At 36.7% G+C, this 64,872-nt stretch overlaps 3 protein-coding genes across 4 annotated transcripts; 1 reads left to right on the top strand and 2 right to left on the bottom strand.

The window, feature by feature from the left end:
- Positions 1-5,486: 5,486 nt before the first annotated feature.
- On the top strand, positions 5,487-21,411 carry LOC139133733 (15-hydroxyprostaglandin dehydrogenase [NAD(+)]-like). Its single transcript, XM_070700499.1, has 5 exons — positions 5,487-5,565; positions 17,716-17,812; positions 18,150-18,232; positions 19,510-19,661; positions 20,810-21,411. Exons 2-5 carry the CDS (start codon positions 17,755-17,757, stop codon positions 20,925-20,927), a joined length of 411 nt encoding a protein of 136 aa, XP_070556600.1. The 5' UTR covers positions 5,487-5,565; positions 17,716-17,754; the 3' UTR covers positions 20,928-21,411.
- Positions 21,412-23,920: 2,509 nt separating this feature from the next.
- Positions 23,921-36,918, bottom strand: LOC139133723 (tyrosine kinase receptor Cad96Ca-like). Of its 2 annotated transcripts, XM_070700487.1 has the most exons (19): positions 36,801-36,918; positions 36,297-36,389; positions 34,610-34,759; positions 34,174-34,349; positions 32,400-32,725; positions 31,708-31,841; positions 31,162-31,321; positions 30,779-30,835; positions 30,290-30,355; positions 29,368-29,445; positions 28,931-29,103; positions 28,204-28,489; positions 27,868-27,981; positions 27,478-27,659; positions 26,878-27,000; positions 26,588-26,699; positions 26,280-26,376; positions 26,030-26,132; positions 23,921-25,371 (listed from the first exon to the last, which is right to left on the bottom strand). In XM_070700487.1, exons 5-19 carry the CDS (start codon positions 32,422-32,424, stop codon positions 25,291-25,293), a joined length of 1,791 nt encoding a protein of 596 aa, XP_070556588.1. In that variant the 5' UTR covers positions 32,425-32,725; positions 34,174-34,349; positions 34,610-34,759; positions 36,297-36,389; positions 36,801-36,918; the 3' UTR covers positions 23,921-25,290. The 2 variants fall into 2 exon arrangements, with proteins under 2 accessions (XP_070556588.1, XP_070556590.1); XM_070700489.1 differs by lacking the exons at positions 31,162-31,321; positions 31,708-31,841 and having other exon boundaries at positions 36,801-36,895.
- An 11,402-nt stretch (positions 36,919-48,320) lies between these two features.
- Positions 48,321-52,908, bottom strand: LOC139133732 (uncharacterized). The gene is made up of 8 exons (XM_070700498.1): positions 52,739-52,908; positions 52,259-52,399; positions 51,855-52,055; positions 50,953-51,285; positions 50,719-50,846; positions 50,153-50,303; positions 49,573-49,712; positions 48,321-49,264 (listed from the first exon to the last, which is right to left on the bottom strand). The coding sequence occupies exons 1-8, from the start codon at positions 52,821-52,823 to the stop codon at positions 49,190-49,192; spliced, it is 1,254 nt and encodes a 417-aa protein (XP_070556599.1). The 5' UTR covers positions 52,824-52,908; the 3' UTR covers positions 48,321-49,189.
- Between the last annotated feature and the right edge of the window lie 11,964 nt (positions 52,909-64,872).

The raw sequence follows: 64,872 nt of genomic DNA, 5'->3' as shown, positions 1-64,872 counted from the left end.
TTGAGACAAAGTCACGGAATATATATCGTCAAGGCTACGTAGGCTAGGCTTCCGAATCTGTCGTTAGTAATGAATGTGAACTATAACTTTAATGTCTTGGATCAGTCTACGGGTACGAGACGATTGACCCAGTATGCAAAGTCATAGTTTACACTCATTACCTATGAAAATCACTTCTACATAAGCTTAAGTTTGAAAATGTCTCAAAACATAATAATAACATGATATATCACTTTCTCCAGAGATGAATTGCTCTCTCCGTGTCGATCCATCTTGCTTTGAGACTTGTGAGTTGGATTTTCCCCAGACTGTGTAGGGGCGGCCGGAAGAGAGCCCCGCAAAGCAGTCTGGTTAACCAAGGCTACTGTCATAGTTGCCATCAAACGGAGTTTGCTCCTGTCATTTTAATATCTGCTGGTGTAGAATTTTATCTGATATCTTCTCTAGATTTTTATTAATACGAATGTCAGGCAATCAATTTTCTGTTTGACGTTGTCCTTTGACATCTTACTCGTGTGTTTTGCTTATTTTATTTTCCTGTTTAATGTATGGTAAGACAGTTATCGAGGTGTTCGACTTCTGTTTGTCCTTACCATTCACTGGCTGCTTTTATTGATTTATTCAATTCAATTCAATAGTGCATTTGTTGTACTAAGAGTTTTATATTGGCAGTCACATAGTTGATTTTTTTAACTTTTGTCTCTTTTCCCTCTTCCATGTGAATTACTTGTATGCCAGTGAGGATATAAATAAATAAATGAGTAAATGGTAGCCTTGTCATGTTGTCTTTTTACGGAGCCCTGGGGTCAGCCTTTGTTGTATATAGTCCAAATGAAACGTTTTTCTTCACATCTGCAAATATGATCTGTACATGATCAATGATTTTCCGTGCACTGCAGAACGGAAAGGAATCTTAAGCCTGATTGGTGTTTTTTAAGCATAACAAACAAGAAATTGCCTGGTCCCCTGCTCCATTTCTACCGCAGGCTGCACTAAATAGGGTCCCTATGAGTAGCGCAGCCAGCGGTAGAGATGGGACATGGGATTAACCTAAACAAGAATAAAAGCTTATCATTCATCAATGCCAAGCTATGTTAACCTATGTATGACCCATTGTGGCGGACTGCAGTCTGCAGTGATAAACATGGGCGATATTGCATTTGTGAAAGTTTTGAGAAAAAAGATAAATTGTGAAATGGACCAAATATTGGATGGTAAGGTCCGTTTAACATATTTTTTCTCTGGCCTAACCTCGGTTGAGGTCGATTGCAGTACGCCTGTTCAATGATAAGAATAAAAAAAGTATGGTTCAGGGCAGTCCTGGGGTGAAGGTCAATGAGTATTCATAGCAAAGCTGACAGCGATCATGGAAATCTCTGGTAAAGCGGCACTCGTTACAGGCGGCGCCGATGGAATTGGCGAAGCTATCGTGAAAATGTTGTTGCAGAAGAACGCAAGGGTTAGTTTATCGTTACAGGAATCTCTATATCGTTTTCTCCGAATAATAATTAATACAAGGCATTTGTTGAATTGTCAGTGTCTGCATGCCTGTGAACGTAGTGGTGATCTCACGTAACCTTTAAGCATGATTCGCAAAGTCTCTCGATAGGTTGGGGAGGCTGTGTCGGGGGGGGAGGTTGGCACAAGCTATTGATTTGGTACGCTCAGAGTGCAAACTACAAAGTACAAACCCAAGTTTCAAAATATCCTACAAAAATATCCTACCAAAAATTCTACAAAATATTGGTAATGGAAAAGGTTTACGTCGAATAAATTGAGATTGTGCGGTGAAAGATTGCTACAGAAGGAAAGCCTAAATTTTACCAAAAGTTCATCGGTCAAAAAACTAATGAGATAAAAAATGCTGATAGAAGCGCACTCGGTTCCCGTAAGCTGCGTTACCCAGGGAATAGGCAAACCTGCAGGCGGAGCCATGTCGTCCAGCTAGCTGTACACACCAATTACGGCCCGGTTTGAACGTATATGGCGGCGGCTTTTCTTAGGGTCACAAACTGTGGCTGATGTGACCCTATGATGACCTTATTGCAAACTCTAGACAAGCATCCTCATCACCGTCTCGCTGCATATGCTGCGTTGCATTCACAAACGCCTATTGAGGGATAGGGTAAGGGAGCCTTCAGTAAATACAGGGGGTGGGCCGGGGAATTCAGCGCACACCTGTACCATGCACCGTAAAATGTGACCCTACCCTATCCTCCTGTCTAAAATGTGACCCTCCCCAACCACTGCAGTATTCTCCCCAGGAATAACTGAAACAGTATCAGTTAATTTACATAACAATTGGTTCAATTGTTATGCTTGTAAGTGCCCGTAACAACGTGTGTGTATGTGTGTGCTTGTGAGTGTGTGTATATATAATATTGTCTACAATTATTTAAGTGCCCATAACAATGTATGTATATATATATATATATATATATATATATATATATATATATATATATATATATTATATATATATATATATATATATATATATATATATATATATATACTCAGTCGTGCAGTGTACGTGCCACATGGTCTGTCAGAACTAAAAGAACAAGCAAGTTTAATTGCAGGGCAAAGAAGGGATAATAATTCAGCAATGTCAGGCCCTCATCAACATTAGCCAAAATTTCACCCCCTCCCCGTTTGTAGGAAAAATTCGAACTTCCCTCCCCTACAATAGCAACAAAATAACAAATAGTAGATCAAATGTGCAACTCTTCCCATACTATCTTTACCTGCTTGTATGGTGGTATGTATCTGTTTATCTAAGGGTTCGTCAGTCAATTTATCTGTGTCTATCTACAGATTATATGTATGATATATATAGGCATAGATAGATAGATAGATAGATAGATAGATAGATAGATAGATAGATAGATAGATAGATAGATAGATAGATAGATAGATAGATAGATAGATAGATAGATAGATAGATTTACCACACACATAGACACAAAGTGAGAGCTAATAAATTTCACCCAAATATAATTCACCAGAGTATGGTGATTAAAGGGGCATTTGTGTAAATTTGATTTCAGACTTTCAGCCGAAAGTGTCATTTCACTATATACGGTTTTCTAAGCCATATATGGAGCAAACTGTGAACAATTTTCCCCCATAGCTTTATCTGTGTTTTTATATTTGACAAGTAATCTGAATGTTCTAAAAAGAATAAAGAGATTAGAAGTGCATTGTCTACAAAACACTTGATTTTGAAATTTCACCAGAAAGTGTCATTTCACTATACATGGTTGTCTATGGAGCAAACAATGTATATTTTCCCTATACAAAACTAGCCGTTTCTGTACATGTTTTTATGTTTGACAATTGTGTGAACGTACTTCTTAGTCAACCGTTGCTGCGATGTCTCATGCCAACGCTTGGCCAGTCAGCATCATAGTGCTTACAAAATTACTAAGTATTTATGATATTATTAGTAAGCTCTTTCATTGAATAACCTAAGAAAATTGTTTAACAAAACAATTGTTTCCTGCTTCATTTAGAGTGATTTATATAGGTATGATCTGCATGGACTAAAATTTGGAGGCCACCTTACGGTATTCTGACATTTTCAAAACCCCTTTGAACACTTGCTTTTTTCGTGCCAATCCGCCAGGTTCTGTTCCCGTCTCCCTGTATTGCCGCTAATTGTGCAGTCGTTGCCTAACAGCTTCCAATACATTTGGCAACTTAACATGTAAAAGTGTGGTTTCATGGCTCAGGTTGAGAATATTATCATGTGAAAACTGTTAGCATTAATGTCACAGTACCGGATCAAAAAGCATTGTAATCCATACAGCTTCATTTGTACAATTCTTAAACAAGCAATATTTCTCTTGACACACACGACAAAGTAACAGCAGCTGTTTCACGTTATTTGCTAACCTGTATTGGTGTGAGGAAGAATCTGTTCTCCAAAGTATGAATACAATAAAAACAACTGCGAGCGCGATTTTTTGCCAAACTCTATATTTGTGAAATTTGTAAACAGTATTAGTTTATTATATATTATTAATCAACAACATGATCATTTTGTCGAGCCCCTCACCGTCAGCCCCGCACCAATATAAAGTCTCCCCCCGATGTTGTACTCTTGGGTTTTTTTTCAAGCAACCCCTCAATTCATAGCCTAAATACGATCCTCGATGTGAAGTGAAAAATTGTCAATGTTCTCTCTTACACTTGTATACAAGTGTTATTACAAGTAGTAAACAAGCCATGGAAGTATCCTGGCAAAAGACAAAATGGGGTACGTGGTCATTGCCAATTTTCATATATTTGTATGTCGCAAGAGAGGTTTGTTAACCATGTTCAAAGCAGTATAGTTTGGCAACACACGATTTTCATGAAAACAACCATTGGATACCTGTAAAAACTGATGACCAAACTTTTTGAAAAAGATAAAGAGCAGATAATTGCTATCAAAGACAATGAGAGAGACCCGCAAATAGGGAGGGGACTTTGAAGTCCGCCGACTTCTGTATAAATCACAGACAAGTGATTGTCTGCGGTATTATGACGCTTAGTTTCGACCTCCGTTGAATTTACGTATAAAAGCAAAATTTGAACTTATTACGCTTAATCTTTTGACTAGGGGGTGTGTATTGTCGACGTCAACCAGAAAAGGGGACTGGAAATCAGAGATTCACTTCGAAAGACGTGGGGGAACGAGAAGGTGCTATTCGTCGAGTGTGACGTCACTTCCTAAAACGATTTACGTTGTAAGTAAAATGGAGTGTTGTTGAAACTTTCTATCTTCCTCTGTTATACTCCGCCCGGGTATTTCATCTTTGATGCGTATGGTCAATATTTAATACTAAACCTTGACCTTTATGCATCGTTCCTAATATCAGAATTTGCAAGCAGCCAATTTGGTCAACCAATCAATTAGCAGTGCCAGGTATATCGTCCAGTTTGCAAGGCTTGGCCACATCGGCAAAGTTTATTTTAATATGTTATGTCTGTATTAGTCCCCTAACCGACCAGTGCATAGACGTCGCTAAACTTAGTGGGCGGCATTTCATCACCAGCTTCAAATCGTTCTCATCAGTGACTTAACTAGCACTGTTAGGCTGATTTCATTCAACACTGATGTAAAAAGTTATAGCAGCAGGTCGCTTGTCAGGCCGGGCATTGTCATTTTGTATACTGAGAAGTACTGACAAGTTTCATGATTTAACTTATCAAGCCCAATCTCAATCGATGACAATGGATGTGATAGGCATGTAACGAATTCGTGATGGCGCTAATAAAATTGATAGAAGCGTTTTCGCGCTCTACAAAGGAGAGCTTCCTTTTTTGGGTTTGAATTAGCAATAGCAATATTGTTTGGGTAGCGAAGATGTGCCTGGTGACACTCTTCGGCAATATACAAAGAATACAACACGACAATTGATGAGTATTTTTTTAATAGTTTATTCAATGGCTTATGTTTGTATATTGACAGCCGCCTTTGCGACAACAAAGGGGTACTTTGGTCGTCTCGACATTGTTTGCAATAACGCGGGCATCTTGAACGAATTCAAATGTGAATATGTGATTGCTGTTAATTTGGTGAGTTTGTGACTTCATTTTATCATTATAATACTTGAACACACGATTATGAGTAAAAGTTTATGTAGCTGCTTATCATTTTCGGGGTCAATGACCTTTATGGACAGGCCAAAACAAGACTATTTCCATGCCCGTCACTTTCTTAAAAATAATCATGAACTAAAGGGTTTTCATTTTCGCTCATAAGAATAAAAGTTACAAAACTATCACAATGCATTCCTTTTACGTTTTTGTAATCAAAAGTCCACATGTCTTTTGGGGCATAATGCTCTCGTTCCCCGTCAAGTGATAGCGAGAAGGGCATAAAAACATAATCAAACCAAACGTCCTATAGACAGAATTAAGAGGAGAGGAGGGTTCATTCGATTCGAGAAAGGGTGTTTGGCGTTTCATTCATGACAGAACGAAAGACACAAGAACGATATTATTGTTTGCCTATCAATCTTTGTACACCTTGACTGTAGGCGATTTTATAAAATTCTTCGAAATCTGCAACGATGTCAATACGTCGTGAATGTTTTGCTGCTTTTTCTGTTTTGTTTGCCAGACAGCTGTAATTAAAGGTACGTATCTCGCCGTTGAGTTCATGGGAACAAAAAATGGTGGCAATGGCGGTGTCCTCATCAACACAGCTTCGTTTGGAGGTGAGAAATTATTATCCATTCGCGTGCTTGTTGCATCTCTATTTGTAGCAAATGAAAACGTATGTAAAAGTGAACATCATTTAAATAAAATTTGCAACCACTACAAATGAAATGATAAAATCGCCTGTTTATAAGAATATATCCCATGACTTGGATTTCAACATTTTATACCATTCTAGAATCCCCTCATTCTAAAGTTGCCCAAAATTTAAGTAATTATATTGCTCTAGACATTAAGTTTGAGGTTACATATATTAAAACATTTCAAAACTTTTGTGTTTAAAATTCTTTCTTCAGGCTTGGCAAGCTCAGCGTGCAATCATATTCCAATATATGGAGCCACAAAAAACGGAGTGGTAGGATTTACCAGAAGTGTTGCTGTACGTTAAGTATCCTACTTTGTATCACAATTTTTTCCATTTTGGCTTTTTTCTGTGCAGGCAATCGAGTTTTCAAATTAAGATTTTCTGTACTTAAATGTCTGCATCATGTCTCCCTAAACCTTTTTACATGACACTGTGGACTACTTAGACGTCATTTCATAACCATTAAAACGGCGAAAGAAATCTTCAACTTCAGTGCTTCATTGTTCCTTTATCTATATAACATAATAAAGCACACCCAGCGATGGTATACCACGAGATTTTGACCATGCAGTTCGCGACGTATATACACGAACGATAGCGAGTGCATATATGAATTGAACTGGTCAAAACCAAGTGGTGTTCCGTCTCCGGGTGTGATTTACAGCTATTATTTTATTACATTATATTGAAATTCTGACATGGAATGTCAAACGTCAAAATTAAATTTTTGCTGTTGCTGAGAGCTCTTGCATGTGCCAACCGTGCTATATCCCGAATATACCACGGTTCTTTTCAAGTCTCGCCCAATTAGATCACTGTATTTGCGCCATCAATATATGATATAATACATATGATATCATTGTGTAAAGTATGCCAATACTTCGTTCTGATCGGGCGAAATCTCACGCCGGGTGTGGTAAAGCAATGATATAAAAGTGCAGTATTAGGGCATTATACAATAGCAATAAATCAATCTACACGTGGGTGAACACTCAATTTGGATACAATTACCCTACATGGGAGTCACCTATAGAAGCTTGAGCCACATGTCTTGCTTTGTAAATGTAAATCAGCTTTTAAGGGAGCCTAAAGTAATTACAGGGAGGTGGGCTGGGGGAATTTGGGAGGGTCGCTTTTTAGAAAACTGTCCAAGGGGAGGTTAACTTTTTATAAACCTATCTTTGGGGGTCACTTTTAACAGAAGATGATTTTACAGCCAAACCTGTGAATGTCCATTGATATTTCTTGAGAGGAAATTGCCGACGAAATACATTGATTCTTTTAAATACAAACACATTATCGACAAGCTTCAAAATCAAAGAAGATGCAGTGGTATCCTACATGTAACACCTTGAACAGTTAAAACAAATGAAAGAAAAGAGATGAAAACATATGGGACAGATGGAAAAGTGTATCTCAATTACCAAATGTCTATAAATGCACAGATATTGTTAGTTTTATGTTTTATATCGGCAAAAAATTGATCATAGTTCTCTCATAAACCATAGACAGTCGAGAAACAGGATGGGAAGCGGTATTTCCTTTGAACGAACTATGCTGGAATAAATTACGTTGGATTTGCATACCCACTGATAAACAAATCCAATTACCATCCAACTGTCGTACAATCTCGCAAAACATGCTTGCAGGCCTTACATTCAGTGTGTCCTAAACACACCTTTTTCGTAGCAGAGAATAATCCCATTCAGAAGGAAAGCAATGTTTCTTTGTCGCATCTAGGAATAAATCAATCTTTAGGATAAGGGAATCCGACTTTAATCGGAAAGACAACTTTATGCTGAAAATAAGTTCAATGAAGTTTTTTCACTGCGAACTACCGGATGTCGAGCAGCGGCTATCGCCCAGCTGATAATTATGCAAAAATCGATTCACACGTTCTAATTATTCCAAAAGAGATCGCTCGTCGCTTCTTCACAGTTCTTTTGTTCTTTGACCCTTCAAAAATACTTGCGTGATGAATTGCAACCCTCCCTCCTAAAACGTCAGCCGTCGCCCCTGTAATTTCTGTCCGGACAAAAAGGGAGGGTCAAATTTTAGACACAAGGACAGGGGAGGGTCACATTTTACAGTGCAGGTGCGCACGGAATTCCACGACCAACCCCCCTGTAATTACTAAAGGCTCCCTAAATCTTGTGTATATCCACGAGTAGCTCGGCGGGGTTAATTCATATACAGTTAACACAATTTACTCTCACTCACTCTCAAACTTTAGTTCACCTTTGTTCAGCCATTTCTATTCCACAAGCCTTGGGTATAGTTCTCATAATAGTTATGTCCAAGTTCATTATTCATATTCAGTGATGTTAATATTATATTTGATAAATGCAAATTTATACCTTTTGATCTTTTAGTTGCATTTTGTGATTAATGCCACTGATATGTAAATTTTTGTCGTTACTGGCCACCAGAACAATCAATGGTTAAAGAAAATAACGTCCGAGTGTCCGCTGTGTGTCCTCCTATTGTGCTAACAAACATGGCAGCAATTTTCCCAAGCAAACTCGCTATGAAAAGGAAATTTTGGCGTGGCAGAATGAAGACTGGGTAAGAAAGCTAAGGTTTGTAAAGGGCTTGTCTTTTTACCCGCTTTTTCCATTAACATTTACAATAATGTAGCGAAAACCAAAAAGATATCATTACTTCATAAATACTCAGACAATCCTGGTTATTATCTTGCCAAGTTTACCCCTTTCTTCGAGACTTTCTCAATATCTTACGCAAAGGAGCTACTTCCTTTCGGGAATAAAGACTTTTGATTGTCTTCCACACGCCTCTACTCTGGTCCATCTCTGGTATCCTGGTCGTAAGACGAACATAGTATCCGTAGTAATAGAGCTAACAAAGTAGCGGTTTTTGACTCCATTTTGACGGGTCATCAATGCAACATTGGAAATCAGAACACCTTCCATCTTCATGAAAATGTGCAAAGGGTATAGACCGACGTCACTTATCATCATTGTAGCTTCTGTGTGATTTTCGTGAACAATCTTGTCAACATGTATCATTTGTATCCTTAATACCATGGCAGTCGTAAAAATGGTTACAACTCTTGGTAAGAAAAATACTGCTGTATTGCTGCAAATATAATTTTTTTCCTGGTCCGAGATTTTTTAGCCGAAGGTTCAGCTTCACAATGCATATCGCATTGTGAGCTTTATCAATCAGAAATATGACATTAAAGAAAATCATTATCAATGACACAAAAATGTGGAATTTTGAAAATCTAGATATAATGAATTCAGTATTTGTTTTCCTACATGCCACTAAAGATACAGTAATACAGGGAGTTATTAAGTACCAAAGAAAACACAAGAAGGCCGGCATTTTGCAGAAAGACTTTGATGCTCATCACTTTTCTTCGTTGGGTTTTAGTTGGTCCATCAACTTCTGTGAATAATAATTGTTGGGATGCGATAGTAAAGAAGTATGTTGAAAATGTTTCAGCTGAAAAAGGACTAGGAAGGCTGTTTTGACAAAGAATCGACGATTTGTAATGACAACTGGCTATCAGCGTTTCCTGCCATCAGACTACAAGAAATAGGAGTCTGGTCGAATACATGGATTCATTGTGCATGCAGATTTTGACACATGAACAGATTTGAAATAGATAATTCTCCTTTACGTAGACGGGAAAAGCTTTTGATTATAATAGGTTTTACAGTCAGGGAAAGCTTTATCTATAATCTGTCGTAATTAGTATATCTCTTTTCAAACATTGTACACTGCTTTGTCATTAATTCTACGTTCTTGACAATTTACTACATTTGCAGACCGATTGACGTAGCTAAAATAGTGATGGAATTAATAGAAGACGGACAATACAATGGTTGTGCGTGTATTATTAATAGGAAAATGGCACCAAAGGTTATCCCAGATGCGAAACTGTAATTATATTGATGTGTTTTTACGACAAACGTGGAGGAAAGAGAAGAAGAACACATGGCATGCGTTTCATGCAAGATGTGATTATTGAAGTACAACAGAGGAACGTGTGCGTAAATCGTTGAGCTTCCTTTGTCATATCACTAAACTCAGGAACATGAGAAATTACATGACGTTATTTGATAACATCCTTTGAACAATATTGTTCTAGGTTGTGCAGCAAGGTTGATCAATTTCATTGTTATTTCATTTTATTCTTGTCAACAGCGCCTAACTGGTGCCACTTGTCGACAAATCGATTAGCAAAACAAATTATACAATTATATACCCATAGTACGAATGACAGGAAAAAACAATGTTTACACGACACACCATGCAGAAAATGCATGAGAATCACATCGACAAAAACACAAGAAGCAACGTTGTAAAAAATTTGAAATATGTCTGTACTGCAATTTAAAATAAAAACACGATAACTCCATCCGTGAAAGTCCTTAGTGTATTTCTAATACGGTTGTATGGCACATGAATTCAATCTCTTTGCCTTGCACACAAACGAGGAATGTTTGGACTGAAAATTAAACAGTCTGTACAACCATAAATGATAAAAGATATTTTGGCATAAAAAGTTTAAAAGTTTCAACGTGATCAAGGGACTTTTTCGCCCTTTAATGCACTGAGAGGGGCATGATACACAATCGGACGCCGCTCTCATTTCAACTCTATATATATCAGTTGTCTGTATGCCATGACTGTTTAACGATAGCATATGTATGTTTCTAACTTCTGTATCTTCCAGTGTTCCGAGAAGCTCCATGTTGGCCTCCCCTTATCTTTCCATTGTTACGTTATTATCCTTGTTATCAATCTCTCCCCTCTGCCAGGAATTTAGGAAAGGAATTTTGATCGAAAGATCGATTTATACATTCACTACTTCTTTTAAGCTGGATTGTACAGATATCCGGCCTGGTCACTGTAGAGTTTCATCAAAGTCATAATTTAAGTTGTGCCTGAACACACTGAGATGAGTATCAGATATCCCCATATATATTCTGGTAGTTAATTAATTAATGCAATTAGGTATAGCCTTTATGGATTCCAAATCATCTGTATGATAATTTCTTTCGGTTGCGTCATATGTCAGCATTATATGTTGGAACCTTACCCGTTTCAACAGCTTCTCAAGTTTTGCGATTTGTTGACTTTAAGAAACCGAACCTGGTAAACAAATGGGTGTCCTCATTATGAACTTTTTAAAAGCTTTTGACCGAGTTAGTCATAGCTTGCTGATACATAAGTTACACCATTACGGTATTACAAGCTACATGGCAATATACTTAAGCATAACCCATCAGAAAAATACCTGGGATGTATTTTGATATCTGAACTTGATTGGCACGATCAAATAAACTCCATTTGTAACAAAGTAATAACGGCAAAAGCCTACAAAGCTCTTGTTAGATCTACGTTGGAATACGCACCCACTATATGGGATCCGTACAGACAGATTGATGTCATTGATATTGAAAAAGTACAAAGAAGAGCAGCTCAATATGCCTTTAATAGGTACCGTACCCAATCCAGTGTTAACGACATGTTGAAAAATTATGATTTGAAAATGTTAGAACAACGTAGGAAAGAGGCAAGGCTAGCTATGTTTTATAAAATTAGTACAAGATTGGTAATACATGACACTGATCCATTTCTGAAATTAATTTCTGAAATAAATTTCTTAAATTGCTCCACTAGTACAATTTTCTTCTTTCTTCAAGTTACCCAAGATTCCCAACCTGAAAATAAACTGGCATAGACAAAATGCAAACATTTAATTGAAAGAAGTTCACATACTCAATGAACGTTGCCAAGTACTTTAGTGTCGTAGTAATGATAGAATTTAGCTCTCACCTTCGATAAACTGACCTGGTGCCTTTGGTTTAAACACCATCCTGGATATGTAAGTTTCATCTCTAAATGTTTGCTTTAAGTTTACGTATAGGTAAATGTGTAAATGTATTCCCCCATCGATTTCCTGAATTCGCGGGCGCCAATATTTCATTATGTTTTTACATGCACCAACTTGGCATGCCAAATTGACAAAAGAAACATTGTTTCAATTCCGACCAATTAGGTACATTTTTCTGCAATACTAGACAAAAAAAACTATAACAGGGTGTAATAAGTGTATATTTAATTTGTAAATTAACAAAAAAGCATAACTTTTAACGGACACAGGGGTCTCTCAAGGGTCACTCTGGTGGCATATCTTCTGAAAATTCATCGGACTCTGTCTCTGAAAAAAATTGAAATACAAATTCCTGCAATGCTTGACATAGATTAGATCCACAAAGTGTATTGAGTATAAATATATTGAAGTTTATCAAAATACAGCAATGGAATTAAGAAGGAGACAGGGGTATGGCATTGGTCACGCTGGTAGCATATTTTCTCAAAATCATCAGAATATGTCTCTGACAAAAAATTCAAGTTAAACGTCCAGCAATATTTGATATAGATTAGTTCCAGAAAGTCTAATCAGTATAAATATATTGAAGCTGATCATAAAACAGAATCAGAATTTGAAAGCAGACAGGGGTGTGGCACATTTTCTCAAAATCATCAGAATCTGTCTCTGAAAAAAATTATGTAAAAAGTCCTGCAATATTTTACATAGATTAGTTCCACAAAGTGTAATTAGTATAAATATATTGAAGTGTATCAAATAACAGTAAAAGAATTATGGGGGAGACAGGGGTATGGCGTTGGTCACTCTGGTGGCACATATTTCTGAAAATCATCAGAATATGTCTCTGAAAAAATTAAAGTAAACCTTCCCGTTATATTTAATTGTAGATTAGTTCCACAAAGTGTTATGAGTATAAATATATTTAAGTTGATCAAAAAACAAAATTAGACTTTGAAAAAAGACAGGGGTGTGGCGTTGTACACTCTGGTGGCACAATTTCTCAAAATCATCAAAATCTGTCTCTGATAATAATTTATATGAAAAGGTCCTGCAATATCTGTCTGAGATTAGTTCCACAAAGTGTAATAAGTAAAAATATATTGAAGTTGATCAAAAACAGGAATAGTATTTAAAAGGAGATAGGGATGTAGCGTTGTACACTCTGGTGGCACATTTTCTCAAAATCATCAGAATCTGTCTCTGATAACAATTAATGAGAAAAAGTCAAAATATTTGATATTAATTAGTTCCAGAAAGTCTGATTAGTATAAATTTATTAAAGTTGATCAAAAACAGAACAGCGTTCTGAAAATAGATCGAGTCCGACATTATAGCTTACATCACACTTGCGGTCCAATGATATAGATCATAAACAGTTTTTCGATTTCATGACCTACAGCTACTTGGGTAACATTTTGTATGATGAAAAATTGTAACATACAATGATTCGATGGGATTCCTGAGAATCAATCAACAGAGGGGAATGAGTCCGAAGGCAAGCATGTTGATAAATCTGCGCACGCGCTCTGCAACGCTCATGACAGCGTCGTTGTCAGCAACGCTCGTGGCCGGTCTCCTTGTCTCGCGAACTGCCTCTATCCTCTCCGGCCGCCCCGACACAGTCCGGGGAAATCCGAGGCAAAAATCTCAGAGCTAAGATAGCCGACCGTGGATAAGAGCGATGAATTATGGGAGCAACTGATCTATGATATGTAATTTATATTTTGAAAGAAAGTAATGGAATATATATCTTCAAGGTTATGTAGGCTCGGCTTCCGAAGTCCCTTGTTAGTAATGGATGTGAACGATAACTTTTATGTCTTGGATCAGTTTACGGACAAGTACGAGACGATTGACCCAACACAAAAAGGTCACAGTTCACACTTATTACTTATAAAAATCACTTCTAAGCTTGAACATGTTGAAGCTATATTTTCCGTAACTTTGTCTCAAAACATAATAATTGCATCATAGATCACTTGTTCCAGAGATAAATCGCCCTTGTCCGTGTCGATCAATCTTGCTCTGAAATTTTGGAATGGGATTTCTCCCAGACTGTGTAGGGGCGGCCGGAAGAGAGCCCCGCAGAGCAGTCCTGGTAACCGAGGCTACTGTCATAGTTGCCATCCAAGTGAGTTTGCTCCTGTCATTTTAGTATCTGCTGGTCTGGAATTTTAGCTGATATCTTCTCTGTTTTTCTATAATATGAATGTCAGACAAACAATATTCTGTTTGACGCCGTCCTTTGACATTTTACTCGACGTGTTTTTCGCTTATTTTATTTTTCTGTTTAATGTATGGTGGGACAGTGATAGAGGTGTTCGTCTTCTGTTTGTATCTTCCATTCACTGATTCATTCAATTCTACAGTAATGCATTGTTGTACTATGAGTTTTATATTTACAATCACATAGTTGTTTTTTATTTTTTGTCTCTTTTCCCATCTCCATTTGAAATCCATGAATGCCAGTGAGGAAATAAATAAATAAATAAATAAATAAATAAATAAATAAATAAGTGCTAGCCTTGTTTTCCCTTTGAAGAAGCCTGTGATCTGCCTTTGTTGTCTTCAGTATTATTGTAGTCCCAGTGTAAAGATACCGTGTTTTCTCTTCACATCTCAAATATGATCCGTACAGGTTCAATGACTTTCCATGCATTGCAGATAGAACTGAAAGGAACCTTTAATAACCCTGCTTGGCGGTTTTTTCAAGCATTACAAAACAAGAAATTGTCTGGTCCCCTACTCAATTTTAACCGCTGGTTGCGCTGTTTCCGAAAATAAGGTCCCTATGAGTAGCGCATCCAGTGGTAGAAATGGCACTGGGGACCAGCCTATACAAGAAAGGAAGCTAAACATTGATCAATGCCCCCGGTCAATGCCAAGCTATGTTAACCTATGACCCTTTGTGGCACACTGCGGTCTGCAGTGATAAACATGGGCGATATTGCATGTGTGAAGGTTTTGAGAAAAGAGAAAAAATCGTGAATTGGACCAAATCTTGGTTGATAGGGCTCGTTTAACAGATATGTTTTTTTTCTCTGGCCTAGGTTAAACCTCGGTTAAGGTCGATTGCAATACGCATGTCCCTTCGATGATCGGAAGTGAACGCGTATGGTGAACTTGAAGGTCAACGGCTATTCATAAACGAAGCTGACAACGATCATGGAAATCTCTGGTAAAGCGGCACTCGTTACAGGCGGCGCCGATGGTATTGGCGAAGCTATCGTGAAAATGTTGTTGCAGAAGAACGCAAGGGTTAGTCTATCGTTACAGGAATCTCTACACTGTTTTCGCCGAATAATTAATACACGGTTTTGTTGAACTGTCAGTGTCTGCACGTCTGTATAGTGGTGACCTCATCTCGCATGACCTTGTCCAGTTTCGCGGACAAATAAAGAACACTGAACACACAGGCGCTGTACACATTTTTAGTTCGTCATAAGATAATAGCGTGAGAATGTATGATTTCGATGCCAAGTAAGAATACTGGACAAATTACACAAAATTAACGTGACGGTCATTTATACCGATGTCCTGCATGCTTGCCTCTCATTGCAAGGATATAAAGACTGCATTCACGAACAACGGGTGTCATTGCCTTCAACTTTAATCGCAGGCGCTTTAATAATGAAATCTTTGCAATCTCAAAATTCGAATTTTGTGACATTTAGTGATCCCACAAATGTTCCGAGCACCAGTAGTCGCACGGTCTCTCGATGGACTGGGGAGGAAGTGTCGGGTTGATGGGGAGGGTTTGCACTGGGCTATTGATTTGGTACAGGTACAGTACAAACTAAAAAGTACAAACTCTACAATGTTACAGGTCATGTGTCAAAATATTCTACAAAATATTGGCATTTTAAAAATTTTACGTCGAATAAATTTAGATTGTGGAAGAGTGCGCTACTGAAAGAAAGCCTAAATTTTACAAAAGTTCATAGGTCAAAAAACAAATGAGGTAAAGATGCGGCACATGTAAACCCTTCCAATAGGAGCGCACCATAAGCTATGTTACCCAGGGAATAGGCAGACCTGCAGGCGGAGCCACATCGTCCAGCTAGCTGTACACACCAATTGCGGTCCGGTTTGAATGCATATGTCGGCGGATTAGGGTTACGGCCAGGGTCACAAAGTGTGACTTGTGTGGCCCTATATTTTACAAACGCTTGACCAGCATCCTCATCAACGCCTCGCTGCATATGCTACGTTAACATCGAAGTCAATGAAAATCTAACTTATAAATTCTGATAGCCCGAAAAGTGGGAGGAAGGGACCTCAACGTCCGCCGACTTCTGTTACATCTTAAACGAGTAAGCTTAGTTGTCATTCAAGTAATGACGCTCAATTTCGACCTCTGTTGAATTTATGTATTAGAGAAAAATTTGGACTTATTACGCCAAATCTTTTGATTAATAGGGGGTGTGCATTGTCGACGTCAACCAGAAAAAGGGACTGGAACTCAGAGATTCACTTCAAAAGATGTGGGGGAACGAGAGGGTGCTATTCGTCGAGTGTGACGTCACTTCTGAAAGCAATTTACGTTGTAGGTAAAATTAAGTGTTGTTGAAACTTTTTGTCTTCCTCTATTGTACTGTGCGCGGCAATTTCATAATACATCTTTGACGCATATGGTCAATATTTATTACTAAACCTTGACTTTTTGTATTGTGCTTAATGTCAGAATTTGCAAGTAGCAAATTTGGTCAACCAATCAAATAGCAGTGACAGGTACATTGTCTTGTCCGCAACGCTTGGCCACGTCGGCAAAGTTTATTTACGTAAATGTCTGTATGAATCCCCAACCAACCTGTGCGTAGACGTCGCAAAGTTTCGTAGGCGGCACGTCATCACCAGGTTCAAATCGTTCTCATCAACTAGCGTAGCGATTTAACTGTCTGGTTGATTTCATTCAACACTTATGGAAAAGCTAAAGCAGCAGGTCGCATGTCAGGCTGGGCGTTGTCATTTTGAACTACTGAGAAATACTGACAGGTTTCATGATTTGAACTCATCATTAATCTCAATTGATGAGTATGAATATGATAGACATTTAACGAGGTCGTAATGGCACTTATCAATCGTGTGATTGAGACCCGTTCTTGCGCTCTACAAAGGAGAATTTTCATGTTCGGGTCTTGCCTGAAGCAATACTGTTTGGCTGGGAGAAGATGTGCCTGGTGACACTCTTCGGCCATATAGAAAGAAAACGATATGACAATTGGTGAGTATCCTTATAATAGTTAATTCAACGGCTTACATATATATATATATATATATATATATATATATTTATATATATATATATATTTATTTATCTATTTATTTATTTATTCATATAGCGGTTATACAAACTTGTGGTAATTTATTGTGTCATTGGCCAATATTCGCATGTTTGCACAGAGACTTGAATGGAACGTGACGGAACGAAAGACACAAGAACGATATTATTTTTTCTATCAATCCATGTACATTGTTGACGTTTTCAGAAACTTGCTTTCGAATCTGCAACGATATCATTAGATTGTGAATGTTGTTTTTTTTCGTTTGCTAGACGGCTGTAATTAAGGGTACTTATCTCGCTGTTGAGTTCATGGGAACACAAAATGGTGGCAATGGCGGTGTCGTCATCAACACATCTTCGTTAGGTGGTGAGAAATTATCATTTCTACGCATTCTTGATCCATCTTTATTGGTAGCGAAAAAGTAAATTTATAAATCATTTAGATACAATTACCAACCACTACACCAACAGAAATAATCAAAATCCCATGTTTGTAAGAATACATTGAATGTATTCTTATAAATAGGAGATTTTCAAAATCTCCTGTTTATAAGAATGCACCCGTTGACGCGGATTTCAACGTGTTATACAATTTTAGAATCACCTCATTCTAAGATTGCATGATTGCTCTATACATTAAGTTTGAAGTTACATGAATATACCTATGAATTTCACAATATTTTTATTCAAAAATCTTTCTTCAGGCTTGACAAGCTCATGGTGCTTTTATTTTCCAATATATGCAGCCACAAAACACGGTGTGGTAGGATTTACTAGATGCGTTGCTGTAAGTATACGCTTTTCTCTGTGCGGGCAATTTGGTTTTCAAATGAAGGTTTCGTATACGTAATGTCTTCATCTTCTCTCCTTGAACCTTTTCATATGACACTGAACAACTGAGACGCAATTTCGTAACTGTTAAAATGGCGAAATAAATCTGTAACTTCAGTGTTCCATTGTTTTTTTCATTTTTAAGAAGTGCAGTGCAAGTGCAAGTGCAGTATTAGGGCATTATAGCATCATCGGATTTGTTTCTTTTTGTGTCACATGACCTTACCGAGGGGGATGCTTTCCCCTCTAATTCCCCCTTTTGCGAGTCTTGAAGAATTTGATCTACCTTTGGCTTTACCCTGAGGACGTTATAGTTACGACGACATCAAGAAAACAGTAATAAATGAAACCTGATTTTCTTAGACGTTGCCTATTGTCACCGTGGTGATAGCAATGTCGAGAGGAAGAAGCAGACGACAACCCTAATGACACACCATGTACGAACAGCTGATAGGTGAAAACTCGATATCGAAGATATGGCAGCTGCTGTTTGTTAGACTTTGTGGAAAAACTTCGTATTAAGTAAACTTTATAAAAGGACGACATCGATGCTTAAACGAGCCCCTCATTCAACATGAAAGGTTAATGGCGAAGTAAAGGGCCTTTACATAAAGGGGGATACTGAGGGTTAGTAAGAACTATAGAATTAGAGACATAGAGAATGATCACGGCATCATAAACATTTTAAATTCTGGTTTTTGCTCAGTTCAATGGCGGTCACTAATTAATCTCCAGAAACCATATGGTGTATTATATAACAGCAACACTTGTGGGTGGACACTCAATTTTGGTACAGTTTGCTCTACATATGACTCGTCCGTACGCAGCTAGAGCCACATGCCTTGCTTTTGTATGTAAATTAGCTCCTAAATCTTGTGTGTGTCAAACAGTCGAGCGGTGGTTGTATGCAGGTACCTCAAGACACCCCATTTTATTCTTTCCTTTGCTCACTTTCTAAAGCAAAATCTCCCCTCTCTCTTTCCCTGTCTCTCTCTGTTTGTCTCTCTCTCTGTCTATCTCTCACACACATTCTGCAGTTCACCTCTGTTTAGCCTTTTTTATTGTACAACCATCGGCATAGTTCTCGTGATAGCTATGTTCAAGTTCATCAATGATATTCAGTGATACTAATAATAGTATTTGAGAAATGCGAATCTATATCTTTTGACCTTTTGGTTGCATTTTGTGATTAATGTTACTTATATGTAAATTTGTGTCGTCACTGCCCACTAGAAAGAGCCACTGATTAAAGAAAATAACGTAAGAGTATCCGCTGTCTGTCCTCCTGCTGTGCTAAGTAACATGTTAGCAACATTTCCCAAACAAACTTGCTATGAAAAGGAAATTTTGGCGTCGATGAAGGAAGACAGGTTAAGGAAGCTAAGGTTTGTAAAACGCTCTATTCGTCTTTTTGCCTGCCTTTTCCATTAACTTTTACACTGATGTGTCGAAAACAAAGATGTCATTAATTCATAAATACTCAGACAATGCTGTTTATTATCTTACGAAGTTAACTCCTTCCTTCAACACTTTCTTAATGTCTTACACAAAGGACCGAAGATCGTAGTGGCTATTAATTCCATTTTGACGGCACATCAATGCAACATTGGTTTATAAAAATTTGCAAATGGTATAGTTCTGGGTAACTTGTCATGATGGTAGCCTTTGTGTGATACTCGTGAAAAACCTTGTCAACATGTATCATTTTGTTCCTTAATATCGGGGAAGTCCCTTAAAAAATAGTTACAACTATTGATAAGGAAATACGGCTCTGATTGCCTGAGATACAATTTTTTCCTGGTCGGCAATTTTTTTGGCCGAAAGTTTTAAACATACATGGCAATATATAACGCGTATGGCATTGTGAGCTGATCAATGAGAAAAATGAAATATACATAAGAAATGTATTATTAATGACATAAAATGAGGAATTTTGTAATTTTCCTAGATATACTGAATCAGTATTTGTTCTCCCACATGCCACTAAAGATACAGAAATGCAAGGAGTTATTGAGGAAAGTAGTATGGAAAACTCAAGAACGCCAACATTTTTTGACGCTCATCAATTTTCTTCGTTGAGTTTTAGTGGGTGTATCAACTTTTATGAATGATGCTTGTTAAGATGCAACAGTAAAGAGGTGTGTTGAAAATGTCTCAGATGTCATGTAGTGCAGACTTTAAATCTGAATGGCAGGTGCCTCACAAACATAAGGCTAAGAAGGTGGGGTTTTTTACAAAGAATCGACGATTTGTAATGGCAACTGGCTGTCGGCGTTTCCTGCCATTAGACTTCAAGAAATAGTAGTCCGGTCGAGTACATGCACTGTTTGAACATGCAGATTTTGACACACGAACAGATTTGAAATAGATAATTATCCTTTACGTTGACGGGAAAAGCTATTGATCATAGGTTTTACAATCAGGGAAAGCTGTGTCTATAATATGTCGTTACGGTAATAAGTATATCTCTTTTTAAACATTGTACACTGCTTGTCATTAATACTACATTCTTGACAATTTACTACATTTGCAGACCGATTGACGTAGCTAAAATAGTGATGGACTTAATAGAAGACGGACAATACAATGGTTGCGCGTGTATTATTAATAGGAAAATGGCACCAAAGGTTATCCCGGAAGCGAAACTGTAATTATATTGATGTGTTTTTACGACAAACGTGGAGGAAAGAGAAGAAGAAGACATGGCATGCGTTATATGCAAGATGTGATTATTGAAGTACAACAATGGAACTTGTGCATAAATCTTTTAGCTTCCTCTGTCATGTCACTAAACTCAGGAACATGACATAATATTATTTGATAATTATATATTACATCCCTTGGACAGTATTGTTTCAGGTTGTGCAGCAAGGTTGAGTAATTTCATTGTTATTTCATTTTATTCTTGTCAACAGCGCCTAACTGGTGCCACTTGTAGACAAATCGATTAGCAAAACAACTTATAAAATTATATACCCGTAGTAAGAATGACAGAAAAAACGATGTGCACACGACACATCATGTCGAAAATACGTTGTAATCACATCGACAAGAACAAAAGCAAAGATGTTAAAAAGTGTGTAGCAATTTGAAGTATGTCACTACTGCAATTCAAAATAAACAGACGATAAATGCATCCACGGAAGCCCCTAATGGGAACTCTAACACGTTTTATGCCACATGAATTCAATCTCTTTGCCTTGTACACAAACGAGGAAAGCAGCGACTGAAAATAACCATATGGCCTTTACAAACATAAATGATAAAAGACATTTTGTCATGAAAACGTTTAAAAGTTTAGACATGATCAAAGGATTTCTTCCTCCCTTTATTACACTAATAGGGGCATGAAAGACGATAGGACACCGCTTTCATTTCGACTCTATGTATCAGGTTAACTGGCTGTGTGCCAGTGACTGCTTAACCGAAGTATATGTATGTTTCTTACTTCTTTGTTTTCCCGTATCTTGAGAAGCTCCATGTTGGCCCCCTTATCTTTCCATCGTTACGTTACCCCTATCCTTTCAATCTATCTGTCCCCTCTGTAAGGAATTTAGTAAAGGAATTTTGAAAATGTAAACCAATTTAAATTCAAAAGCTCGATTTACACCTTCTGTACTCAATGTATCAGATATCTCTATATTCTAGTAGTTCATTAATTAATGCAATTAGGTATTGCCTTCTCAATTAATCTTCCCCATATTATTAGAATTCATTTATCTTTATGTTGAAACTTAGCCCTTTTTAAGTTTTGTGATTTTTGTAGACTTAAAGTACAGGAACAATACTTCCTTGACCCTTACTGTTGCAAGGGTCAAGGGAATTCACAATGCAAGCAACCTCCGCAACAGAAACAAACAAACAATGATCGATTAGGAATATTTACAAGTGAACAACTGAAACACCAGGACGTGCTTCGTTAAGGCGGGTCTATTCTCATGGCAGGTTCTTCAAAGTTACGTGTTGTAAGCTGGAATTTAAATGTACACATTTCAGTTATGTTCTACTTATCTATTTATCGCCGGCGCCGGTGTGCATTATAATTATAGTATTCGCTAATATCTTGGATAGCTATGTGTCGACAAATTTAAATCAAAAAGTATTCTTTATTTCAACGAGAATGTTCATGTTCAGAAGAATCCACTCTCTTACCAAAACAATGCACTTGAAATAATTTCTATTTTTTGCTTCCATTTTCGATATCAGTGCTTTGGCAAGTACGCCACACAGCTCACGTGTGTACAATGAGTGGGTGTACATACCATTGTATTACAAGGTAACGTTGTTTTCTTCTATGGTCGAATCGATAACCCTTGACCTCTACTACTGTTTTGGCTGATGCAACTGCCACCATACATTTGAATAGAATAGAAAATCTGATGCAATACATGTTTTTAACAAAGCACTGAATCAAATCAGCCCACAATTGTGATTTTCCCCGTAAACGTAGAAGTGGACAAGTGTACATGCGTTCGCTGACGGAAGTAATGGCGGATTACCGTTTTTCGATGCAGGTTTTAAACTGAAAACCCGAGGGGAATGGCTGCATCTGTCTTTGCAGGTTTTGTTGAGGTAAGTTACTATTACAGTTCTAGTGTTAAGTCAGTGGTTTTTGTTACGCTGCGGTAAGCAGCAAATGGTAGAAAAGATAGTCTTATTTTGTACCATAATAATGTTCGATCTTTTGGACCTTTGAGTGTTGCAACATAATATCCCAAAAGGTTTCAAATTGATAATGATTTTATCAAAAAAAATGAATAAATGCAAAAGTGCAAGCAGGGTTTTGGTAAAACATTTTCTTTAAATATACATGCCATTTTCTTTAGTGATTTTGTTGATAACCAATAGACGATTTGAAACTTACTCAATATTATTTTTTGTTCATTGGAGGATTTTATCATTAAGGAAGTGGCTAACACTATGAGCAATCATACTGAAATCTTACTAGCACAATTGTGTAAGCTTGTGCATATTTAAATGATATTTAATTTAAATATGGACTAGACAGGCTTTCAGTGTGTTTATTATTATACTTTTGAAAAAAGTTAGTTTTTAATTTAATAATGACATTCTGTTACATATAATGGTGTTAGGTGTCTGTGTAGCAGGGTTTTAATTGTGCGTGATGAATTATGCTTGAAAACATTCGCCGTAGTGGTGTCCAAGATAGGACTTCAATTAAACCTTTCTGTTAAGGAAATCCAGAGGAAATACGTTCTTTTGGAAACTTTCTGTATTCACTGCTGATTCAAAACACGAGGAATATGGCATATATGTGAAATGAGTAAGGCCGCTAAAACGTGGCATGGTCAGTGACTTTGCACCTCTACAAGTGAATATTTCTGTCACTACTGTCGCCCTGATTTGTGAGGACTAGAACACTGCAAATCAAACAACTGCATTGTACATAAGTAGAATGGACTCTGCTCTGTGATGTCATGAGGGACAGCACCGTTTATGGTTGAAACCATTTTCATTGATAGCGTTGAGAGGGCAGTTCATTTCTTATAGTCACGACTTTTTATGTTCTGTGAGCCTTTTGCTGACTTCACAAAATTCATAAACTATGCAGTTGGAAGTGTTTGAAATTATGATCTAGTGGGTAGGCTGTAACAGGAATATAACAGTGACACATATCAAAATATGAAAAAATAGTCGTTTATTTTGGGAGTAGTATGTATGTAAGGTAAAAAGATAACGTAGCTTACAAGTAAATTCTTGACAAATCAAATAATTGCAAAGAAATGTAATCGTCGAGAATTGGACCTGGATATGTGGCTACATGGCCGAACAAGAGCTAAACTACTCACATAATATATTCTAGAGTGGTTCATTGTGCAGCTACAGGTAAATATATGTGTATACAGATAAACACAAAACTCGTTTTCAATCGTTAAGCCATGGTTGACCACTAAAGATTTTCATACTTAAGAATTTAGGAATCTAAACTTCCATGAATTTTGGCTGTTCGATTTTTCGAATTCCTCGGTATCACCACTCTTTGTAACACTCTAGTTACAAGCAAATTTGCTCAAATCTACCCGTAGACAGAATATTCAAACATGGAAAATGTCGACTTACATGACACGTACTGTACAAAATGCATATATGCAGGCGTCTAGTCCATAGAAGCGCATGAATTTCATCAGTTGTAATGCTGAATTTGCAATACACATTTCATAAAGTATTTCTTGAATCCCTTTTCCAGTTAATTGCTTAGACGAACAAATTTTTTTTAGTGAAGTAACTGATTTTGCGAGTCAAAGAGACACGCCAGGAGCTAATAAGTAGTGCAATAGTGTTCGATCATTTACAGTGGGAGCATCATGCCACTGGCTTTTTAAACTTCGATACTTGGATTAAAAAACAATTTTCAAACGTCACAGGGATCAAAAGGTGACTGACAATATAACGAAGTTAATGCTTTACAGTGTATCCGACAGAATAAAGTCCACAGCCATGGCAACAACTCAACTGACGGGTTACTTATTAATAGAGCCACAAACGTTTTTGCATAGCAAAAGTGCAACTGAAATATGTTTTAAACGTTGGTGGCGACATTACATTTCAAGTTAACGACTTACACTGTTGAGCATTGAGACATCGTCCTAGAAGCTAAATTACCATTTATAACATCACAGCGTTTATGAACACGAGTTCAGTAATTGTTGGTAAGCGTCATTTTTGTCAAAATTCTCTTTGGCTATATTCATCTCATTATTCAAAGTGACGTTTGGTATTTTCTATGCACATGAAGTTAATAGTTCACACAAGTTTTCAAAAGTAAAAACAACTAGGATGGTAAAAGAGATGCAGAAGAAGAAGAAGAAGAAAGTTGAACCCCAGTAAATACAATAGAGGCCAAAGCCCTAGAGGGCTTGGGCCCCTAAATATTAATATTTTTATTTTACATAGTTTTCAAGTCAAAGTCTCTGACGCAATCCTCAACGTTTCTAGATGACATCGTCATTATTTCCTAAGTTTCAAATACATGTGTATCCGCTGGGTTAACAACTACAAAAGTTCCCCGGAACATTCTCCGTTCTCCAGGTTTACGTAGATGTGATGTTCAAAGTCATTCATCTGCAGATGGGCCTGAAAATGCATGAAGCCATACAGTTTAGATACAATGTTATCATTACAAGTCAGACTGGGTGAAGTTCAGGTTTAATTAATGCTTTCACTTCGGTAAAAAATAGTATTTCAGTATGTCAGTGACTTGACTTTCTTAAAATTATTCTTATTCTTTTTAAGTTTTTTTTCACTGACTCAGTCTTACGTAATTTCCGCATCCTATCTACAAAAGAAAGATTTTTACTTTTCAGATGGTGCTATGTTGCGTTTTTATTATTCAAAAGCGTGTGACTCTTGAAATCTTCTGTTAAGGTATATGCGCCTCGTAAGTGAAAGGCTTAAGCCTTTGCTCAAATTTTCTTAAATGAAACTTTCAACCATTCTAGCCCCCTCTTGCCAAATTAAGAATAAGATTAGGAGTCGTAGTGCAAAGTTTGGTGCTAGAGAAACAAACTACTTGAAATTTAATGTATTTGAAATTTAAAATGGCCGCCATCCCAGTAATAACTCTCTGAGAAACACGATTTTCGATTTCGTACTCCATGAGCTTTTAAATGAGCGCCCCCAGGTGGTAGATTAGAAAAAGAATTGTAAAAGTATTAGAGTCAAAATTTTACAGCGAAAATATTTGGAATCAAATACAAGCTACAGTTGAATGAGCCTCTATGTCAATACTTGCCTCAGTCCGATCCTGTGTCATGTCCTCTATCTGGACGCACAAATCAGAAAATGAGGGCCGCTCTGTGGGATTCGTACGCCAACAACTTGACATAAAATCATAGCTGTCAGAAAAGTGAACAAATGATTGTTAGACGAAATATCACAAAGCAAATGTTATCGGGTTCAAAATGCTGTCACACATTCAAAGTCTGCAACTAAATTACTTTCGAAAGACCAGCCTTTAAGACATTCAGGATCAATGTACTTACATTTTCTGGCTGCAGTGCCTTGGCTTGTGCATTTTGTATCCCCGGATTACTTCTTTTATCACTTCTTTCCCTGTCATCTTCACATACGGGGTTGATCCTGAAGTCATAAAATGCCATTATAAACATAATTTCTTGCATTCAAAGATTTATTGGCGCCTATTCCCTCAACACGTCGAACATGATGTCACATTCTATAATTTTTATATAAGTGATTGTATTTTTTTCTATATTAATTCTTTTCGATATTTAATGGATTATCAGATGTGATAGATTATTTATCAACATTAAGTACACGGTATATGACTTACCAAGTGTAATGATTTCCCACAATACAACACCGTATGACCACACATCGCTTTTGCTTGTATGAATAGAATATTTAAGTGACTCGGGCGCCATCCATCGAATTGGTAAAGGGCCCTGGTAATAGATAATTGCGTCAACTTTTTTTGAACATTGAAATTTGATAACAATCTATTTTACATCACTCAGATTTGTAAGTTTACAATAATATCAGCAATACAAAGCGTGCTTGTTTGTTCTCTCGTTTTTTTTACGACCGACTGTGTAACTTGATCCGTGTGCGTTGTTCTCTTACCTGTGATGTTCTATGATAAATATCGCTTCCGTCGACGTCTCTTGCAAGACCAAAGTCCGATATTTTACAAATTCTGTTTTCACCAAGAAGAATGTTTCTAGTGGCCAGATCGCGGTGAACAAACTGAAATAAAAATTCATCTTTAGTATTATGTAATCATGTAGAGATGCCGTAAACTACTGCTCAACATTGTAATTATATGCGTACAATACTGTACATTTTACAACTATATCGATATACAGTGTTTAGCAATGCCATGCTAAATGTCCTTATCTTATGCAATCATGTGCAACGCTACGCTAAGCTTTACTGTTCCGTGTTCAGCTTTGATATGCTATGCAGTCCCATGCAGTGCCATGCTGTGTTACACTCCCCTACCCTATATAGAACCACGGTCTCCAGGGTGTAAAAAGTAAGACAGCGTCTAAAATATCATGATCTGGTGTTACATTACATTACCACGTAAGTAAACAAAAAGTTTACTAAGCTTCAACGATAACATCAAAAATTAAAACGTTAGTATAATTTACTCGGTGCATTGTTTGCAAAACGAAAGTGAGAAGAAATGTGCAATAAGAACTACAAAAAATTGTTTCCTACCCTCTCTTGTTCCAGAAAACTCATTCCTTTGGCAATTTGCGAAATATACTGAAGTAATTCTTTTTGAGGGACAGTTTGTGAAATTCCGTTTATGTTGACATATATGCAATCTTTACGACGACTTCTGAGACTATCAAGCAAACTTCCATACTTTGCCAGTTCAACAATCATGTATATTGGTTCTGTAAATGAGTAAATGACAATTATTGACGTCGACAGTTTATTGGATTCATATATCGCCTTTCATAACTTTTCAAGTTAATTTATTGTTCTTGAAGTCAAAAGTATTTCCAAGACCCAAATACACTTTATTCGTCATACAGATTTCAATATGTAATCTATACAATTAAATTTTAACCCCATCTATTGTGGTACTAATCCAGGTCATACCTGTTACAGTGCAGCATCCTAACAAGGTTATGATATTAGGGTGATCGCAAGACAGAGATTTCATCATAGCGATTTCTCGCATGAAATTCTCCTTTTCTTCAAACGAACAACCATCTGTTTCAAGCAAAAAAGCAACAACAACAATATGAAATCACCATTTTTCCTTCGATAAATATGTTTTGATTCCACATGAAAATTATTGAGGTGCAGTCAATAAATCATATTGTCCTTGTGCAACGTCACTTAAATAGTAGTCAAACATTACTATTATGTCCCTATTTTTTATGAGTAAACTTCATGTCTATCTTCCTTAAGTACGTGTTAACTCTTATTTACCTTTCAACGTTTTCACAGCAACTTCAATGCAACCAGGATTGCCATGTATGTTGAAAGCCTCTGCTTTTCGTACTTGTCCAAATGCACCCTTGCCGAGAATGTGTTGTGAAATATTCAAATTTGTTCGAGGAAATTCCCACATGTCATTTGGAATGAGAGGCACAGCTTCTATAATGGGGATTTTGGCATCAAGGAGATTGTCGACGTCTGGCAATACGTCCTTTGTGACTTCTATTTCTATTGATGGTTGTGAAGATGTATCACTCCGGGAGAGGTTATACAGTCGCTGATAACAGTTAACATATAAATGCAATTCTTAGTAATTACAAAATATTAAGTTCTTCTCTGTTTTATGAGAAAATCTTGATTATTTTACAACGTTACTGCTGTGACAGGTGAGGGGCGAGGATGGAAAGATAGGACTCTCGACATTTACAGTAGATACGCAACTTTTCTGATATTTTATCTCACATTCAATGCACTCCCCCATCCACGGAGTGATGCAGCCACTGGCGATGTAATAGCTGAATTAGACTAGTTTTTTCTTTCCAAACTTGAAAAAGTAGCCCCAAAGTTCTAGCATTGCTGGTAGTAAGATGCTTTATATTGGCACAATAATTTACTGACACTGACAAAATCAGCTTTAGAAGCACAGTCCATTTAGTGTTCATTATATGAGAAATGATCTCTTGCGTTGGATGGAATACCAGTGTGTATGCCAGCTTACCATTCTTCTTTGCCTGATGACAATGGTGAGGATTATGCCAAACAATGCTACAGTAACTATACCGGCCAGCAGAGACAGCAATATTGCGTAAATTTTATTGTTCGTTTTCTTGACTTCTTCTGTCGGTACTTCATTGCTTTCTGTGGGTGTTTGGTGGTCGCTTCGAGTTATATCTACCGTTAGAAACGTTAAAAAAGACGAGATTGTTTTCACAGTGAAGCGTTCGATTTATTACATATAATTAAGCTATGGTGATTATCATATTAAAATGCAAAGAATTTTTCGATTTATATGAAGGGGAAAAATTCTGTTCAACCTGCTAGACTGTTTACACATAGGTAGGTAGGTCGGTAATGTATTTCATTTGTTTTCAGAGGATCCTTGTAAAATGCGTTGACGTATATTGGTCAGTGGATCAGTAGAACTTAAAACAATACCTTGAACTTGCAAAGAAGTGGTTGTTTTGTGAAATGTCGATGCATCTGCCAGTGTCGGTGTCGTTGTGGTTATAACCTCTGAAAGTCAAACAACACACTTCAAATTGTTGCAACAAGTAGGTTACACCAATAAATCCCCTCACCATGATCAAAGCCCATTTATAGTATTAACCTTCCCAAGTGCAAAGCTATTGCCTCTGAAAAGCTTATCTTGAAGCAAACTAAAATTATATGACTGGAAATTTGTGAAAACACTCAAAATAACACGCGTTTCCATTAACAAAACACGCAGGCCTACATAGTAAGTGATTCCGTATGGTAACGCTGCAATATTTACACAAATTCTGGGGCATGAAAGATATTGATTTGTATATCTTACTGTCTTCTATCCCCAACACACATTTTCTAAAGACAGACAGGGTAAAAACAAATATCTTTGTTGTCTTCCTTTAACTTGTGTTACCATCATGACAGAAAGTCAGGGACGACATTACTACATTGTGTAGCCAAGTAACCTTTTGCTTACCTTTATTACGGACTTTAAATCTTAAAGGTATACAGTCACCTGTTCCAATTTTGCCACAATTTTGCCACAGAAAGAAACAATCTAACCAATTACAGATTTTAAGCGGGTGGCCGCTTTTTAAAAAGAGCGCCCTCACATTACCATTTTGAATACCAAGGAACGCCTCTTTGACCATATATGGACATATTTAGATTACAGGTGACTGTATACCTTTAATCTCTCTAGGAATAACGATTAAAGCCCTTTTTGGATTATAAAATTATATCGTTGAAAATATGATATCGTACGAATTCAAGAATTTAATGAAGGTTTTTACTTTTTATGACCGGCATATATGTGGAAACTAAAGGATTGAATACTACTGCATGAAGGCAATGCAATTTTTTTATTTCTTACCATGAATATTTGTCCTTCTCTGTGGCTGTACTTTCGTGGTGTCTGATATAGATGTCGTAGATCTTGCTGGTAAGGGAACAGTTCAAATGTCACTGATAACAAACTTTACCTCTATCTTTTGATGACGTCGTGTCATCTAGAAACATTTTCACGGTTGACGTGTTGAGACTTAAACATTTCGTAATAGTTAGCTAAATATTAATTTACGGCAAAACCTCTACACTATTTACGTTAATCAGTGACAAACCTAGCGACTAGAATTGCTGACACCAGCAAATAGCAGCGTTGATTGTAGATTGTTCACCAAACTATTGGGAATTTTCGACATGCCGACAAAATTATTGCCCTTTAGTTCTTCAACACAATAACAGTGATTAAGTTAATTCAAATAAAGCCTTGTGAAGCTTTGTGCTTTGTCAACATAATGCTCCACGCACTTTAACTGCACTACAAAAGCTCATGTTAAAGCATTGACACAGAAAATCTTACAGCTATATTTTGACTCATCTGTTTGGCGTTCTTCGGTGTGACGTTTGGTTGTTGTTTCTAAGAAGACAAAACAGTTAGTACTTAATGGTACTAAAGATTTATTATTTTTGTCATTTAATGATCACGTCTTGCCAGAATTTTTCAAAGTCATTGTGTCATACATGGAACATTTATTGATACTTACGTAATGTCATCGTAATATTTCCTATTAAGTATCATCTCCTGCCACTGGAATCGTCCTTCGTCTCTTTTCCACAGCCTGTTATACTTAACCCTTCAAATTGGATGACTTAAAATCATCTTAAGAATTTCCTATGGCAGTACTTTTTAAGTATTATTCATTAAAAAGAAATTGTTGATTAAAGAAATAATTGGATGCCTACCGATGATCAACGCCGGTATTATTATACTTCCACTATACAAAATAATATCTTCGGGAATCGCTATGGTACAATGGTAGACATCCCCATCTTTAGGCTTTGTTATCGTCAGTGTGCTTAAAATACCATCAATGTCATCATCTCTGATATGATTTTCGTCAGTCTAGATAGTTGAGAAAAGTGTATGAACAATATGCTAATACTTTATTTTCATGCTTTTATGAATCTGAAATTTATCAGTACATTTCAAGAAAATGTTCAAAGTTAACGACGATACTTATTTCTTCTTCTTCTTTAAACTCAGAATTCTGCTATCTCACAACGCGAGAATGTGATTTTACGTGGCTGCTGTAATAATTTATACTCCAGTGATCTAAAAAAACAATGCTACGACATTGTCCTGAATAATGTAGGAGAGATTGCATGTTTCTGTATATTGTCCGGAGAGAGCAAACTCACAAAGTATAGTTTCAGTAGTGTGGGTAAACGAAGTGATGAATGCAGCAAAGCAGTTATCCAAGAGAATGATCATTAGCGTTGAGAGCTTACATCGAGAAGTTTTTCTTTGTTTCTGAACCAATTAATCCTTTGCGATTTAATGTCCCTACAGCTTCTAACGTTACATTCGATGACAGCCTCATCTCCATAACGCGTTGGTTCTTTTAACGCTGAAACCTCAACATCTGTATCGAAGGAAACAATGCACAAAGGTTATTGAAGAAAGTGCTATTCATTTACGAGAAAACTGGAAATTGTGTAAAATTAATAATGTTTTGCAATTCAACAGTTTATGGCATGAAGTGCGCCTCTAGTTTAGCAGTAAAACTACCAACTGATCACGAATATGTATTTGTAAAAATATTGCGGATATCATACACAAGTGGTTATATGACAGATGGTCCCATCAACGTAATTTCTTTCATCTCAGTTCATAGAGATTATGGTCAGAATACTTGTACACAAATTTTCATCTAAAAGAATCATCTAAACGCGACACAGTTAAAAGGTGATAACTAGAATTATAAACAACGTTGTGTATATAACAAAGACTTTTTATAAGTTAATTTTTATGCATAATATACAACCAGGTAAAACTACGGAATTGAAATGGAATGGAATTAAATGGACTATGGAATTAAAATAGAATTAAAGTTTATTGCGTTTTAAATAAAAAGTACCCCTTTATTTTCCCTTTGATAAGGTTTTGTGTGTGCATGTGGGAAGGTATGATAATACATTACCGGTAACATGAATTTTTAAGTCCATGGATGCAACACTTTTTAGACTATTTGTTACAGTGACTACATAGTTTCCTTCGTCTTCGCATCCTATTTCCGAAAAATTGATGATGAGGATATTTCCTGGAGATCTGGGTAGATATGTCCATGTTTATACAGGTGACAACCCTTCTTGGATCCATCATCATTTATCATGTCAAAAACGTGGTGTGTCTTTGGGTCTTTTAATGCTACATCTATAGAATTCCTTTCTCTCAACGGCAATGTGATGGATACGTTTCTGCCAATACTTCCTATAATGTTTTCAGTTTTGGTCGTGCTGAAAGGATCTACATCTATATACATACCAACAATGAAAATTAAAATAAAATATTAAGAATAAAATAAGACTGGCATTTTAAACATCGACATATGGGTTGTAGGTGTATGAAGTGGCTTTCTCTGGAGCTTCAGCATACTAAAACGAGAAAGCAAATTTTAAGGTTTCGGTAGCGAAGTATAACTGCAAATTCAGTGCTAGGGACGGATCATTGTGAACAATGATGATGAGTCACCAATTTACACGTCCACTAACAGAGAACATGAATGTGACGACTATATGATATAGTAAAATTCAATTCTTATCAGTCAAAAGGGGCAGTTCTAAAAGCACAATTTTTGAAGATTACTCCACTTTCTAAATACTCCCTTTTTATTCAATCATTTAATTTGTTTTCATCAATATGTCACTTACGCTAACAGGACGCTTCTTTTGGACGATAACTCAAGCCGTCTAAGTACATTGTACAGTGGTAATACATGTACGCTGTTGCCTCAACTAACTCACAAGGTTAGTATAGAAACAGAGGTACGAGGGAAAAGTGAATTTTGAAATGTAATCATTTATACACATCCGGTACATACTGGAATCGGTGCATTTGCAAGGATTTTTTTCAATATTATTTTGTTTCATTTGAGGAACTGTTTGGCAGAAACAGCTCGGTATATCATATGAACTTTGTTATAGTGTAGTAAACTGTATCGTGGAACGCATCCTGTTAAATGCTGATCACGCTCTCATTTTAATTCAAGAAACTAACTCTGAATGAATAATAAACGATGGAAATACATCTTGAATAGGTATCGTGAAGCTGAACTCAGGTTTTCTTGAGCACCATTGTTCATATCGATTCACAATCATGCCAACTTTGCACTTTGACCGTAACACTTTGCAAATGATACAACAAACGCTTATTGAAGCTTCGTACATATTCAGTGACAATGGTCTTGGGAATAATTTAAAGCTCCATGGTAAAAAGTTACCCTCGTCAGATACCAATTTTAATATTTCCCCATATCTACGGGTCTTTCCACTTCAAAAATGGGGTTCTGAATCGATATATTTGAAAGGAATAAATGTAATTATATGCATGTATTTGCCGTCTTCGGCTGAATTCATATTTTTGAGTCTCATAAAGTCGCATTACTTCAGTCTTTACTACGATGGTTCACGCCATTTAAAACTTGATATAAATCATATTATAGATTTATTTTTACACTTACGGGAAATATTTCGTGCTTCAAAAGCCAAGGATTCGTAATTTCCCTATAATTTTCACTCATCTCTCATGATTATCGAACGAAGAGTAAAGAAATGCAACAATAGAACATTCGACTCCCTGGTATCAACACGCAATATATCATAATTTCCGACATTTGTTTTATAATGATTTATTCCTGACGTTTTTACACAGTTTTAATAATTCTTGTTTCACTCCGTGCAGTAGAAATTACATACCGTTGATGACGCTGACTGTGGTTTCTGCGAGTACCGTATCAGGATCAGACATTGAATGCCAGCTGTACTTTGCTGTGGTGTGCCTTTCAAAAAGGTCGGCAATATTGAAAACAATCTTACCATTCATTCTGTCAAGTTTGTGTTCTCTTCATTCGAACAAAGTGTATCTTGATTTTCTAACAGAAAGCAAACCGATATCATAGCAAAATATGAAGTAACGACATAGACGATTATTTATGTATATTTATTGTAAAACAAATTTCACTGGGTAAGCAGAATATGTAACGGGAGGTATCATTAATGTTTCTTTATATTGTAATTATCAGCATATAAAATGAATTATCAGCATATTTGTTTAGCATGCTAATTACTTGAACTACAAACCAAAAACGAAAAACAAAGTAGCAGAAACAAATTAACGTAATATCAAACATACCAGGTTTTAAAATTGTGACACATAGAGTTCTGAGTCTTGAATCATCGTCTTTCGAAGTTGGACTTTTAAGTACAACCACTGCACTAGTTGTTACATAAACGTCGAAATTAGGTGGCACAATAACTTCACGATCTCTAGATACCGTGACACCTGTGAAATTAAAGTTTGAGGCACTCATATCAGACAAAGCGTTCTTGATGTCCAGAATACAAGTAATAGCCATTAACTAAAATCACCTGTAGCTGACAAAGTTTAGATTGCTGGCAGTGAAACAAGATGGCGTGTAATTAATTAACTAGTAATCGTAAGAGAATCAATATTCTTAAAAATTCGAGCCATCCGTAAAACGAGCAAAACATTTACTAAGTAACATGCATGTTTTGGGAACCGTTCACGTCATGACTGTTTCATTATGAATTAACTGTGATTACAGAAAAGGTAAATATAAAAGTATTGCTTTAATACGTACAGGTAAATGCATCCTGTTGAAAGGGGGGAATGTCTGAAAATGACAAGTTCGATAGGTCTTTCGACAAAGATACCTCGTGATACACCCGTGGCCACTTTAGTGTTGATCAAGCCTGTCTGGTGCAAGCAGAAATTCTGTCTGCAGAAGGGTGATAAAACGGTTACTTTACCCTGTATCAGTGGTAATAATGATCCTACTATCGGTACCCCATGGACACGCCGATTAGCCTGAAATTACGGAGTGATTATAAAATACACTGTATACAAATGATGTTGACCACAGCATTTGCCCTATCAGTATTTAGTTTCAGGTAAAACTCATGTGTTTCAAATGCAGTCAGTGTTACAGAACATCACACATTTTGTGTCGATTTCAATATTGCATTGAATGAATACCAACGATACTACAGCGTGTATCGCAAGTGTCGTGTTCAGACTTTGTTCAGACGCGGGAATTGAGAAAATGAGAAAATGTTAGCAATTAAATTACAGACATCGCCCGTCTTGACTGCAAAACTTTCGAAATAAACATTCACTTGCACTAAGCCATGTTTCTTTCCTACAAACCGTGAATAAACGTATTCCAATTTCACTTGGTACGAGAGAAAAGGTAAGAGTAAAGTACAGTCGGGGTAGCATTTTACATGTACATGTATTCACATGTGTATAACCATATGAACGACACTTTTCTCATTCCGGTTGAAGGGAACCTGTCCTGATACATGTATATCTCTACCAAACTTTTCTGGCTCCCTCCACGCTTATCTTAAAACGGTCGCTTGCTTATTTTTTGTAGTTCCTTGTGGTACCTCGCTGGATGCCAATTGCCATCACAATGTCTTATATTTTGAACAATCAAGCTCCGTATGATATTCACGACCGTTGCTATTGATGTTCATTGTCGGAGTGCAGACTTACAGCGTGTCTACAGTGCAGTGTTGTGATCGATTTGAATTGGGCAGGCGAGACATCTTAGTAGAACGTTATCTCAATCCTAACAGAGGGGTGCCGATAGTGAACCTTGCATTTATTACACCGACCACCACTTTGTTTCGTTTATACAAACAGAATTTCTGCTTGCACCAGACAGGCTTAATCAACACTAAAGTGGCCACGGGTGTATATCTACCTCTATACTTACAGGAAATCATCATTACATTGCTTTACTTTATAATTAACAGATTAAATTAGTATACAAGATTACAGGACTATTGCTTACCAAAGTTGTCAGAACAGGGATATATACCTATTGACTTCTTAAAACATAAAAATGTGACGAGGAAAATAATGTTGACACGGTTCTTGATCATTTCTGCAAAACAAATATTGTGAAAGATAAATGAAGCAACTTAGGCCGTGTAAGGCTTGTTGCTTGTTTGTTTGTTCGTTTAAATGTCATACACAGGACATAAAACCAAAAAAGAAAAATTAATCATATCAAAATAATTCCGCAGAAATCCGTTTCTGCAGTCCAAGCGAATCAAATTCACAAAGGTGACCTTAAAGCTGTAGCCGACATCAAGTTTTTGTTGCCTAACGGTCACCAGACGAATACTATTCGATAAAAAATATCGGACTGTATCGATCGACAAAAAGTAGCAAAGTCTAATCTCTTAGATGCCGTTCTCTCGAATAGACAGGTATGCAACGATTACTTTGTGTCTAATCGCAAGGACATAACGTCGATTAATATGTTTGCTAGATGTATTGAAATGTCTCCTACCGTTGCCTGCTTCACGAGTCCCGTCTAACTTACTCGAGGCATTGTGACGCAGTTCTAAAATCCACCTTTGATTTGATTATGGTAACGAGTAACACAGTGACTTTTCGTGTATCCGTTTAAATCAAAGGGTATTGTGACCTGACGTTTGGATCAAAGTTCACGGTGCATGTGATTGTTGCAATGCTTGGGCGGTTTCGATGTCAGGTCAAATATGGACTGCACCAATCAATGATTTGAAAAGGGGATCTGGCACGTTTATGTCAACGATTTGAAGTTCTAGAGGAAATGAACAGGTATCGTCTATTTCATTGCCCTACCAAAACGATAAATAAAGTCTGTTATGGCAGACATTAAAAGTAAATGTATGTTTTGCAGACAAAGCATTGTCCCAATTAAATAAAGGTATTAATCCATAGCCTAAAGCTTGCAATTACATGTATCTCAGAGAAGATCATGTTTTTGAGTCAAACTGAGTAGCGACCTACGATGATGACATGGCATCTAAATCATAATTCTGCTACATTATGTCGCAATTTCAATGTAAAACATGCAGACGGCGGTATCCCAACAACCATGGTGGCCCGCGGCCCCCATGCTGCTTCCACGATTTAGTGTTTTGTTCTCTATTCGCTCAGGGCGTGCCTTAAATCTGATAAGGAATACAAATCGATGATATACAGCGGTTTGCTTTGACCCATAAGCATTTGACGAGCTAGACATATTGTCTAAATTGAGGTGTTGTCAATACGGTCTGGCATAACTATCAGCTAGGCAGTATTATCAGTCTATTGCAAAGAAATCAACACTGCCAAAGTTGAAAGTTTGTCTAGCAAGTAGTCAGACATAGTCAAGACAACAGAACCACACCTATCCACGCACACCGTCACAGCCAGCTGTCTACGACGTATCACTTGCTTTTTGCATTGGCAAATTTTTGAACTGATAACATTCACACATGCATCGACAATAAATATCACATTAAACTGGTCCAATAATCATTTCCATTCAAGGTAATACATTACCAGGTCCATGGGACATTTGTGAGTTACAAATTTAAGTAGGACAATCCTGAACCACTGATAGTTAGTGGTGGTACCACTAAACAAGTATAAATAAACAAGTATTTATCTCAACACTCCAAACTTCATTACAACGGAACTGCAACACGGATTTCTCGTATGTAGCCAAGGATAGCAGACTTGGTGTGTGTGAATCGGATGGTGTTGTTTTTGACTGTGCCTGATCTCCTAGACAATGTTTCCAGTTTTTGATTACTCTATATTACCGCTTAGCTGATAATTGCACCCAAGAGTGTTGGCAACACCTCGATTTAGAAAATATTTCTACTTCGTCTAATGCCAACGAGGACAGAGTCTGACATAAATCATGACTTTGTTCGTAAACCCAAATTCAGTGAAGTCTCTTATCAGTATACAATTCCAGCAGAGCCAACTTCACATTAATGAAATTCCTTTCTGTAATAGTGTGTTTTAAAACATTAAGTAGGCCTTGACCTGTACACAGAGAGCTGGAGCGACAACAATTAGGCCTACCCTTTATAAAAAACTAGGATATTATGTACTCGTCGTAACTGCGAATGTATGGTTCAAAGTATTTGTAAATGCCCTTCTCAAAGAGGGACTTGTGACAGCGCCACTGCTCGGAAGAAAAAGTACAGTCGTCATGAAGAACCAGAATAGTTTAGATATCATTTCAAGAGTGAACGTAAGATAATAGCTGACTTTCTATACCTTCAGTTTTGCCTACGATATGTTTTCATAATACAACTGAAAGTTCAATGTGATGTGCCTTCGGCGTTGCCATATAATTAATTAATGTAAACATTCTAGTAATTTATAAGAATTCCTTTGTCAATAATCTTGAAAAGTTCTTTCAATTGTAAACTTAGAGTGATAACTGTTAAATAAACGGTATTTGTGGAATAACACGCCCTGAAAACCATGTTTTCTTGATTGTATAGCCTTATTTTTCGGCCCGAAGCCTTAAATACGATTGGAACTTCTTTGGGATAAGTGGATGGTGAAGTAATGTCGATTTAATCTGCAAAAGTAACCTCATCTACTTTTCTTTATCAGTTACACACTTGTTTTTATCAGTAATTTGTAATATTGCAACATTTAGCTATAGATGACCTAACACTTTTGAGAAATATGAAAAATATGAAGATCCAATTATCCCAAATTAGTTCCGATCGTGTTCTTTGCAAACTTTTTCGTGAATTGAAATCGCAAAAATTAAAATTTTTGTACATATTCAATATTTTAGCTTTTAGTGGTCACCTTGAATTATCAATATTGTAAATAAACAGTATTTTTTCTACATGAACGAAGTTTTTTATTTATCAATTAGGTGGTTTGTTTGAAAAACCTGGATTATTGAGGTAATATATTATCTTTAGATCTAGAATTCCGTCTGTTTTACAAACAAATGTCTCTAGAGCTCAAAATTTGTAAGTCTAGCTGCTACAAAGTAAAAATAGTGTAATTGCTGTACACGTTTACCCGTCTATTTTTCGATGTTTGAATTTAATTAATGTTAAGTTTAACCCTTGTGGCGTCACCGTAATTGTGGCAAAAGTCCCGGTAGCTGTATGTTTTTTTTAGTATTTCTTTCGTTAAGATGGTTTGAAATCAAATGCATCATATTATGTAAAAGTTCTTCCCGATTTGTTACCGCAAAATTGAACCTTGTTCAAGCACTGGCGACGGACGCGCAACTTAGATTTTTTCGACTGCACAACGTTTCGTCCTAAAAGTAGGACTTAGTCAGGTAGCACCTGAGGAAGTCCTACTTTTAGGACGAAACGTTGTGCTGATATAATAAACTATTTGAACCAGCAGATTGGTGCGTGTGTAATATCCTACAAACGAATTTATCATAACCACGCCACCGAAAACACTTCAAGTACAAAATAATAATATCTGTTACTTAAGTTTCATGCATCCTGCAATCTTCAGACAGAAGTACTTACTTTGTACTTGAAGTTTTTTGTGTAATTATTCATAACGCTCTGCTTTCTTCATCGAGCACTGTAATTCGAAGGACATCTGTATACTTACACACACACACACACACACACACACACACACACACACACACACACACATCATATATATATATACCAAAACTTGTTTGTATCTTCTCAGAGGGGTAAAGTGCTCGATGCAGGGATGCAGAGCAATATTACGATAAATATGAGAACACATCAAGTATGTTTGGTACCTATTACTCGATCGCGTGTATGCGTGAAACTCGAGTAATAGGTACCAACATACTTGATGTGTTCTCATATTTATCGTATATATATATATAATATATATATATATATATATATATATATAATATATATATATATATATATATATATATATAAGCATCTAAATATAATCAACCGAACCGTTCATTAAGGATTTAAATACGTGCATTTTAAAGACAATATTATTTAATAACATCTCTTATTGGATGGTATTTTTGTAACTTAATGCAAAAAGATAAAGCTATCAAGGAACATACTACTCTTATGTTGATAGAATAAATCCGCCAGAGAAATATTTAGGCCTTGCACTTTATTGAAGAGACAACAAAGTTTGACTTCCGGCGAATAACATTCACGTAAAATATTACGCAAATTTCGAGAATGGTGAGTTTTCGGGTTTTCACTATATATTGTGTTTCTACAAAACTTAATAAGGTTTGGTAAGCTCATCAACTCAGAGTTAGCTGCTACATTCATTCCAATTTTTCTCCACACAGAAACTGTCAAGGTTCTGTCTAATGTTCTCGACGTTTTATCACAAATATTAGATCAGTCGAATGTTTTTGACACTTTTCCCGAAACGTGTACCTGTTTGGTCAAAGTGGCTGTTTTAGCGATTCATATGACCTCTAGGCCCGTGTACTGGTCAGATGTCAATGTTATAGACATCCTATTGCTAATAGATAACTTCCAAGCTAAAAGTATGTCGATCAAAGTAAGCATAGCTGACTCCTTTTAACTCCTTTGAGCTGAGCAAAATTTACACAACAATGTACTGACTTCCTGTCCTAGGCCACGTTTGTCTTTGCAGTAGAGGCACAAACATGCATTGGTATCGTTGAGTTGGCCATTGCTAACCGTAAAAAATCTGAGTATTTGCAGTTTCCTGTGTCATTTAATCGCATTGCAGAGTGGAAAATAATCAGAATGCTAGTGAAATGTTTAATGAGAAGAGTGAAGTTCTGATCTCTCATTGCACAATGGCTCTCAGTTTTAATATCATTAAACGTGATCGTTATAACATTTGCTGCCATGCTGTTTACTTCGTGGCTTGTAACACGGACTCAGGATGCAATTTGATTTGCCAGGTAAAAGGAAGTCCAATTAATAGTTAAACACGACTTCAAATTTTATTCAAAAATGTTTTAAGCTAAAAGGTATGGGGCTACCAATCTAACGTAAGAGCCAACCTTTGACTTTTCGAGTGTGATAGCAGAGAGGTAACAAACACTTATGGATATTAATAGACGTGACGAGTTGTGACTCTTGGTTCTGATAGTCACATCTGGCAACGTCTAGATCCGTGTGGAGGGAAACTGTCATGCAGAGTTCGTATTTTAATTTTAGTGTGCCAAACTGTTTGAAGCGATAAACTACAAAAACGTGACAAAGAGAAGAAACAGTATTTTTTCAGATACAAAATGTGTTATAGAATTCTCGATATCGTAAAGTTCAAAGCCTGACTCAATGTCGTAGAACCGATGTCGATCAATATATATTCACGCAATTCGTGAATGTAGTCTTTCTTTCTTGCCGAAGCCTTTCTGTTTTGCTGTAGTCATCTTTCATATTCCTAAATACGTTGGTTCCGAACTGCATATTGAACTACTGAAGTACAAATCAGCCTACTTGGTTGCCATCTTTTCGTACCGCCCATTGTATGAAGACTTAATTGAAACGCACATGACCTATGGATGCAAAATGGAAAAGGAAAGTTAAAGGAAAGGAGCAATGCACAACGAAAGAGACAGGCAAACGGAACACAAATACGGTCACAGAGGAGTGGAGATAAATTAAGTAATTACTTAGTGTAGCCCACAAAGTCTGTCTATCTATCTATCTATCTATCTATCTATCTATCTATCTATCTATCTCTATATATGACATTGTATACATTATATATATATATATATATATATATATATATATATATATATATATATATATATATATATATATATATATATATATATATATATATATATATACATAATGGCGCAATGTGGAAGAAAAACATTATAACTCTAATACAAACCTTGACATTGCCTCTGAGGGCTCCATAAATATGAACAGCTATGAACACTATATTGAAGGTAACGGAGAGTGCCAATAATATCAATGGAATGTAGTTAACGGAGCACCTTAACACTTTCCTGAAATGTGGTCGTGCTGAAAGATATCAATTTAGAAAGAGATAAAAAAACAGAGAGATAGAAAAAGAAGACAGACAGGTAAGGATAGGTTAGTGATGATAAATCGCTATCCTTATATAGTAAAATTAAGGACCGCATATGACTTCAAGTCCCGTTATTCTGTATAAATGTCACAGATGCTCTGTGTAATGTGTCTGCATATGGCATGCAGTTGTTCGGATTGTACAAAAATTATTTAATAAGGTTTTTATTCATTACAGTTTTAATGCAAGGGAGTGTTATGTATTCCAAGAAACTCCGTTCAATTTTGTTATTATTTCGAGACGAGTGTCAATGGAGGAATTTGTTGGGTGTTCTAATGAGCTATATTCTTACGTGTAACATGTGTTGTTCCCTGTGACCACTCTTCCGTCACGTGCTTCACAAATGCCGTTGAGGTTTCCGGGAAGTGCGCTGTCAAATTGACAATTCATAAGTCACACTAATTCAATTCATCAAGAAACCAATCATTCGTCAGATGTTACATTCGACGTATTTCCAAAAAGTTATCAATTTGTTCATTTTGTAAATTACAGTATTTGTTCCTTTACTCCCGAACTCTTTCGAAACGCCTGGTGTTCAACACAGTTAATATACCATGTTTACTATTGACAACTGAATGCTAGTCCGCAATAGAATTTATTTGAACACTATAAGATTGCGATATTTTAAAATTTGCATTTTTGGCAAGGTAGTGTACTTTATATCAACATACGTTGAAATGAAAAGGAAATATGCGTGGTATGTAAAACTAAAATATTTATTATATTATGAAAATTTATTGTCAGAAGGCGATAGACGTTTCGTATTCGTATTATTATGAATATCTATCTGTACTTTCACCATATACAATCAAAATAGCCATATGAAATAGTTTAATTTTTCTTTTTTGTAATTTCTGTACTCCTGCCAGTATTTCTATTTTCCCATGTGCTTTTGACTTTTATTCCGAAAGCGAATACTCTAGAATATATTATGGTTGCCTTTGATGCATTTCGTATACAATTTAGTGATATCTCTATATAAGTCAGTCTCAAATGTTGTCGACTGTAGGAATATGGGTTGATTGTCAAGTTAAAACATGGTGAACTTATAAAAAGACAGCAAACACGGATAAGATTCATGTCTTACCACGCACGTCTTGTTCATGTGTCTGGTTTTCTTCAGTAAGTGTTTCTTCTAAAAAAACGAAAATGAAAAAACTGGAAATGTACTTTTAACAGAAACATATGTTAACTTTGCGCTTTTCATTTGATAGTCACGTTCATTGCTTTATTTATTGCAATACCCGATCAGTAAAGGTATATAAACCTTTTTAGGCTTTCTACCACTGCATTTCTAAAAAGTAATTGACAACGTAGAGCTGGTTATTTTATTTCTTTCCTATCGCAAAAGATGGTCTTACGTCACATAACGATTATCCTAGTATTACCAACATCGTGAAAACATTTTGTATGAAAAGGTGTAGATTGTTACATCATGGTGACATTGTATGCATGATTATTATCAAAGACTTAACACAATGAATTAGTGATTTAATATTTCTAAGTTTGTAAATCATGCATTAGTGGTGAGTGTACATTACCTCTGACTTGCATTTCAAAACGTATAGATTCGACACTTTTGCGGCGAGTGACTGTGATTGTATAGAGCCCTGCATTTTCATGCCCTACATCAACAAAATTTATGATAAGGACATTTTTCTGTAGGGCTGGGTAGATATGCTGATAGTGTTTATACAAGTTACATTTTCGCATTTCTCCATTAACATTTTCCATATCGAAAACGTGGTCTCCAACAGGATCTGTTAATGCGATATCTATGGAGTTCCTTTCCCTCAATGGTAAAGTGATTGATACGTTTTTTCCCAGCCGTCCCATCACGACTTCAACGCCTTTCGAGCTGTATGTATCTGCATCTACATGACACCAATAGGAAATGTTTAATGTCTATCATTAAAAGTATTTGCAAATTAAAATGATCTAGGTGATTATCAAATTGGTGAAGTCGTATGTAATTGTATGCTATTGTTTATCCTCGTTTTCAATTAACAGGCTTTGAAAGCAACTTAGTGCTAAAAATCAGCCAGCTCGGTAACCGTATGCGCTAACCCGGAAGGAAAAAAACGACAGGAGGATAATAAAGAGCTATCGTCAGATAGCTGATTACAATTTGGATGTCAACTATTCCGACATAACATTGTTCGTGTCGCTGAAGAACTGGGTACACTTTGTATTTTGAACTCAAGGAGTAAATATCATGCAACTTTTGAACCTATGAAATTAAACGTATTGTTCTTATTGTGACTTGAAAGACCTATAGAAATCAACGCACTCCCAGATATGACTTTAGTCCTTGACGTTGTCATGGACAGTTCAATCCTTATATAATATGCACTGTACGTATATCCATCATTTCCAAACGCACACTTTTGTGAAACTCTGTAAAATGTGAATGTGCTGAAGGTTGTTAAATAGCAAAGAAGAAAAATTATTTGAGAAGTAAACAAATTATTAGGTTTTCGATGTTTAATGAAAATGTTACTCGCCTTTTATCACGTTTACTGTGGTTTCCGTTATCACCATATGAGGATGTGAAATTGAATACCAAGTATACTTGGATCGGCCATTATTTTCACCAGTGTTTGTTATCTCGAAAACGATCTTACCACCCTTTCTGCCAAAGCTACCGTTACTTTTATCGTAGCAATTTGTCGTCGACTGTTCTTGATTTCCTTACGGAAGACAAAACGATAATATAGTCATAAAGAATCTGAAAATCTTACATAATAAATAATCGGAAAATTGCACAACAGCGAAAGCTAGTTTTACTGTCCCAGGATTTCTCTTTCTATTTCGTCGTAAGAGAATATACATATCTATATTTGGTCGAGAGAAAATAAAGATACGAAGGAAGATATGTCTGCCATTCTATGGTAGTTTTCAACGTCGAACTTGGTATGGAAGAAACAGTAAAGCAATGAACACAGAGTAGAAGCATACCGGTATTAGAAATATTGACACAGAGAGTTGTATTTTGATCCATCAGAGCAGGCACATCGCTAAGTGCATCGTCAATCACATTAGGACTTAGCAGCAAAACTTTGGTACCCGTCGTTACGTAAACGTCAAAATTAGGAGGAACAACAACTTCATGGTCATTAGATACTTCAACTCCTGGAAGATAAATTTAAACAAGTGTGAAACAATTACAAAACGTTATGAATCAAAAAGTAAATGATAAAAGACCATCGAGGTGCATTCAAGGTTGTTAGCCAGTGTGTAGGTATTTGCAACGTGCTGCTAACTTGGTATATGATTATCATGAACGACCTCTTAATAGTTGTGGTAATATACAATTGTCATTGAGCAAATGTTTGAATGTGTTAGGAGTATTCTGATAAAATGTCCGGGAAAATCTTACACAGAGGAAAAGTCTTAACAATTGTATCGATCATTGTGGCGCTCTTTGCAGAATACCTAATCACACAGCTCATATAATATTTGCAAATTTTGTATGATAAAAGAACAATGTCATTATTATCTTGCGTATTTGGGATTTACGAAGCCCGGTTTACAATAAACTGTAAATTGCTCACCAATATTTTCAGGACAGGAAATTAATCCTATCGCCTTCTTGAAACAAATAAACGTGGTGAGAACGATAAACTTGCGAGTAATCTTCATTATATCTGTAAAACAACATGTTTTTGACAACACGATGAAGATCTCGTTATGTGATGCGAATTTTGCTTCGTTAAAATCAAACATACTTTGGGCGATGAAGACGTGTGTATCACTGATCACTATTTCATCGTTCAAAAATGATGCCCGACTTACAAGACAAATCTGTTTCTGTATTCCACTCACAAACGCCCATACAAGTATTTGTCTCTTGCGTGCGACTGCATTCAAAGAATGCCAAACAGAACAAACGCCAAATTTAATCTTCAATCGTACTAAAAGTATTGGGACTACACTGATCGGTGACAGTAGCGCGTTATCCGTCATTCTACGTTATTCTGTTGCTAGATGACCCAGGTAATGTCATTTCCATTTGAGAAGTCAAATGTCGCACAACTTTCCACTGCATTACAACAACGTGAAGATTTTCAAAAACTTAATTAACAATCTGTGTCGTTTTAGAAGAGAAAGCTAATTACTAGTAGACTTACTGTTGTATCTGTTGCCTTTGCATGCGCAGTCTAAACTAACCACAGATCAAAAGCAGTATGACGCATGATGCAGCTGTTAAATCCATGTCGTTCCTTTTGTGTCCTCTAAAAATGTCGATCAAGTAGTTCGATATTAAACGAACCAATTGTACAGCGGGATTGAAGTGCATCTGTTCTTTGCTTCATACTGGATTGGTGTTAGCGTTAATAATGGTTTCGGTATCTGTTTACATATTGACTAGAATTTGGATCTGTGCCAACAAATCACAGAAGACGCTAGGAAGTTTTGTAAACGATAGAATTACTGGGATCAGTGTCTTGCTGTACTAATTAAATAACTTTCACAACTGTTACATGCATCCAAATTATTTCAGAAACTTCCCGCTAAGCAGATAATGATCATATTGTTATACCTTGTCCTTAAAAATTAACCTTATATGTAACGGAAAAATACACAATGTGTTACCTTTGATGTAGAAGGCTGGAAACGTTTATGTGATATGCGTAAGCTAACGACAAAGTGCAGTTTTCAAGAGAATTCACTCCACTACCTGGGACTCCGCGTATGAACAATAAGTGGTTAGGCCTTTTTAAGCAACATTGTTGCAAATTTTACATAGAGAATTTGTGATGGGATATATGATACAAGATTGTCATATTAAGTGCCGGAACCGACTACTAATAAATTTTATTCCAATTCGGAACAAAATTTTTGTACAAATAATAAAACAAAGACTTTTTACATTTACTGTGGAACTCCATCGTATACAGGTATGGTCAAGAATCTCAAGACCGTCCTTAAAGATTGATATATACCTCGGTAGACATGAAAATTGTATTTGTTGTTTCAAATATCTGCCTTTAGTCGAGAAATGATCCTATTGCAAATGTGTTCGTATAAATAGGTTTCATCAGTTTGTTTTGCAGTGCAATCCAACATTACCGTCAAGCCGCTCCTATGATGAAATTTTGATCTTAGCATAAATAGAAGAACAATGATATTCATTGACGTTTTCCACTTTTCCACGATTCGATCAAATATTATATGATGGCCCTCTGTCGTAAATTTTATAAAGTCGAAAACCGTAATGGGATGTATGTGTAAACACGATTTAGTAAAAATCTGGCATAAGAAGAAATTATTACGGTGTGTACGTTCAATTGTATTCGTCTTTCATGAAATCGTCCAATTGCCATTGCCTTTTTGTCACAAGTGTTTGAACGTTTAGAAGTGCTACTAAAACGTCCAGAATTGATTTTACCAACGTTGCAGAAGTTAAATGATACATGCAATAGGCCCAGTATATATTGTGCTCTCTCTACACACATTGATATTGTGACGATGCAAACAAATGGTTATTTTCACGCTGAAAGTTGTTATTTTGAAACTGTTATCCCCATTAAAGATGTACTTGTACTGGCATATGTTCAGTAATATGGTCTTAATCTCTTCTGTATTTCGTCAATTGACTATCATTTTGTATGCTTCGTGTTTGGTACTTACACATTAATAAAGCTAGTTACCGCTTTACAGTTTTGAAACTGGTGTTTCAAAATATATTTACCAGTCATCATATTCGGGCAACTGCATCACCTGTAAGGCCTGTAGTGTCACCTCAAAACAGTGTGTTTCTCTCGGCCTGCAACCTTGTGACGCAGACTGTTTTGGGTACGACTCGCATTGCGATGCTCAACGTATACTGTTATACTTGCTTTAATTCTTCATTTGAAAGTGGTGCTGCGAAGATGTATCAGTGTGACATATATATGACTCGGTACGAAATTAAGTAAAGATAAATCCTATGGATAATGACGTAGAGAATAAGTAGATGAATTATATATATGAACATTGAAAGAAGAAAGACTATCAGAAAAATACCGTGATTTTATGAGAAAACTTTAATAATGAATATACAGACTATGTAATACAAAACTGATGGAAGAGATTGAAGCCGCGTGAATTGTTCGTAATCGACAAGAATTCGACGTCACAACGTTTTCCGTATTCTGGTAGAAAAACTAACTTCTTCAAATTTCCGAGGCGTATTTTTGTTCAGATCTCAAATAACTGTTTGACATCCAATACAACTGCTACTCAGGCTGTCATTTGCTACGTTTGACATGGAAGGAGTGCACAAATTGAGTCAATGTAAACCCATTGGGTTTGGCTACATTTAGCTTTTCACGTCAACAATAAAAGTGACAGGAAGGTAAACATTTATTTATTCCTTCTTATGTGCCCCCTGTAAAGAATATGAAACCTATATACGGTGACAAAACTTTGAGATTCTTCATATTTCACAGTGAAGGTAACATATCGATTTACGCCTATTTTGGTTAAACAGGTCATAGTTTGGTATATGTAAATGGGAAAATAGGTTGAAACTTTACAACAAGCATGCTGACAGCCATATTCGTCGAAAGGCTTAACTAAGACATAAACAGCACATTTCAACCAAGCTGAAATCTTAAGAGCTACCGACTCTCTCAATTTTCTATCTTTCAACGTAAGATTCTGTGACCATCGTCACGGAAAAACCCGTGTCATTTCTAAAAAACACAATCTTCAAAAGCAACAAAAATAGAGGCTCGTTCATTTTTAAATTAAATGTAAATTGAAATTTTCATAACGGTGTAATAGTAATGCTTTAGTTTCCATCGTGGCAATGAGCGATAGCGTGTATTCACTCTGAGCGTTGTATTCATAAATTGAAATCGCGAATAAACCAGCAATGTCTTTGTTGCGCTACACTTCAAGTGCTTTGGTTCCGATCTTTTCGTTTATTCCATTCGACGAAGAATTGAGTGTCGTGTAGATAAGCTATGGGAGACAAATGAAAAAAGATGGAAGACAGTCACGTACTGATTGACACATAAAAGAAAGATGCTCAAATAAAGGAGGAGAGTAATATTTTTAGTTTCTCAAGGTGTCAGTAATATCTTCTGTAACATTATTAAACAGCATCGAGACAAAAACTTGTTGAAATGGTGGTATCCCTTTGTACGGTAACGAAGAATAAAGTCTTCAGTGATTCATTCGATTAAAATTGAATTCTTTGAGAATAAAGCAAATGCGACAAGTGTTGCTCTGAGGAATTTTCATGGATACGATCAAGTTGAAATACAAACCTTTGTTTTTTCTCTGAGTTTGCAGACCTTACATGCAGTGGCGGCAACAAAAACAATGTTGAGGAAGAGGGAGAGTGCGAACAGTGCCATCAGTATGTAGTTAACGGAACAGTAGAACACATTCTCGATCGTTGCGTCATCTGAGAGAGATACATACAGACAGAAAGACAGACAGAAACAGGAGAGAGAGAGAGAGAGAGAGAGAGAGAGAGAGAGAGAGAGAGAGAGAGAGAGAGAGAGAGAGAGACTATCAATCACTCGCTAAATCAATATTCTCGTCTTCATAATGTATTGTTGTCTGCAGGTTTCATATGTACATTTAGGGATTACAGTAGTCTTGTCTTTACGTAGCACATGAATTGTTCGTGCTTGCTGTCAGCTATCGGCATCTCGGCACTCTTATTCGCTAGTAACACATGTTTGAGGTGAGAGCGGTTTTATGTACAGAGAATACACATCGGTTCCACAGTGACAGAATTCGTGTCAGTCGTCTTTTGATTGGAGAAGCCGTGTAATGTGTTTGAGGACATCTGATGATATGAGAAGGAGTGTGTTTCAGGATACAGCGCCTCAAGCATACCTGTTGTCTTCAGACTGATTTTCTGACTGTAACCTTCACCGTCGCACGTCTTAACTTGGCAGTGATAGTAATCAACGTCATCGTCATTGACGTCTTTAACTGTTAGTGTGCTCTTGGTGATGCCATTGACAACACGGTGTCTTTCGTCGTTCTGCGAAATCAAAGTGTGAAATTTTATTGAGTGTATGTTATTGGTCAGGAGGATAATACATGTTGCTCATCGACACAAACTTTAAAAATGTGCCTTCATGAAGGGTAACGTAGTGCTTTATGATATCTTTACTGAAGGCGATTTATTTTATTCCGTTAATGTCGTACGAAAGGATAAAAGGGAATTTTCGGGTGAACTCCAGTTTTCTACAGATACCATATTTTAATTGTAGCAAGTATTATGAAGCAAAGTCCCTTCTTTACCAAATTTATCATTAGCTAATCGTCTCTTGACGCATCGTGTTCTTTAGAATTGGTCAAGCATTTTATTTTGTCATTAATTATATGATTAAGCCGATCCAAAGAGTGTACTTTACTACTACGATAGAATACTATGAGTCTATACGGAGTCTTACCTGTATTTTAATATCGTTGATAAACCACGTTGAAGTGAATATCTTACTGTTGGCTGTGCATTGTAGTACAGCCGTGTCCCTTTGAAACTCTGGTTTATGTACGACGGTGCTGTCGACATGAACCTCTCCTGAAAAATATTAAAAAGAAATGTGACTTAGATTGTGCATATTGATAAGATGACTGCGGTATAGATAACAGCTAAAGTACAAGTGTGAATTAGGTTTATGATTTACCTTCAACTTCAATGAAAACTGACGTCCTTTCAGGATTCCTGAAAGCATTTGGAGTGACTGTCAAAACGTGTTTTCCCTCAGAGGTACACTTTGCGACATCGATTTTGTTGATTGCTAGAAAATTATGTCGGTGAATTGGAAAAATACGTGATGCCTTATGATATACGTAACAGTCTTGGGCAAATCCTTGTCTGTTCTCATAAGAAAATAGGATCTTGTCAGCCGTTTCATACGCGATGTCTTTGGCATCTTGTAAGTCCTCGTCCAGTTTTAATACCACTGACATATTCCTTCCACTCGCAGCATTTACCCAAAGTTCAGCCGAGTTGCTTTCTGGAAAATCAAGAACAGAGCAGAAGTTAATTCATAATCTTTCGAAAGAGTTATACCGATATTAGATGTAAGACAAAGTCTCTTCGACGGTTAGTCTCCCAAGAAAGTCTAATATCACGCCAACTAACTTAAGTCTTCCATTCGTTCCTCACATGTTTGTTGTTATATTGCATTCTGCGTTGTGGACGCATGGTACTGTGTCGTTTGTTAATGGCGGTTGTTCAAGGGTACTTCACTGCAAATGGCTTGCCGCATTGTGGTGCTTGTCATAAATTATTTGAAATCATTGGATTTGTTAGCCTTTTCTACCCGGACAATATTCTATTGATATAAGTGAGACTGCATGGAAATATTCAAGTGTCATATAGTTGTATTAGCATGTGTCGTTAAAATTTGAGGTAAATTGTGAGGACTGTTCTGCTCACAAGTATTTTACAGACGAAAATGAATTGTCTCGCAACAGTATAAACATGGCAGTGCAACGAAAAGACTTGACGAGCAAATTTTTGTAAATGTTAGATCGTAATCCACTGGCACGGCGTGTATAAGACGTGAAACGTACAACATACCTATGAGACGGATATTCGTTTCCCCGATGATATCTTCTGTGTCACGATATGTCCATACGTATTTAGATTCGTTGTGGTAGCTTTGTAAATTGTAAATGTTAAGACTCCAGGTTCCTTTGTATTCTTCGAGGCTATGCTGAGATACTATGTAGTCAATATGGCTCGGAACTCCATTGGTACACCCAACAACAGTAGTGTCGCCTGTAAAAGGTGAACACAATTGATTTGATGAAATCAAGTAGCCGCATGCCCCTAAATGCCATTGGCACTTAAACGTTATTGGAACAATATTTCGAACAGTGTTAAATTAAATCGCTATTGCTCAGTACATAATGCAAAGCCTTAAACAATAAATGAGTCCAGAAACGGTGATTCCATGACAGTCTATATATTATAAAAAGTACCTGCTCTGTGTCTTGTTACGCATATATCTTTTTCCTCTGCTACGTAAACTCCAGAATCCAGAATCAAGTTAACTCCTTGCACTACAGCAACGTCATAATTTACAGGAACCAAAATATCATTTTCTCCGACAGCTTGTGATCCTAGGTGTCAAATTCATGAGAGAAATGATGTTAGTTGAATGTGCGCTCTTTACCGTTCGATGAATGTCTGTGAATTTACGTATCTTTGCTGCTCGTAATTGAAAATTTCAAAATGTGAATTCAGAATGTGGAAAAAACATGGCTCGTTAGGATCTATTTAAACCACTAGATAATGAAGCGTTGCTCTTGGTCTGAAACATGCATTTTATTCAGAGTACACGCCTACTTGATCGATAACACCTACAATTTTTGACGCGTCCCAGACAATTGCCAAGGTCACTGTCATGTCTGAGTTTCGATTCCTGAAGTTGAACTCCAAATGTCAACAGCAGCACTTACCGATGACGGTGAAATCACAATGAGACTGGCCAAAAGTTTCCCTCGATACCAAGAACAACAACAGAATCAAATAACTTGACTTCATCGTTTGTAGACAGACTCTAGAGGCATAATAAAAGAACTGTGTTTTGGTTTGGCTGTTTAATTTCAAAAGTCATGTTACCCACGATAAATCCAATTGGGCTACATGCCAACACTATGGCGCAGCTAAATTTTATCTAGCTTATTGTATTCAAATAAGGGGAGGTCAGGTACGCATGTCGGCTTGTCAGACTATTTTATCAACCTTTCAGTGCTCTACATATAACTGAAACTTCTATCAGTAAACCTGAGATAAGTTTTCTGCAATCCGTTTGACTAATTATAACTAACCCCCGTATTCATCTTTTTTTGCAGAAAACAGCGATTGACAAAACTGGTCTTGAATGGTTACGTTGAAATCGAAATGGTGAATGCTTATGGCGAAATCGAAAATGAGAATTGGAATACATTGTATAAAATGAGTGTCAGGATCCGATTATCTGTGGTGTTAAAACAATAATGCTCTTCCAACTTAGTATTTTATGGTTATGTTGATGTTATATTCATCCCTTTCCATTTGTTCATTAAAAGGCACTGATTTTTGTTTTAAATCGTGAAAAATTTTGTTCTCGCTTTCTCCCCTTTCCGGCATTTTGGGTTTGTATGTGTGGACTCCACTTTAGCTGATTGGTTGTGTCAAGCGAGTGAAATGCAAACATGTAAGGGAATGGTCGAACATATTCATGGCAGCCTTACTGTAAAAAAAGCCACTCACAATATCTAGATTAATTTAATTCAGTTCATTTGTAGTTGCAATAAAAAGGATCTTATTTGGGAGTCAACTGTACTCTCGATACCGACTTCTTACCAACAATCAAACTAACCAAGCAACAATTAGATTAATTGGAGTTTTCAAGAAAATTCACAATTACTTTTTATCACTATCAATTAGTCCTTAACATAACGAATAGCAGTAATTCTTTTTTGTTGTTATTTTTCAAAACTAATCTCCGAATGACTTATTTTGACACCATCACTGAATGTAATATTCTGTTAGTTACTTAGCTTCATAGTGTCTAAAAGACATTGCAGCTAGTCTTCTTGAAAACTTTTGAACTTCCTATTTCACTTTATACATATTGATAATTTTTTTCGCTAAGTAATCCAGAAATGTAAGTAGTATAGGGCTTATCGGATTTCGAAGCTAAGTTTACTGGATAGCAGTTTGTGAGAGAGAATCAAGAATTAAATTAGTTGGCACTGTCAGTATGTTCACGGTAGCAATTTAAGAATGTTGTTGCGTTTTGTTGTTAGTAAACAGAGCAGCTAGGTAAGAAAAACTGGTGCGCAATTCCCCACCCTACTTTTTGTTCACCGAGGCAAGGTCCAGAGTATTCAAGTGTGTGATCTCGTCTGATCCAGTCGAAATGACATATTTGACATCGCTTACTTGCCAAGTAACCGATCTTAAACGCAAAGTTATAATTCATTGTGTGATGAAATGTAGTCATCATACAAAGACTTGTTTGCATTCTCAACATTCTTGAACACGCTAGTGACTGTCAACCAAAATCTCAGACACATTGTACATAATCGCTGCACTTGAAACATAAAGACTTGCATGTTAGAAGGTATAATGTGCGACGCATATTGTACCGCTGATAAAGAGTCATAAACGTCCGATGTAGCTAGAGAACGATGGTGTATTCAAGCGTTGATCATGATACTTTCTAATGATGTATGTGACGTGTAGTTAAATGTATTATCAGGCTGATCATACCTTGTTTTGTTTAACGTTTTGTATTTAGCAACGTGTGTGTGTGTGTGTGTGTGTGTGTGTGTGTGTGTTTGTGTGTGTGTGTGTGTAGAGAGAGAGCAAATTATACATTTTATTTGTCTTTCATCTGAGCGCTTATAAATAACAAAGCATAGGATTTGTACTATGACTCTATTGGAGTGGTACACATATGATTATGAGCGATATCGAGTTACTAAGTGTGAAAACAAACTACATACCGTCCTTTTTCTAAGAATGAACAACGTTTATTAACAGACGTACAATTCATTGTTGGTGAATCTTCTCGGAATAGTCAGCACTAGAAACAGTTCTTTTGACTTTTTGATGTCTTGTCGACTGTGGCTGATTTCAGATCAGTTCTTGGCGATACAAATTCATAACCATGGTAGCAGTCTTTGGTAAAAACAGCAGTTACGTCGACGTCAGAGAACAGGTAACAGGGAATGCTGACGTAAATTTACAGCGGCAATGCACAGACAGGCAATAACGACAGCGCTAGTGCAAGACCATGACAAATGCCATGTCTTCGCAAAGCCATTCAGACACATGTCACTGTGACATTTTATATTTTCAACATCCAATCTTGTCATACGTCTGACTTTGGTCCTAACAGACAAAAGGTTCCTGTCCCTATACCATGTTATATGGGGACAATATTACACGACGAATTGCTATTCGTAGAAATAGACTAAATGCAAGTGAAGCCACAGCACAAGTTTTAATCCCGTGGTTCGAGCAAACAGTTTCCGTTACTGCTGATAATATATAAATGATGTCGGGTTTGCCTTTGAAAGTTATATCAGCTTAATCGACTCTTTTGAGATATAGCTGATAAACAAGATAAAGATACCAACTTCCGATTTATAGCAGCACTTTGTGAGCGACAGGACAAATTATACATCTTTGGTAAAAGATAGTTCATTATAGGAAATTATAATTAACTTCAGTAGTTTACGTAATAAAAAGAGGAATGATAGCTAAAAACACCCACTAGGCGAGTAAACCGCACAAAATAGCCCTTAGTTCGTTGGGTGAGTGAACACTTATCAGTGCTAATCAGCTGCAATGACTCGAAGTTAGGTCGATAAGATCCAAAATTAGCTTATTAGATGCAAAGGTTGTGAAGGTCGCAGATCGGTCAATAAGCTTTGAAGTTAGGTTATCTGGATTCGGATGTTAGGGTAAGACGAATCAGTCGAAGACTGTTCCAAAGTTCGATTATTGGATTCAAAAGTTGATTGCGATAAGTCGTTCGATGAGTTCCGACAACGTTAGTCAATGCACGTCGACATATTTATATGATTGTTAAAAATATGTTGGGGCACTGTCAATAAATTTCAACATATGGACCTATCATGTGACCTAAATCGTTCAGGCAGGGACGACCGGGACCGACATTTTGACATGCAACATCACAAAGATGACGCAGGAAGAAAAAAATTACTAGGAGAAATGGATAGGTTAAACCATTTTTATCGATATCACGAACATGAAAATTCGAAATCACCCAGGTAAACCGTCGTAGGAATCCGGCGACCCAATTTATCGATCTGTCTTTGACTCGTCATTATGACAAACTTTGAATCGAATACGCTATCTTCGGAGCATATTGGTATCAAACTAACTTCTCAATCTCTAACTGCGGATCTTACTGACCTATCCTCTAATCGTGTATCTTAACCTTTGAAAGTGTTTACTTCCCCTAAGAAGCAGTGAGCTTGGTTTGGTATGGATTACACGCTATACATTTACATCGGAAACCTTTGCTCTTTCAAATTAGGCCTTTGTCGATTTAATTTTGTAAACTAATCTTTACTTCAATCAGAAGAGGCACTCAGGATGACAGTTCCTAAACGTGCGCGTTCTAAGGAACAGAATTCTTATGAAACTATTTCACGTCCACATCATACTTCTTCACGATACGGACCTTTCCTTGGCCTCATAGTTATAGGGTCCAATGTCTGTTGATGTTAAAAATTTGTACAATGATACATTCCGATTGGTAGTTCCAGTTGTTTATAACTTCTACTTGTGAAATGACACCGGAGGTGAAAATCCTAGATCGCAAGCTCTACCTTTTAGGATCAAACTTTCTCATAGAAGATGCAACCGAGCATTCAGAATTATCTGGATTCAAAATTCAATGGAAAATCATGTTTTATTTGAAATGGCTTTGTGAATGTACTTGACGCCTTTGATTGCGTTGGTTGGTAAAATTTGCCAGGCAAAACCACTCACTCTTCAGTCTCATGAAGGAACAGGACACTCTCTTGAAACAGTAGTGATATGGACGTTTGTGTAACTTTCCGATAACAACCACTCACTTTCCGATGACAACCGCTCTATCGGACAGACGCAGTGCTTTTCTTTACGAACTTCATCTGACATCATATTAACACGATGATAAATGTCGTTGGACATCTGCATACTAACATAGATTACAACGTTTATAGTGTTGTCATCAATAAAATATAAGATAAAGTGCACATCACCTTCCACCCCTGTAACTTCAGCAACGAGATACCGCGCCTTCTTTTGGGCGGAATCGGTGTACCTCTCTCAGTGCACTTGGCAAGAGCGCCTCCAGTGGTTGTTTTACAGAAATTATCCTTTACAGTATGTATTCATGAACAAGTTTGGTGACCTCCTGCGTCGACCAACTTTAAAACAAGACTTTAGTTTCATGGTGCAATGCTCTTTCGGGTATCTAAGTAATTGGAGTTTTGGTAGTCAAAGAGATGTCATGGTTATTCACGCAATAGCTGTGATTCTGGATCTAGGTAGCCGCTTTGGGAAACGGGAAGTCGATGCAGTTTTGTTCAGAAACAATGACGAACAACCCCACGTTTTGATGACAATTACACCATTGGTGGCGCTGACAACATGGCCGCGGACAGGGCAAATGCTGGATATGGTAAGAACTTTTAATCTGCACGGTTACTATCTTTCTGTGAAACATCGTTAAAAGCAGCTCATACTGTGAAGTAAACGTTCGAAAGCGTATCAGGAAAGTTTCTGAGTTCGTTTCTCAAGACCAGCTGAAAATTAAGTGTTTCCGGATGAAAGTCACAGTGCATTGTGAACAAGTGATTATGCGCAACACAATGATATACGTTGTCATGGCATGTTCCAACTAAAGCCATTCTGATATGACCCTCCATTTGATTAAAATTGAAGAAAGAGTATTGCCAGACAAAAGGTGTAGGCTTAACAACCTCTACGACCTAGCCGAGAGAGTTATCATGAGTCAGGGCATTCCATTGAATCAATGACGGGCCTTGTACTGCGGCATTTTGTAATACTGACGTGTTTTGTAATAACTTACGCAAAATCACAGAGTAATATCATAGACAGAGTGGCAACACTTGCATGCCTTTTGTTCCATGGTCGTCTCGGTAGGCTATTGGCTTTTCATATTAAAATGAGCTTCAAAGGTGTTAAACTTTTGGAGGCTTGGTTTGTGGTTGATAATTACACGAGATTATGCGAAACATACGACGAGATGGCATCGTACTGCCAGTCGCGTAGCAACCATAGTTACTTTGTGAGCTCTCAGGCCAGAAACACTGCCTCACGCCAATCAAAACATAACACGCCAGCAGTTTCATAAACATGTCCTTTCTTGGCGCACGTGTAAAAGACGGTGTGACTGACCGTAAACCATTGAGCAAAACCAGACAGTATCGATAAAAGACTTTCAAATTTGGTTCAAACACACTCATTATATATTCATAAAAATATGAGAGGAATTTTTAAAACGGTAAAATCCACTTTCCTGAAGCTCAAAACACTCCCGTTTTTGCCAGCACATCCATTCCGATCAGCACCACACGACAACAACAACACAAACTTTGTCGAACATACTTTCGCTTAACAATTGGTGAAAATCCGAAAATTACCGAAGGGTGCATGGTCGGCACTCTTCGGAAAAGAGAGCCAAGAGCTTCGTGAGGCGAGGCAAACATGGATTGCTTACGTAACCGCTTCACGCCTTAAACAATAGCTGTTGCCACTCTGTGTATGATATTACTCTGTGGCAAATGTAATAAGGGGTATCAGCATTTTGTAATAACTGACGCATTTTGTAATAAAGTCTTCAGTATTTTGTAATAAACCAGTCTACGCGTTTTGTAACAAGGGTATCAGCATTTTGTAATAAAAAATTGTCTACGCAAAATGTAACAAGGGTATCAGCATTTTGTAATAATTCGCACTTTGTAATAACAGTTGACGCATTTTGTAATAATTTTAAAAACTTTTCCCAGTTTTAAAGTATTAACAGATATTTCATTGACTTTGGAATGGTATTACAAAGTGTCTGTTTACTCGTTAAGTAAGTACAAAAATTGATCGCTGCCTGACTTCCATTTCAAATTAGAATGACTTAATTTTAGATAGCTGTTAATCAGTATTTTTACCAACTGATCATCTGAGGCAGGTAACTACTAGATTTTGACCAGTTTATTATCATATATTTGAGAGAATCACTGGTATACACAGTCAGTTGATTTATTAAATAGAGGATAACGACATTCTTTCTGATGTATTGCAGACAACCAGCAATGAACATGTAGAGACCCAGATAGAATAAAATATAATAACATAAATGAATTATTATACATCTGCCTTCACAAACAATAGAATCGAGCTTCCGTAAAAACGGGCACGTAACGGGCATGCAATAACCCCTTTACTCTCATATTTGATGATAAACATTATATCATTGAATGGCTCTATACTGAAACTCCATACTGTACTTTGAAAATTACTTCTGATAAAAGAAACAGAAGTAAATGTATTACGACTGTTTAAAGGTGAAAAATATTAGTCGCGCCAGCGGCTTACTGACTACGCATGCGCATATTTATAATATACTATCCGACTAACCGGAAGTGTACCCTTCTTTCATGGGCGCCGCCATGTTTTTTTTTTGAGTACTCGTAAATAAACGAATACGAAACAAATTACTATTGCATAACATGCCATTTATAAAATATACCTCTTTTATTAGCCAGTAAATGTTATTATGCACCTTGTCGCTGATACAAAATATCGTTAATATAGATAAAGGGAGAAAACTGTCGTGCATATGAACGGGGGCAAACGCAAAGAATGCTGGGATTGAATTTTAGAAAAGCGCCCCCTGTGTCAATAATTAGATTCAAAAATTGCCAGTTTTTAGACGGAACGCTATAGTTTTCAGCTTGCAAGTGGAAGGTGGGCAGTGCGGTTACCATTGCAATGATAATGATTGCATAATACGCCCCTTGTTTAACGCAATAGGCTGTTATCATTGTAAAAATTGCCAATTTTTGTCCAAAATTGTACACGTTACAGAAAATCTATACCTGCACTGCTGCAGGGTTTGACGTCGTGTACCGTACGTGAACTGCTTTCATCAGAGGGAAACTGAGCATAGTTGTCATACAAACTTTTATAAAGTAACAATTAATTACATTTTATCATGAATCAATACAAATAACATTGCCAATCTTAACCCCTGGCGCGACACCAAGGGCTGAGCCCTATATAATATTTATATGAGCTAATAACGAAAGCTCACCAAGACGGCACTGTACAAATATGGCACGACATCGCTGCTCCGTTCGTACATCGAATGTTGGATGAGCGCGCGATGTAAACAAAGATGGCGCTTACCCTTTACCCGCTCACAGTTAAAGGTATACTGTCACCTGTTCCAATTTCCCACAGTTACCATGGAAAGAGAAAATCTAACCAATCACAGATTTTAAGCGGTTGGCCGCTTTTTAAAAACAGCGCCCTAACATGGGCATTTTGAATACCAAGGAACTCTCGTTTGACCATATATGCACAGGGACGCGTTATATTCCCAGCTGTGTCATGCGCACGCTGCACCCTCTTGCGAATTTGGGTACTATGAATAGTTGTACACACACTCTTACTCATAAGAAATCCAAGGGTGGACACCGAACTAGACCGTTTGGGAAAATCTACATTGTAACGGGTTATATGCCAACAAAACCAATAGTTATGGCCATTTCTTACGTCAAATAAATAATTTTTCCGGTAACATTACCAAATAGTGCGTTTGTCATTTGAAACGGAGTGTAATTTCGCTTCTTGAACGAAGGGAAAACTGCTCTGTATGCAAATTACAGGTCGCGATGTCGCAATAGATTTCTCGAGTGCTGATTGGCTATGAAGTGCCGGCTTTCCTATGACGTAAGTATGTGCAAATACAAACATTGCAAACGACGTCCCAGTGTTTCAACCCGGAAGTGTGGATCTCGCACAGTTTTCGACTGTTTCATAGCATTAAAGTAAGACATATGCGTACAACTAATTAAACCTAGTGCCTGTCTAACAATATGCGAAGTGTGGAATATCTTTTGGTCATTTTTTTTCATATTTCAGTGATTTTTACTAGGGTTCGAGCGCGAGTCGTACGTACGTACGTGGTAACGTACAGACCGTACGCGTTCCGATGAACCACGCACCAGCTGTCCAATGACAGTTTCCGTTTGAAATGATTGACGTACAGAGCAGTTTTCTTTCAGGTGTCCGGTTTGTGTCCACCCTTGGTGTTTTATATAAGAACAGTGGCAAAGCGCTTAATCTTGAAAATACTATTTTTACAATCAGACGGAAATATAAATATTCATTACTAATTGATATGTTATTGTGAGCAAGCAAACACGGAAAACAAATGTTGTAAAAGATCGAGTCATAATGTTCGAAAATGGGTACTCATAGTACCAACATTCGTCATTCGAAAGATAACGCGTCCCTGTGCATATATGGGCATATTTAGATTACAGGTGGCTGTATACCTTTAAGAAAGCGATGCAGAATATGCCTCTAAAGTGTATGGAATAATGCATCGGAAACGACGGTGCATATATTCTTGATAAAAAAGGAGATGTATGATATAGAAATATCGCGAGGCGCTGACTATTAACGTTTATTTGCGGGCAAGGGCGAGAGGAAAGCCAAAGGCTTGCCGAGCCTGTTAATTTGGAACGCAAGGAAACCGTCAAAATTTCCGAACATTTCAGGAGCGAACGACAACTGGGCCCCTAGAAACTGAGCAATACGCGACGCACTGTCACGAGCGCTGTAAAAAAATTGGCAAAGCCGGAGATGTTTTCAGAAAAAAGTATCTCAACTTGACCTACAAGTGCTCAATTTTATTTTTTGATTATTATGATTTACGTTTGAGCTTTAAAGTTACGGTACTTTGAGTTGTTAATCTTATTATTCGTATTCACGGGCAGGTAATCAAACCATTACTGTGTATTTGTCGTCAGTCACGTGGTTTAGCTCGACCAATCAAAATGCGACGGGCTGGGCATGGTAATATAATAATAATTATTACGAAAATACCGCAAAGTAAGCACTCAGATATTAGTGCAACGCATCGCCCGACGCGCTAAACGCGCGCTAATGACTACATGTATGTGTCGTTATACATTCTTTGCGATATTTTCGTAATAACCTTAACTATACTGAAGTAATCTAAAGTAAACAAAACAAAACTAAACTAAACTAAACTAAACTAAATAGTCAGAATAATCTGATGTTTTAGTGATTTGACTTGTTTAGCTACTAAAGCGAAAGTATATCTGACCTGTTATGTATGTATGTATGTATGTATGTATGTATGTATGTATGTATGTATGTATGTATGTATGTATGTATGTATGTATGTATGTATGTATGTATCTATGAGGGTAGGGAGGGAGGAAGGGAGGGAGGGAGGAAAGAGTGCCTGAGTATGCCTGTCTATCTATCTATCTATCTATCTATCTATCTATCTATCTATCTATCTATCTATCTATCTATCTATCTATCTATCTATCTATCTGTATGTATGTCTATCTATCTTTCTATGGCTGTTATCATTTAATGATAATGGCAGATATTTGGCAGGTATAACCAGTAGGATAGCGAATCAAATTTAGCTTAATCTTAGTATTGCGGGGCAGCTTATCCTAGCTCGTTGGCTAGACAAATTTTACCGCGTCTGCGTAGATTCAAAGGAGGAACACAACGGGAAAGAAATAGATCTGAGAAAACAAAACCATGGCTCAGTAGATATGAATTGTCACCTTTTATATACAAGGAAAAGTTGCTGGTCTGTCGATAGAGCTTTTTTGTCCTTGTTTATGGGATGATTAAAATAAATTATCATTCAGTATTATAATTGACTGCTTCACGTCAGTGTTTATTTCAGTATATTTTGATAAATATCAGCTGTCAGCATTGACATATTAACGTGCTCCTCCCATCTTATTACCGTAAATTATCGGCAATCAACTTTAGAGAAACACATATCATACGTATAGAAGTTGCTTAGAATACTGCAACCTTTCGTACGTTATTTTCCACTTTAACCCTTTGCACTCCAAGGCCCTTGGGTGGAGTTGACATTTGGAAGTACCATCTAGCATAAAGACTGTCCACCATACCATTATAGTTTTGGAATCACCATAAAATACTTGTCCCTTGAATAGGGGTCAGACAGGTCAAGGTATCCTATTTTATAACATCTGACTATTGAATTTATCAAACTTTGTCCACAATTACAAGATATTTTTGGAATTGAAGTACTACAATTGCCCCCAAAATATGTAAATAATGGTCACATGACCTTATTAAATATTCAAAATGGCCCCCAGTATTCTAAATTTACAATGATTTTCACATATTGCTACTCTTTCTGACGACATTCTAAAGAATTTATCACTTCCTATTTCTCAATTATGTCTAAATGTATATTAGATTCTGTTGTCTACAACTTATGGTTCCAAGAAAATGTTTGTAACATCATTTTTATGTACCCAATAAAAGCTTCGTTCAAATCACAGTGTACACTAACATTACAATCATTTTGCAAAACTCAGAATTTGATGATTTGAGTTTTGCAAACTTCATCCAATATACATGCAAGAACATAAGAATACACAATTTTACTGTAACCAAAAACAATATTTATTGGTTTTTTTAGTAAAAAAAAATAAAATAATGTAGCAACGCCCTAAAAAATCAAACCGAACCCCTCAAAATGTCATAAGGGAACCATTTCTGGATAAGGTTGGTTTTGTGGCATGTACATCATTAGTATAATGAAATTTAATAGGTCGTAGAACACAACACTGTCAATGTTGATGATGTAGCTGTCTTCTATCATATTCTGAGCTCTGCATGTCATCTCAAAGCCTTCCTCTTTTCATCCACCAACATTAACATTGAAGAGAAAAAAATGCAGAAAGGTCTGCAGTATATTGTCTTTTCAAAGTACAGTACTGTATGTAAAACCCAAACTAAAACTTTCTCAGTTTGTTTTCTCAATTATAAATCGCATACAATAAATCTCATTCTGTCTTCAATGGCATTTTGCCTGTCAACTCAGACCCCCTTATATGGCGTTAATATGATAACCTAGCACTGGTAGTGAGATATAATCTCGATATCATTATATGCTATTACATTGTTACGTATTCAGAAACCACAAAGCATTTTGAAATACATACAATATCAGCGGATGTTTAAAATTATTACAAAATGCGTTAACTAATGTTACAAAACGCGTTTTATTACAAAACGCTGATCAACCCTTATTACAAATCGCGTAAACAATAATTTATTACAAAATGCTGATACCCTTATTACAAAATGCGTAGACCATTTTATTACAAAATGCTGATACCCTTATTACATTTTGCGTAAGTTGTTACAAAATGCGTCGTATTACAAAATGCCGCAGTACGGGCCTTATCCACAGACAGTAGCCCCCTCTCGTGTCTATGCTTTACCAGACAGGGAGTGCAGCAACATATAATTAGTTATTGTTATGACCACTGAAACACCGCACAACCATAAATGTCTTTGTTGACATTGTTTGTCGGAGCTATATCAATTCGCTCAGATCGGAGATTAATGTCTAAGACATGCATCATTTTAATCCTATTAAATTATGGGATATTCTTCACATAGTATATGTATATCAAAGAGCTGTGCATGAGTTTTTATGTAAGGAAAAAAGGAATCACAAACCTTATAACATAATAAAAATTATTTCTGTGTAAATAAATGGATATCATTAAAAAGACATTATATTTTTAACAAAATTAAAATATTGACCAAGATTAAGTCTCCGCTAGACTTGACTGATTGTTTTATCAAATATTTGAAAACGTGACGCATCTATGGTAAATCTTTTCATTATTTCAGTCAAAACAGGGGGACGCTACTCTTCACAGTACCCTAATGAAAAATCCGAATTTGCCCTTCTACTGTTACTGTCAATGTCATCAATGAAAGCTGACAATTT

The sequence above is a fragment of the Ptychodera flava genome, chromosome 5 (assembly GCF_041260155.1).
Source record: "Ptychodera flava strain L36383 chromosome 5, AS_Pfla_20210202, whole genome shotgun sequence".
NCBI lineage: Eukaryota > Metazoa > Hemichordata > Enteropneusta > Ptychoderidae > Ptychodera > Ptychodera flava.
The sequence above is the reverse complement of the archived record's forward strand: the minus strand, read 5'-3'. Positions and strand labels throughout refer to the sequence as shown.

Bases quoted from the DNA above. Each gene is read 5' to 3' on its own strand.
- LOC139133733 (XM_070700499.1), top strand. From the start codon at position 17,755: ATGGGAACACAAAATGGTGGCAATGGCGGTGTCGTCATCAACACATCT. The intron at 18,233-19,509 runs GTAAGTATACGC...ACTGCCCACTAG, and splicing joins GATTTACTAGATGCGTTGCT to AAAGAGCCACTGATTAAAGA. The intron at 19,662-20,809 runs GTTTGTAAAACG...CTACATTTGCAG, and splicing joins GACAGGTTAAGGAAGCTAAG to ACCGATTGACGTAGCTAAAA.
- LOC139133723 (XM_070700487.1), bottom strand. From the start codon at position 32,424: ATGGACTTAAAAATTCATGTTACCG. The intron at 30,356-30,778 runs GTAAGATTTTCT...TTCCCTTACCAG, and splicing joins AGATGAGTCAAAATATAGCT to CAAGATCTACGACATCTATA. The intron at 29,104-29,367 runs GTATTGTTTTAA...TTCTAACGGTAG, and splicing joins CACTTCTTTGCAAGTTCAAG to ATATAACTCGAAGCGACCAC.
- LOC139133732 (XM_070700498.1), bottom strand. From the start codon at position 52,823: ATGAAGTCAAGTTATTTGATTCTGTTGTTGTTCTTGGTATCGAGGGAA. The intron at 52,056-52,258 runs GTACTTTTTATA...CACCTTTTACAG, and splicing joins CGTAACAAGACACAGAGCAG to GCGACACTACTGTTGTTGGG. The intron at 50,304-50,718 runs GTAAGACTCCGT...TTGATTTCGCAG, and splicing joins TCAACGATATTAAAATACAG to AACGACGAAAGACACCGTGT.